We start from the raw sequence: 72,089 nt of genomic DNA, 5'->3' as shown, positions 1-72,089 counted from the left end.
AACAAGTATTGACAAAAGGAGCCTACAAGCTGGTTGATTATGATGGGATTCCACTATCGCAACCCCGAAACGGGTTGTGTCTTAAACATTACTATGCTTGATTAAGTGTAGTACGATCTTTGTATATATGCTTTTGTTACATTTTTGTTTTCTTTTAGAGTTGTCATTTTGGTCAGGTAATCCACTTTGCATTTGTTGCAGATGTCAGAATTTTTGGAATCATTTGTTGGGTACACCGACGGAGCTAGTCGTAGTACGCAGAACCTATCTTCTACAACCTGGGCCATTTTTTATCCAAGCGGCGAGTTAGTGAGTTTCAGGGGGATATGTATTGGTCGATCAACGAACAACATCACTGAGTATAGTGTGTTGATTGAGCTTCTTTCTGATGCCATTTTGCATGGCATATGCCGACTTGTTGTTAGGCTAGATTCGCAACTCGTCATTCTACAACTTACTGGCGTTTATTCTGTTCGGAACCCAGCTATTTATCGCATGTTCCTAAGAGTCAAGATTTTGGAAAGACAGTTTGATTCCATTCAATATCAACATATTTCCAGAAACTTAAACACATTAACTGATTCATTAACAAACTATGTGTTAGATAGACATTTGCAGCATTTGTAAAGAAAGAATTTCACATTAACATTTGCATCAGGATTGCATAACTTAACCAAAATAAAACTCCGAAAATCAAAAATATATAACGGTTTATGGTTTTTACAAAATGTTTTGTGCCCAAGACAAAATCGGTCACATGACCCAGAAACTCAAAATGAATGCAGAAAAGCGTCCTAGGCTAATGATGTTGGTGATAACATGTCACCGCCTGTGCAATCATCCGCAAGAGCCAGGTCCATTGGCTCGGCACACCAGTAGTGTGGCGCTTAACCTCAAGGGTAACTCATCAGTCCTAACATCCTGAATAATGAGACTGAAGCCCTCGATCTGATCCTGCAGCACTGCCAAGGTCTTCGATATGTCTAGATCTCGAAGGACGGCCCTCCCTACAGCCTCTCCTACTGGAGTGTCAGATGTCGCCTGTGGGCATGCCGCTGGTCGCACTGGCCCAATATCTACACACACATACGAGTTCGATTAGTCTTGATAACATTTAAAAACACAAAAACATTATAAAACTAATAAACAAAGATGTGGTCGAATCATTTTACCTATAGCACTCCACTGTTTGCCAGCTGGTAACGCCAAATCCGAGTCGCCTCGGAAATCCATCCCGACGTATGGATACTCCGCAAAGACCATCTCCTAACGGTCGAACCACTCAAAGAAGGCATCAAAGAAGGAAATTTGTGACTGACCAACATGTATGGCCATAATATCAACCCATCTCTGCATCCGTGGTTCCCTCGGTGCTGGCAATCCTAGTGAAATGTACTGAGGCTGCATCAGTGGAATCCTCTCCAAGGCAAAAGCAGTCAATATGGAACCGTAACCAAAATTCTTGGATCTTCCATTCTTTACTTTGGAAAGCTGTTCTTTTATGACAGGAAGTACCGCCTCACACCAGTTGAACACCTTTGGTTCCAGGCATACCAAGGTATACTGCATGTAAGATCTGTTTGCCAAATGAAGAGCTGCGCTGCCAGCCAATCTAGAAAAGGTAAATAAAATGGTCCTCAAGGGCCGATCAGTGACATCCCGGATATTGATCTTGCCATCTCTGCAGAACTGATGAATATAATCTCTCACAGATTCACCCCCACGGGCGGATCCTGATAGAGAAAGAGGGGAACCACGCCTCGATAACCCCGTCAGAAAGTAAATATCCTCAACTGTCAATGGAATAGATTTTCCTCTGATCTGGAATACCTGGTTGATCGGATCCCAAGCATCAAGAAAATACTACAACAAACTGATTTGTTGCCTCATGCTAGATATGCGAAAGAATTTGAGCTAGCCACAATTTCGTAATGTAGTAACTGTACCCTGGTCGTGTAAGGCAATCATGTCCTCTTCTTCATGTTCACGTTCACGCCATGTGACAACCATCTTGATCCAACAAATATCTGAAACATAGACAAAAGATAAGTTAGGATCCAAATTTGAGCAAAAACAGGCAAAAATTTCATGAAAAATCACTGTGTAAAGTTTCCCTTCTGCGCCCATCGCACCCTGCCTTTGAGCAAGGTGAGATGCATACTGACTAGCTAGTGTACAGCTCAGTATGAATCACACCTTTCGATATAGGCTAGGTGCGATGGTAGGAGAACGAGTTCTTCAAACCCCAGGGGCCCAAAAAAATGGAAAAACTTGCTCAGAATCTAGAAAGGATGGAATGAAAATGAAGAGCTCAGGGTTAGCTCCTACCTGGTCCTGACGGCGCAGAGAATAGTCCACCGGATCTCCTGAAATCAACTGATGAAATTTGAGGGGGGAAACCACTTCAGAGCTCCAAAATCCCAAATTTGAAAATGAAATGATGAAAATGAAAGGTAAAACTACTTTTTATGTTACTATTCACGTACTTCAAGTAAAATGCTAGTTTTAATTCATTTTTCGTGCATATGTATGTATTTCTAATCAATTTGATGGAGTGATTGAGCAGGTTGGATGATCGATGAAAGAATCTAATGTGCTAAATGGTGAATTGAACATTTTGACCACGGTGAATTGAACATTTTGACCACTATAATGAGCAATGTTTCCGCAAGGTTCAAGCTCGTTAAAAAATAAACCCGCCACTGAGCATATGTTCCCCCAGAGTTCAAGCTCGTTAAAAAATGAACCCACCTTCGGTAAATAACCTTTGTGATTGCCATAACATCAGCCTTTTGAACTTTGGTTGTGTTCTTGCCATCACCTCCATTTTGGCCGATCATACGCTTCCACTTGATTGTTTACCCTTTTGAGGAGCAGCTGCGATGAGTGGTCCTGTTAGCCACCCTCTTCACATCACCATGTTTTGAGAAGTTCCAAGCTTACCTGGAACCAGTTGCTACCCTAAATGCCACTCGTTCCTAAAAAACGAGTCTCCTTTAAAATCTTTTCAGACTCATTAAATATGAAAAGATTGTCGAGCTATTGGCCTTTCCAGCTCGTTAAAGTGATTGGAAGTGCCATCCCTCCTGTATATTTTAATCTTTTTCATACCTGAGGGATTATCTCATGAAAAAGTTCGAGCGCTTGTCTTTTCGGCTCACTAAAGTGATCGAAAAATCATCCCTTTTGTATTATTTTATCCTTTTTTGGACTTAAGGGATTATGCTACGAAAAAGAACTGCTAGAGTTTCCTTTTCGTCCCTTTTCAAACTCTCTAAACATGAAAAGGACCGAGTTATCTTTGTAATTAAACTCGTTAAAGCAATAGCGAGAAACTTGTCCACCCAGACAAGAACGAGTTTCACTGTCGCTAGGCTCGCTAAAACATAGTGACAAGTTTTCCCGAAGTGAAAATTATAGATCAAGCATATGTTATCCTCCTCAAGCTTGACAAAAATAAAGAGGTACTGGTCAGCAATGACTAGGGAAAAAGGGAAGAAAACTTGAAGAATTTTATTGGTAGTAGGTCGCTCTTGAACATGACACTTTCACTCCATCACCATGATTGAGTCAGGTTGGGTTATTCCGTTCACCAGTCATATCACCATTGGTCCTCCATACCATCCACCTTTTGGGGTTAACGCTACCAATCCATCTTAGTGTCGTTGATATGTTCAAGAGAAGTCATTTAGAGAATTCACCATCCAGTTAATGCCTCATCCACTGCAATACCCTCACCCCCAATTTTGCATGACCACCATTCCTGAACCTTGTGTCGTCAGATTGTTTTCACCTCCAGAAAATCATTTGTTTCGTTTCATGTCATAGATGTGGGATACATTAAGGCCCTCCTACGATGAGTCACTTCTTGTCGATATCAGCTCATTATCCAAGAAGTTGACTTAGAAACAACCCTTTCAGTACTTTGAAGCTTGCATGCCTCAATGGCAAGTTTCTCACTTTCGGCGACAAGTTGACATCAATGGCCTTCGACCAAAAGATTTTACATGGTGTTTGACATCGGATCATATATTCACACCACGTGAATTGTACTATAGTACCTTGAGGGTCATTATCATTATCGGTGATTCCTCTCGCGTCTGTTAACAACTTACATTATTGGCTGGTAATCAGGCGATGTCTTTCCATGTTCGACTTCAGGACATCTTTTCACATGGATCAACTTGTACATCAGGTGAAGATTGAACGAGTTTGAAAACCCCAAATCTAGTTTCATCCATTCGGGCTGCGATATATTCAGGAATATAAAGACATCAAATGTACACAGAAGCTACACAGATGATCATCCAAACTAGGGATGATGACTCTACATATAAAGAATCACTAGTCTGCAACCGCAGATGATTATTTGTTCTATGTACATGAAAATGAATTTATAAAGCTGAGCATGGGAATGCCCGCCTCAGCTAGATCATGAAAATAATATGATGATGATGTATTGTATTGTATCTTATACAGGTCACCTTCCAGTTCGAATACCTCGGATCCTCATGATAAAACATTTCACCTGACATCAAAAGATTTACGACTTCATGCTTTAGGGGGCAACTGTTATAGACATATTTTGGCACTGGAACCCCAATCTTATATGTTGATAAAACAAGGGCTCTTTAACCCCTAAAAGTGTTGTTTCATACCCTAAAGGATCATGGTCAACTGATTACATCATTCCCCAGAAGTTCCACCTGAAAAACCACTCAGAACTGGCCAAAACTGGACCATACTGACTGCTCCACTGTCAGGGTGCAATGCATACTGACTTCTACACTAGCCAAGTGCGATGCATACTGAAGAGGCCTTCTGTGGGCTGCGATGTGTAGAAATTTTGAATAATATGACACTTATTCACAGAGATTATCTTGATTATACACTATTGCGGAATGCATGCATAATACATAACCTTCTCTACGTTGATCATCAATTTTGTGGAATTAAAAACAATGAAACATCAATTGCATGTGCACATTAACACAGTGTGTAACCAGGGAAAGCATACAGCTGAAAACCCCCAACTATCTGTATATTATATTGATTGAGAACATGTAACAATACATAGTACAATACTCCTTGCAAGTACTCAGTACTATCTCCACCTGTTACACACAAACTAGCTCAGATATGAATCAATCACAGGTTCAAATCTCCTCCGCTGCTTGCTTGCCTCCACTGCACAATCCTGCATGAGAATAGATGAGAATGGCTGATCCAAACTTGTATTTCCCTTGCCTGAACCACGCAATCCTCATTGGCAATACTCAATCTATTGATTGTGCAAATCTCATGCACAACTATAGTCACAACTGACCGCTGTCTTGCCCTTTCACTCACCTCTAACACCTGTCTCCACTGAACTGTCCATGCACTGAGTTAACTGATGTATTCTTTAGTTGATTTATGAGTTAATAATTAGTGAATTAATTAATAATTAATTCACATCACTCATCACTAGTGTATTCTACAGTTAGACTAAATACAACTAGTTCAACCAAGTCAAACTGAACACAACTCCATCAACTCCTCAATCAACTCCACCAAACTCAACCACTTGAGTTCTAACTGAAGTCCATCATGCAATAGCTCAACTGACCCATAAGAAAAGTGTATTTCCTTCTGGCAGCTGCATGTTCCACATCTGTAGCTCGAACTGAAGTGCTCCAAGAGGATAAGATAATGTTTATAGTCCAAATATTATTAAGAGCTAATAATATTCGACTTTTCTATTTTTAGACTGGCAATCTAAAAATAGACTCCGTCCATATGTCTAAAAATAGAAGTCCATCTATTTTTACCAACATGACCAATCATCCACAAATAGCATCCTGCAACTCATAGACCATGATCCATATGTCTAAAAATAGACTTTGCGCCAAACATAGCCTGCGGGACCACTTAGTGAAGGCGACTCCTTTCCACTAAGCTCCATCCTCTTGTTGCATTTTCAACACTCCCTCTCAACAAGATATGGATTATCTGCAACCCCTATCCTGCCTCGGTGGTATTCGAATTTGCTCCTGGTGAGCGCCTTCGTCAAGATATCAGCATCCTGATCCTCCGTTGGAATGTATGAAAGTAACATGATTCTCCGCTGCACACAATCTCTGATATGATGTTACCTGATGTCAATGTGCTTAGATCAATGATGAAATATTGGATTAGGCAAGAGTTTAATGCAACTCTGGTTATCACAATAAATCACAGTAGGCTCCAAGTGTGACCCGAACAACCCGACCAGGATCTTCCTCATCCATATAGCCTCGCATGCAGCCAAACTTGCTGCCATATACTCAGCCTCTGTTGAACTGAGTGCCACGGATCTCTGCTTCCTTCTGTACCAAGAAGCTGCTATCGACCCGATACTGAATATCCCTCCAGATGTGCTCTTTCTTTCTGTTGGGCTCCCTGCCCAATTTGCATCCGTGAAGCCACATAGCTTCACCTCATCCTCCTGTCTGTACCACAATCCATATCCCGATGTGCCTCTGAGATAATGCAATACATGCTTTCCTGCCTTCCAGAAGAGCTTGGTTGGCTTAACCATAGCTTGTGAAAGCTGGTTAACAACATAGCATATATCGGGTCGTGTATTGACCAGATACATAAGCAACCCCACCAACTATCAATAAACAGTGGCATCCACTACCTCCGCTGAAGTAGCATCCTCCTTCCTCCAACCTCCAGGAAGAGGAGTATCAACAGGCTTGCAACCATGCATGTTGAACTTCTCCAGTATCTCCCGGGCATACTTACCCTGAGAAACAAATAGTCCATCACTGCGCTGCCAAATTTCCAATCCCAGGAAATAATGAAGGAGGCCCAAGTCCTTCATCTCAAACTCTCTAGCAAGATCATCCTTGCATGAAAGTATCAACAGCTCATCTCCCGTCAAAATCAAATCATCTACATAAAGTACAATGATAAGCAACTTACCCTCGACCACAATCTGGTATAAGTTAGGATCTGCCTCACTCTTGGAGAATCCAAGTCCGGTGAAATAACTGTCTATCCATGTGTACCAAGCACGAGGTGCTTGTTTCAACCCATACAACGCTCTCTTGAGCCTACACACATGCGACTCGTTGCTGAAGATCTCGAAACCTTCGGGCTGCTCTATGTACACCTCCTCCTCAATGACTCCATTGAGGAACACAATCTTCACATCCATCTGATGAATGTGCGACCCCATTTGCGCTGAGAGAGCAAGAATCTTCCGTATGGAAGAATACCTTGCGACAGGTGCAAAGGTCTCCTCATAATAGATCCCCTCTATCTGTGAAAAGCCTCGGGCAACAAATCTTGCCTTGTACTTCTCCACACTCCCGTCAGCTGCCTGCTTCACTTTGTAGATCCATCTTGAACCCACCACTGATTTCCCCTCCGATCTTGGGACAATCTCCCATGCACTATTTTTGACAATTGAATCATACTCTTCCACCATGGCATCTACCCATGCGGGATCCTCCACAGCTTCCTCGAAAGAGGATGGCTCAGTCACGACACTTTTGCTCACAAGAGCCATGTATCCAGTGTACCGATCAAGTGACTGTCTCTGTCTGCGTTGTGTTGTAGGTGGTCCTACAACCTTCTCTGCATCTTGATCTAGTCGCTCAGCTTCTGTAGTGCACTTTCACCCTCTGATGGTTGGCACTGCATGAGTGGTCTCTTCCACTCCATGAACTTCGTCCTGTGGCTGATCCACGTCCTGAAGCTCATTCTTAGGAACTAATAGCTCCTCATCTGCATGCAAGTGTGGCTCCCTCTCAAGCGAACACTTCATGGCTTTCTCCTCCTGAAATTTGATATCCCATCGCACAATATTCTTGCGACTATCTGGAAAATACACACGATAGTTGTGGGGCATATCAGTGTACCCCACAAATATCCCAACCTCTGCGGTTGGTTCTAGCTTCTTCCTGGCATCCTTCGTCACATGCATGTAAACGTTAGAACCAAAAATCCTCAAATGATAAATATCAGGCCTCTTACCAGAATAAGCCTCCTCAGGTGTACCCATGCCAAGTATCCTGTGAGGACAACGGTTCTGCACATATACTGCAGTATTGCATGCTTCTGCCCACAAGTGAAGGGGTAGGCCCTGATCATGCAACATCGCCCATGCAGCACCCACGATCATTCTGTTCTTCCACTCAGCAACCCCATTCTGCTGTGGGTTATGGGGAGCTATGAGCTCTCTTCGAATCCCTTCTGCGCTACAGAAGTCCTTGAACTCACCAGAGATGAATTCACCACCATTGTCGCTCCTAAGAGCCTTCACCTTCTTCCCTGATTCCTTCTCGACCAGTGCTTTGAACTCACAGAACTTTGAGTATGTCTCGCTCTTCTTCTGCATGAAGAAGATCCAACACTTTCGAGAGAAATCATCAACAAAGATCACATAGTACCTGTGCTTTGTTATCGAAGCTACTGAGAAAGGTCCACACACGTCTGTGTGAATTCTCTCAAGGATCGTCGTGGTGCGACTATCCTTCTCGTGAAAGGTGGCTTTCACAAATTTTCCCAAAGTACACCCCTTGCACTGATCTGACTGCGTAAGAGTGCCTTTAGGAAGCCCAGTAGTAATCTGCTACAGTATCTTCAAGGCTCCATGGTGAAGGTGGCCCAATCTCCTATGCCACAGCTCGTCGTCATCCCGGCTCACCAATCCTTCTGCCTTGCATGCCATTGTTGCGCAGTCATCTACATGCAACTGATAAAGGTTCCTGACTCGAACCCCTATCTTCCAGGTTTCTCCAGTTGTCTTACTACGCAGGAAAGCCTTTCCCTCGCTGAAAACAACATCATATCCCTTGTCTTCTAACATCGCCACAGAGATAAGATTCTTCTTCAATCCTGGAACATGCATCACTTCCTTCAATACGAAGGGTTTACCAGACTCCCTCTCAAAGGAAATGGTACCGATACCGGTCGCATTGTATCTACCATCATCGCCCATCTCGATGTGCACTCCAAGATCTTTCTCCTCCAGATCAGAAAAAAAATCTCGATCTCCTGTCATGTGAAAAGATGCACCACTGTCCAAGAACCATACCGATCCCATCACACTTGATACCAAGCATGCGATGAACGAAAAATCCATCTCAAACTGCGAGGCTAAGGCCCCTCCCACTACAGATCCAGCAGCTTGCTTATTTTTCTTCTTATGCGGACAATTTGTGGCATAATGTCTGTGCTGGTGACAGTGAAAGCACTTCACCTTGGACATGTCTTGCTTCTTGCCTTTCGCACCAGAATGAGAAGCTTTCTTGTTCTTCCCCTTCTTTGCTTTGGCAGCCAAAGCACAATTTTCTTCATCAGTTGCCTTTGATGAAGATCCGTCCCTGGTATTCCGCCTGATCTCCTCCTGCACAAGATCTGACCAAAGTCTCTCCCATCCTGGCAATTTCTCCCAACCACTGACAGAGTCCTGATAGGAATGCCAACTCTTCGAAAGACCAAGGAGAGCCAAGCTCACCAAGTCCTCATCATCGACAGTCACCCCCACACTTCCCAGCTCATCCCAGCATTGAGTGAACTTCGTGAGATACTTGGGCATACTGTCTCCCTTCTCACACTTAATGTTTCTGAGTTTATCCTTGAGCGCCAAATTCCTCTGGCCGCTCTTGCTTTGGAATAGATCTGTCAATGCTTTCCACATCAAGTATGGAGAAGCCTTTCCATGCAGGCTGGACACAATGTGATCCTTCACGCCCTCCAATAAAATCCTTCGACACTTTTCTGTCTTAGAGTTCAGGCTTCTGTGATCCATATCAATTTACAGAGAATTCTTCAGCGAAAATCACAAGGAATATCATTTGTCGACGCGTTTCGAACCAACCAGTGTGGTTCATCGTCAGGACAAGTTGAAGAACAGATCCAGCTTAGCATGTTTAAATAGCTAGAGCAGAGACACCAACGGTTACCTGGGCAAGAGGTTGACTCAAGGAGCAAGGTCAAATTTAGTTAAATTAGGTAAAAATAAATAAATAAATAACTAAATATATAAATGATAAATTATAATAATGAAAATATATAAAATATAAATTTAGTTACATTAGGTGTAAGAAAAATAATAATAAATTATTTATTTAATATATAAATGAGGAATAATAATAAACTACTTATTTATTAATTAAATTAATAAATAAAATAAAAATATATAGAATTTTTATATAAAAATATAAAATATAGTTATATTAGGTGTAAGAAAAATAATTTATTTATTTAATATATAAATGAGGAATAACAATAAACAACCTATTTACTAATTAAATAAATGAAAAAACATATAAATTAAAAAATATAATAATAAAAGTAAATAAAAATATATAAAATTCATATAAAAATATAAATTAAGTTATATTAGGTGTAAGAAAAATAATAATAAATTATTTATTAATATATAAATGAAGAATAATAATAAACTACTTTTTTATTAAATAAATAAATAAATGAAAAATATATAAAAAATTAATAAATATAATAGCAAAAAATAAATTAATTATTTAACTTATAGAAATGAAAGGTATCATTAGTAAGGTAAAAACATTCATATTTAGTTATACTAGGTATAAGACAAATAACCAATTGAAGAATAATAAAATAAATTATTAAATTTATTAAATAAATAAAAATATAAACGAAGAATAATAATAATAGTTATACTTTTTTGTCTTCTTTTACCAAGCCTCAATGTGAGCAGCATCAGTAGGCTTTGGGACCTCAGCCTCTATGAACTCCTTCAACCCATTGTCATCTAACACCGCTTCCATCCTGTCTTTCCATGCAATATAATTCGAGCTACCTTCAAGGGCATACTCTAATCGCAATCCGTTGAAAGACATTTCAACTTTGACACCAAGAAAACACTGCTGCAAATTCGAATTCCACCAGCTCAAAACTCAACCGCTTCTGATCTAAAATTCGTGAGAACAAAGTATTTCTCATACAGAGATTGAATGTATGGGCATTCACCGGATATCTCACCTTCCAAAAGAAGGATGAATCCAGAGGCTACCTGGCTCGATTACAGACTCTGCCTAAAGAAATAAAATGTAAACACTTTCTGAATAATAGATCTGATGATCATCTCTGCTTTGATACCATGTAGAAATTTTGAATAATATGACACTTATTCATAGAGATTATCCTGATTATACACTATTGCGGAATGCATGCATAATACATAACCTCCTCTACGTTGATCATCAATTTTGCGGAATTAAAAACAATGAAACATCAATCGCATGCACACATTAACACAGTATGTAACCGGGGAAAGCATACAGCTGAAAACCCCCAACTATCTATATATTATATTGATTGAGAACATGTAACAATACATAGTACAATACTCCTCGCAAGTAATCAGTACTATATCCACCTGTTACACACAAACTAGCTCAGATCTGAATCAATCACAGGTTCAAATCTCCTCCGCTGCTTGCCTGCCTCCACTGCACAATCCTGCATGAGAATAGATGAGAATGGCTGATCCAAACTCGTATTTCCCTTGGCTGAATCACGCAATCCTCATTGGCAATACTCAATCCATTGATTGTGCAAATCTCATGCACAACTATAGTCACAACTGACAACTGTCTTGCCCTTTCACTCACCTCTAACACCTGTCTCCATTGAACTGTCCATGCACTGAGTTAACTGGTGTATTCTTTAGTTGATTTATGAGTTAATAATTAGTGAATTAATTAATAATTAATTCACATCACTCATCACTAGTGTGTTCTACAGTTAGACTAAATACAACTAGTTCAACCAAGTCAAACTGAACACAACTCCATCAACTCCTCAATCAACTCCACCAAACTCAACCACTTGAGTTCTAACTGAAGTCCATCATGCAATAGCTCAACTGACCCATCAGAAAAGCATATTTCCTTCTGGTAGCTGCATGTGCCACATCCGTAGCTCGAACTGAAGTGCTCCAAGAGGATAAGATAATGTTTATAGTCCAAATATTATTAAGAGCTAATAATATTCAACTTTTCTATTTTTAGACTGGCAGTCTAAAAATAGACTCCGCCCATATGTCTAAAAATAGAAGTCCATCTATTTTTACCAACATGACCAATCATCCACAAATAGCATCCTGCAACTCATAGACCATGATCCATATGTCTAAAAATAGACTTTGCGCCAAAAATAGCCTGCGGGACCACTTAGTGAAGGCAACTCCTTTCCACTAAGCTCCATCATCTTGTTGCATTTTCAACACGATGAGCAAGAATGGACAAATGTCTGAGACAGTTTGCTAAGTGGATGCTCATGGAATCTTCTAGAAACTTCTCCTGTGACACTTGCCTCTCTGAATTCGCCCAGGGATGAGTAAGAGATCCAAGAAATCTCCAAGTGGAACCATAATAACAAGTGGAATGACACTAATAAAAAACCCAGAGATGACTCACACCCTTGTAGACATCTATAAATGGATCCCTCATCTAAGAGATCTGGAGGCTGGAATTTTATAATTTGTAAGGAAGTGCTGATAGTTTGTCTTTGAGAAGAAGCATTGTATTGTTGGGTGATCTTGATTTTCATGAGGTGAAGAGGGCTTTGATGCTGGGAGGATGATGCTGGATTAGACAACTAGGTTGTAATTCTCCCTTCTACTTTAATAAAGTTCTTTGAGTTTTCCTCCATACAATCGTGTATTTGTGAATCTTGTTATTTGTGAATGCAATTGTATGTTCAATGTATTTCTGATTCTGCATTGTTTATGATATAATAGATCAAGATGCTTTGATAGTTCTTTGTTAATGTGTTTCTACAGGTACTCTCCAAGTGGGATAAGTACGAGGAGGAGTTGCAAGCTCTGTCAAGGGGGAGAGAGATCAAGCAAGGAGTTAAGCGGAAGACCCACATTGGTTCCTTTGCCTCTCTCTTATCTATCATACATAGAGGAAATTGCAAATTGCTTTGATTGTTTGTTTCTAGGATAGTTGCCAATCCTAGAGGGCTAGCAGATTGAAAAGACACTAGTTTTCCCGGAAAAAACCCAGACTCAAGATGAGTAGCTTAGACACATACTTCATCCAAATTAGTGGGATTAAATAAGAGAATAATATGGTGATTGTAACTATGCAATACACCGATATATTTTAAAAGAGTTTCTAGATTATATAATGAAATATTTAAATCCAATGCCTTCTTCCTAAATTATTTAGTAAAGCTTTGCATGCTTTGTCCTTTTCCTTGTCTCAATTTTTTCCATTCCATGATTTCTTTATAGGTGTATGCTAAAGGATAAACTATTTCTTTAATGCATTAGTGAATTTTGACCATGAAGAAAGGATCTTAAAAACATTTTCACTACCTTCTTCAAGTTTACTCTCCAAACAAACCAATTTTTTACCTTCAAGTTGTAAATAGGCCAACTGATCTTTACCTCTTCTTCAACAATCTCCTAAACATGACAATAAACTTCTATTTGTCAAATCCAATTATCTAATATTTATGCATTAAGATTTCCATTATACATTGACAAGTCAAAGCTGACATCCAATTTCATCAATGGCTTCACGGGTTCAAATCCCAACTATGTTATTTTAAAATCGTTGTAGGTTGTAATAACTTCAAATAGAATTTTACACTTATACATAGTAAGAATCCATGGTTGGTGCAGCAGTGACTCTTTGAGTTGTTGCTGACAAGGTCGTGAGTTCACACTATTTTCCTGACTCTTCTAGAGAGGTAAAGAGAGTTTTGTTCCAACACAGGTTACCACATTACTCCACTTTATTGGTCCATATGTCACACAATCAACACCCAAGACTTAGTTAGTTGCACAACCACCTACGAAGTCAACTGCCACATAGATGTCCCATCATTGCCTCTACCATTTGTCCTCGGTTCATGTTGCCATGTCACCATGTCACGTCAACCTCCTATGACGTGTCTTCTTTTGATCCTCCCATGTGTCCTTCTTACAACCTACTACATGTCACCCTTTGGGACTACCACATGTCACCTCTATCCTTCCTTTTTTGCATGTTTTTGCAAAACTTCAGAACATGATAACTTTCTCATATGAAGTTTGTTTGAGCTCATTCAAGTTGTGTTGGAAATATATCATCGAGCTCCTTGTCATGGAAACCTTTTCATCTCAATTTCAGACTATTTATTTTGAGACATCTTGAATCCTCGCAAATCACTTCACCGCTTCCTATGGTTTCCTTGAAAATCCTTTCTCTTTCAAGTGCTTCACATGAACAAACACAACCAAATCGTAGAGTTCTTCTTGGTCTACCCGACTCGAATGAAAGGCTCTCTCTCTGGTTTCCTCAACTAACACACTTCAAGCCTGAAATTTTTAGTCCAACTTCCAATCATAGGTTTACAAGTTTGCAAGATTATTGTTCTTAGATTATCACGTTCACAAGGATTATAGGTTCACAAAAATAGTTCAAGTCTTGTTTTCTATCTTTGTCTCTAATTGTTATCGTCTTCGAAACTCTACTCAAAACAACTAACTAAAAAATCAACATGTTTTCAACCCACAAGTGTTCCTTCACACAGGAAAGTTCCAAGTTCCCCTTCTTGGGATGTGAAGTCAACCAAGACTCTACTGTGAGGTACGTAGCCCATGCTCGGGTGGCTCCAACACATTCTCCCCCATCCTCTCATAGCTACTTAGGTAGTTGGTAGTTCAACAAGAACATTAGGGGTCATAACGTTAAATTTAGAGAAGATGGGAAACTTCCCAATCTCAGTTACAGACATCCTAAGGAGCCTATCCTTCCATACATCAAGATTCATATAGGATTCTCCTTATTCTTCAAATTTAATAGTTTATAATTTAATCAAAATATGTACAACAAACAATCTTGGCAATATATCCATGCTGGCTCTCCAAAATTATCATCCTTTAATTACATTGCAAAACTTAGGGATTAGAAAAAGGAATGTTACATTAGAATCATAGTGGAGAAGATACTTTTCATTGGTGGAAAATCCAAGAGTTTGTGACTTGAAGGAAATATTTTAGAAAGTAGTATTTAAAATGATGGATGGTTAAAGTCGGAACTACTATGGTCCATATACTAGGCTCATATATTTCATATAAATATAGTTTCCTTCAAGCAACTACTACATTTTTGATCTCATAAATAATGAAAGTTATTAGTATCTTTGATCTCATAGAAGAGGAAAACTACACAAGAAATGAACTAGGCAACCCATCATAATCACCACTTTTAATGAAGACATATAATAATGAGAAAGCATAGTGACTAACATAAATAGTGTGTGAATATATCTAATTCAAAGGTCATGAAAATGAAGTTTGGAAGGCTAGGTTTAGGGTGAAAAAACAAATCAATCCCAAATTTTAGCTTGCAAAGCTTAGTCAAATGATAACCAAAAGTTTACAAATAAATTCCCTAGTAGAGGGAGACAACATTATCAATGCTCCTAATAGATTCCAAAGACAACAAACCTTAACCTTCCTCTACCTTTCCTCGCAACCTTGACCCCATTGCATATCCCCATTTCAAATGTTGTTTGAACACCCATTTCTTTATATTTAATTCCTTGGTCACAATCAATATAAATTTATTAATTAAAAGTGCTAACATAGCTATTTGCAAACTTTATTAGTTGAAAAAATAATACAAATGTGTACTTAGAACAAGAGCTTCTAAATATTGGTAATTGAAGGTCTCATATTTTGGAAGTGCTAGAAGATTGGATATAAATATACCATGAATTTCTCAATTCTGGAACCACAAAAATGTTGTGAGGTGTTGTATCATAAGGGAATTTGACTAAGATTTGGGCATAGCAAGAATTATAGTTGAAGAGTTTAAAACATAACTTATTGCCATTTTATCTATACAACTCTGGTAGCTTATTGATTGAAGTATATTTGAAAGATTTGATGGTGTTTATGTTTAGTTGATTTTCAAAGGAAGATCCATGTGCTTAAACAACAAGCATAAGTGATCATAAAGAAATATGAATCTAAAAAATGAGTAGAGGCATGTGGGATGATTAACTTGAATACTGTGGATGAACCCTCTTTTACATTTCATTGCTAAGATTATTAATCTCATGATAGTGAATATAATGGAAAACATGAAGATTCTAATCATACCCAATAATAATCTCAATTATCATTTCAAAAAATGAAAGCATTTAAGTTTGAAATAAATGATTATCACCTCTCCTCTAAGATGACTTTAAAGGTTGGCCCATATTCCCATTTTATTGTGCTTCCAAACATGAATTTCAATTATTTCATTTTTCCTTCCAAGGAAATCCTACATTATGGCCACTACAACCTTTTGTGGTACATGGTTGCAACTTGTAACTATCTTCTTCAACATCAACTATCTTCTTTCGTTACACATTTTGAGACTATTCTTACTCCTAAAACCAATGTTATGTTGCACCAACAACATCTGTCAATTTAAACTCACCTTGCCTATTACACTAATTCAAGGTTTAAAGATATGCTAAGAAATTATGAATCATTTTTAATAGAAAATAGAGATGCATAGTAAAGATATAGATATGTATGATGAGATATGTCTAGGCTTAAAATTTCCATGAGTAATAAAACTTTTTTTTGTTATGACACATGATTTGAAATTCATATATAAATTACAACTTACACATAAACAAAATTTAATAAAAAAAAATAATTATTATTAAAATATATATTTAAAATAAAATTTAACGAATTAAGTCATTGAAACCGTCAATCATCTTGTTAAATTAAAAATATTAGTTCAAATATCTTTTTAATAAATTAAAATATTAGTTCAAATATCTTTTTAAATTAAAATATTAGTTCAAATATCTTTGTAAGTTAAAAATATGAGTTAAATTTTTTTAAATACATTTCTAAATTATAACTCTATAACCCAAGCTAGGAAAGGTTCAACTTTGACATGAAGGGACTCCCCTTTTCCCAGCGTCATTTCATGTCCACAAACTTAGCATAATTATAGGCAATATATTGGCGCTCAAATTCTTTTAGATAAAGAAAATGAGACCGCAAACTTTATAAAGACACGACCAATTTGATGCTTCCTTCCATCTTCTACGTCATTCATACCAAAATTTTGACTGCAGCGTTGATTTTGAAAGATGTGAACATAAGATAGTCCCTACCACTATAAATATTTCCTGTGTCTTCCACCGAATCTCATGTTAGTGGGCCATACTGTACAACTGTTCGCTGTCATACTTTACCTAATTTTCGATGCCCATTGAAATTATCATCTACATCTGGGACGAACGGACAGGAAACGACACACTAAATTTAGAAGATTGCCAATTGCGTGAATGTGGGGTCCTACAGTGTTGTTGATAATGTGGGGTCCTACAGAGTATTCCACCATAAGTCAGTCCGTGGCGACCGCGGAGGGCCCGCAAAGGAGAAAGGTGCACCGCTACTAAGACGGCCGTATTAGTGGCCGTCAATGCTCATTTGCCGTCTTTGTCACGTTTTCTTTGTTATAGCATATTTAAAAATTCGGAAAACGATGGTTTGAAATTCAATCCGTTTGTCCCCTCTTTAGTCTACACGAATTCAAAATGGACCACCCCAAATGAGAAAGCATTGGCTTCACTCGAAAACGACTGACTACGTATGTTCACACCCAGAATAACTCAGAAGCAACCACCGCGTGGAATTTACGCAGATGGTCAACAATGAACCCCACACGGTGTGGTCCATTGCTCGAAACGCGCTTCATTACAGACCAGCCCCGTGCTTTCGATTTTGTACGAACTATTAGATATTGTGTCGAGATTTTACCCATATGATCCATTGGTGGAGTCACTGTATTTGATTGGTAGTTGTCAAATTATTACCAGATTAGATTTATTTAATACTGGATCTGTATGTGCTGAGAAGATCAAATTACTGGATCTGTATGTGGAGTTACTGTATTTGATTGCTAGCTGTCAAATTATCAACATATTAGATATATTTAATACTGGATCTGTGTGCTGAGAAGATCAAATTTTTTTATATGCAAAGTTTGTTTTTTTAGGAATTTGATCTTTTTGCATATCACAGATTACTTCAGAGCTATAATGCTAAATTTTTAGATTATCATTATTATTATGTATATATTTAAGATAAATTTCAAAATCTACATTAAGTTTTTTTTGTTTGGCATGATTATATAATTTTTTCATTTTTTTTTAATTTAGGAATATTATTTGATCTTAATAATTATTATTAAAATATTATTTTTCATAAACTAGTTGTTATTAAAAAAAATTACTCTCTTTTTTGATTGCTTTGTTTTAGTTTTAATCTTTTTTAATTATCAATCTAGTATGGGGGTAGATCTCACATAAAAACATAAATGTAAACCTAAACGTAACTGTAAATGTAAACAACCTAGTATGGGGAGTAGATCTCACATAAAAACGTAAATGTAAACGTAAACTTAAATGTAAATGTAAACAACCCAGTGTGGGGTAGATCTCACATCAAAACGTAAACATGTAAATGTAAAATTAAACATAATGTTTAACATTTAACATCTATTAGTATGTATAAACACACTATAAATTTAAAATTTCAAGAGGTTTACGAACACTCAAAAAAGATGTATGGTAAATAAATAAAAATATAAATAAACTAGAGGTATGGTAAATAAATAAAAATATAAATAAACTAGAGGTATAGTAAATAAATAAAATCTCTTATATTTATTCCATAAACCTCTTTATATTTAGGAAAACTCAAAAAATATGTTTTATATAGGTGAAGCCTATTAATACCATGGGCCAAATACCATATTTATAAAAGAGGTATGGTAAATAAATAAATATAAAAGAGGTATGATAAATAAATAAAAATATATCAAATAGGATTAGAAATCAACATCTAATTATATACCAAGCCTATAGGCCAAATACCATGGTAAATAAAAGAGATATGATAAATAAATAAAAATATAAATAAACGAGAGATATAGTAAATAAATAAAACATATTTTTATATTTACTCCATAAACCTCTTTATACTTACTGACACTCAAAAAATAGGTTTATTTTAGGTGAATCCTATGGGCCAAAAACCATGGGTCAAATTATTATTAATACCATACAAAAAAAACATTTTTTTTTTTTGTAAGCTAGGATGGTACTCATTCTATTACTCGATCAACAGAACATTACCTCATTTCAAAAATGTTGCAGCCCGCCCACATGGGGAAACCGGGTCAGAAATCCACCTATAGTTTTTAATTGCAGCCCAAAAATAGAAGGTCCGCAGTCTGGTAGTCTTAGCTAAATAAATGAGGCAGTTCTGAGACTTACTAATACTACTAATCTGCACTACTTGCTTTTCTCTATCTATTACATGTAAAAAGCCATAACCAAAAAAACTATTACAGTTTCTAAACATATCTTATTTCAAGCATTATCCATATCTGGTTGCTGGTTGTCTCCTCTCGCTGGTTCAGGATGGTCCCGCTTCAGCATTTGATGGATTGCATCCAGCTTCTCCTCCTGCCTCGCCATTACTATGCGAATGAAGCTCAATTCCTTGCGTATGTCAGGATTCCCTTGGACCAGCTCTACCATTTCCTTTGCCACTTGCTCAAGCGCCTTTGCCATTAGCCCTTTCATCACCCAATAGATATGCAAAGACTGTTTGAACAATGACATTCGCCCTCTAGTGTGGCCAGGGTCATGGAGCAGAAACTCCCACTCTTCCATCTCCTCTGCAGATTGGTCCTGTAACGATTCCTCTTCTAGGTACTGCATGATTCTTCACACAACTGGATTGGAATTGCGTTGATAAGCCTGTTCTGCCCTTCAAATCCGGTGATTCACAGTCCTCTTATGTTTTTTATTCTTATTCTGGTCCTACCTGGAGTTCTCACCCTCCTCCTGTGTTTTCTTACTCTGCCCTCGGCCTCTTTTCCGCTCTGAGTCCCCACCTCTACTGGGGTCCTGCCTCGTTTCCTCAAACCATATCGTCGGCCCTTCAAACCCGACGGCACTGGATGGTCCTCACCCATCTGCGGATGTTCATCGTCTGCAGAGCTCTCTTGAGGATAAGTGTGCTCATTCCCTTTGCCCTGAGCCAAATCCTCTTCCGAGTCATCCTCAATGTCCCAGACCTTGAACGGTTGCTCGACCTTCAGAATGCCTTTACCCTTCTGGCTCCTGTTCTCCCCATCTGCATTATGCTGCTCCTCTGCTCCTCTAAATTTTTGCCTAGTTTCCATGTTACCTGTTGCTTTGTCGCACAAAGATCCCTGGTTTCCAAGGGCCTTAGCTTTTCGTTGCTGGCTCTCAACTGCAATCTCCGAACCTCCCCAAATTAGGAAATCACATAATAATTTTGTTTTCATCCCGCTTTGGTTATATAAGATTTTTCTGTCCTCGGTGTACCTCCTTGGTTCAACTTCCGATTGCCGCCGGTAGGTTTCCGATATGTCGCTGCCTTCAACCATCCTACCTCCATCAATTTCCTCTGTCGTGGAGTCTGACAAACCGTTTCCATCTCCTCTAATGTCCCGAGCATTTATTGCCTCACCTTGGGTGTACTCCTTACCACGCGCCCCTCCCGCCGTCGCTGTACTACCTCGTAACTTCTGATTATATACCCTGTAATCTGCTATGATATCTTTATCCGGACCCGATTGAACCATATTCATAAATCGGGATCTCCACTTCCTTTTATTGATCCAGCTCACTGATCCGTGTATTTCCATCGGTGGCTTGATCATGATCAGCCTTTATGATGTCCGCCAACTCCTTCCACTCCCTGTTCCCATCCACGGCTCTCCACTGACTATCAATCGTGCTGCCACGTCCCCTGCAGCCCCAATTGGCCAGCCAATCCGCTGCTTGTTTCCTTTCCTTCGAACATGGTTTATTATTCTGTATTCAATTCGTTTTAAAAGATCTGCAATTTCCTGAACAATGCCCGCAGTCCGCCAGCTATTAGTGACTTTCTCCCACCCTCGCCCATTGCTGAGCCTCTTCAGCATGTCCACTGCAACCTGCGAGTCACCCGTGATTTCCAGATTGGTGTAACCATTCCTTACAGCAATCCTTAATCCATGATGAAGAGCCCAGAATTCGGCCTCGTTATTAGTCATCTCTCCTCCCCAATCTGCGAATATCCACCTTACTTGGTTGTTGCTATCTCTGAAGATGCCACCGAATCCAGCTTCGCCCGGGTTTCCCTTCGAGGCCCCGTCGAAGTTAAGCTTAACGAAGTGATCTCTAGGATACCTGAATTTATCAGGGCTTTGAATCCTCATACCGTGACTAGTCGTATGCTTATATTGGACCATCTCAAATTTTAAATTTAATTTGCTCAGGATTCCTTGTTCCACCTGGTTCGCCTTCCAGTCCTCTCCATCCCACTTTTCAACCAAGATTGTTTCTCGCATTGTCTCGACCACCCTTTCCCAAATTACCTCTGGTTCCTTAGCGGAATTCTGAAATATCCTACGATTTCTCTCCTTCCAGACCATCCAGAGTATAAATCCAGAGATAAGATTCCATGCCCTCTGGACTACTCTACATTGAAAGGCTTCCTTACTCCATTGAAAAACCAGTTCATTAAATTCCCTGATAGTTATTCCAGATTTATTAAAGGTTCGTTTGGTGTTCGTCCACAGTTTCTTTGCAAACGGACAGTGGATCAGAAGATGATCTCTAGTCTCTCCATCATTTTTGCACAGGCAACATCTCGAAGGGCCATTGAATCCCTTTTTCTGAATACGATCCCAGGTTAGGATTTTATTCTTAGAGGCCAGCCAAGCGAAGATGGACACTTTCGGCCACCAGTTATTCTCCCATATTATTTTCCAATCCAAATTCCTTTCACCTCCGTTTTGAGTATCCATTAGATAATAAGCCTCCTTGGTTGAGAACAAACCTTTCATGGAATTCCCCCACCTGAGGATATCCTTTCCATTACGAGCTCTGATTTTCCTAGATTCAATTTCTTTCCTGTAAGCTTCTTGGAGGTCTGGACTGAGCTCGCGGTCCCACTCTATTGGGTCTACCCAAACTCTCCATCCCTCTTCCATATCATTTGCTTTCCAGTAATCTCTTACACAGGTTCTGTCTCCTTCTATTCTGCCCCGGATCTGGTGAAGGTTCTGAATTCTGCTCAATCTTTCTCTTTGTTGCCACCTGTCTTCCCAGAAATTGGCCTCTTCTCCACCCCGGATTTCCCAGAAAGTATGTTTTTCAACCAGATCCCTGTTCTGACAGGCTAATTCCCAAATTGTGGAGCCTTTGGGAGTTTCCTTCTGTCTTAGGATCTCTACCGGAGAGTCAGGCATTCTGTATTTTGTCTTCCAAATAGTTTTCCAGAGGTCATTTCCCCCTCTGAGCCATCGCCACCATAGTTTGGCTCCCAAGACTCTGTTGAGAACTTCAGGATCCCTCAGCCCCAATCCACCTTTCTCCTTTCTTTCCGTTAGCTGACTCCAAGCAACTAGGGCCCATTTTTTCTTTTGATCAGACCCTCTCCATATGAAGTTCCTTATGATTTCCCTAATCTTTGCACATACCCCAACAGGGGCAGCCATAATCGATAAAGGGTAGATGGGGATGGCCTGGAGGACCGATTTAGCCAAAACAACTCTGCCTGCAATGTTTAGAACCCTGAAGGCCCAGCTTGCAACCTTGTTGCTCAGTTTATCTAGGACACCTTGCCAATTTTTCATTCTTTTAGAGGTAAAGTCCAAAACGTTACCCAAATATTTCGTGGGTAATTCACCTCTCTTAAAGCCCAGTAATCTAATGAGGTGGGTTTTCACCTGATCCACTGTGTTGAAAATGAAGATACAAGATTTATCTTTATTGATTTCCAACCCCGAAGCCTCCGCGAACAGATCCAGGATTCTCCTGAGATGCTTTACTTCTTTGACCGTTGGTTCTCCAAACAGCATAATATCATCAACAAATTGTTGATGAGTTAGAGGAAGGTTGTTTCCCCAAATTTTAATTAACCCTAATATTAATATTATTAAATTTAAAAACTTTTGATTAATAGAATATTAAGTTTGTTATAACATAATATATATTAATATATCATGATATATATTAACTCTGGATATATATGGGAGGGAAGAACAAATACATAGAGTGGTAGAGGTGGAGAAATAGGGGGAGTGACAAGGGAGAGATGGAGATAAACTTAAGGATAGGGGAGAGGAGGAATGAAGAAAGAGAGAGGGAGATGAGTGAGAGATGTAGAGAAGGGTAAGAGAGGGACAGGGAGACACAAAGATGGAGGGGGAGAGAGAAGGAGAGAGGGAGGGAGATAGTGAGAGGATTGGAGAGCGGAGAGAGAGAGAGAGAGAGAGAGAGAGAGAGAGAGAGATGGGGGAAGAGAGAGGAAGGTAGGAGAGAAAGGGAGAGAGAGGAAGGATTTCTAGAGAGGAGGAGAGAGGGAGGGAAGAAGAAATACATAGAGAGTGAGAAGTGGAGAGAGAGGGAGTGACAAGGGAGAGATGGAGAGAGAGAGAGAGAGAGTATGTTTAGGGGTGAGATAAAGAGACAAATAAAGAGAGATAGAGAGAAGGGGGGGAGAAGGAGAGGGGGATGGATATAGTAACATAGTTGGAGAGAGAGAGGGGGGGGGAGGAGGAGAGTGATGGGGGAAGAGAGAGCATTGGAGGGAAAAGAGAGAGAGAGAGAGTGATGGGGGAAGAGAGAGGCAGGTAGGAGAGAAAGGGAGAGAGAGGGAGAAGTGGAGAGAGAGAAGGAGTGATAAGGGAGATATGGAGAGAGAGAGTGTATGTTTGGGGGTGAGATAAAGAGACAAAGAAGGAGAGATGGAGATAATGGGGGAGAGAAGGAGAGAGGAGAGAGGGAAGGATATAGTAACAAAGTTGGAGAGAGAGAGAGAGAGAGAGAGAGAGTTGGAGTTGGAGGGGGGAGAGGGAGGGAGGTAATAATAAAGAAATAGAGAGAGAAAGGTGGAGAGAGAGAGAGGGAAGAGAGATAGAAGCGGGGAAGAGAGAGAGAGGGGGAGAGGAGGAGGGAGCGATAGATAGATAGAGTGGAGAAAGAGAGTGTATGTTTTGGGGGTGATATAGAGAGACAAAGGGAGATAGAGATATAGATGGAAAGTGAAGAGAGGGAAGAAGAGATAGATGGAGAGAGAGAAGGAGGGACAAAGAGATGGATAGATATGGAGTGAGAGAGCATGTATGTTTAAGGGGTTGAGATAGAGAGACAAATATGAAGATATGAAGGGAGATATATATATATATATATATGTGTGTGTGTGTGTGTGTGTGTGTGTGGAGGGGGGAGAGGGGAGAATATTTATTGCACTAGATGCATTGATTTCAATGTAGATGTTGGTTTATAAACCTATTTTCTTACTTTCACTAGATCCATTTATTTGAGTGTAAATGTTGATTTTGAATTGTATTTGATTGTTTGCATTAGATGCATTGATTTCAGTGTAAATGTTGTTTTCTAATCTTATTTGGTTTCTTGCATTAGATACATTGATTTCAGTGTAGAAGTTGATTTTTGATTGGATGTATGATGGTACATTAATTTAAAGTGATTGTATCAATATTGTGCATTGATTTCACTGTAAGTATAAAAAATTATTGACAATGTACATTGATTTTTGTTTTATAGGAATTCAACCTATTAATATTGGAGAGAAAGAGAGACAAGGTATGATGTTTACTACAATATATTGAGCTAAAGATTTAAATGGTTTACGATTTAACGTGTCCTTTTCATATAATTGATATGAAAAGATGACAAAAGTAACGAGGGTGACAATAAGAATAGTAGAAGAAAATAATTTGAGATTAATCACAATGAAATACTATTTGTAATTTACTATATTCTTATTATTCACATTTTCTATCATTCAACACTATTACATTGTCACTTTACATTCAATTTTTTTTCATCATTAAAGTTCTTCACAATATTTGTCATCTCAACAAACCGAGCTAACTAAGAAAATTTAAAATTAAAATGATCAGATTAATCTGGGACATATTTAGCATATTTAAAATGATTATATTTAATATTAGATGATTTTACATATTATTGATAAAATCAATCATCTGTTAGTTAGATTTTCTTTGGCTGCACACGACTGAAACTAGCCTAGATCCATCTTAACTCTGGATCTATCAAGCGCCGAGAGGGATCAAATCTCTCGAGGTGAAAACCTTTCCTCAAGTTTTACACTCAAAAAAGAGGTTTGCATCTCAAGAGATTTGATCCCTCTCGACGCTTGATAGATCTGGAGTTAAGATGGATCTAGGCTAGTTATTTTTGTTATAGGATCTTGACTCATTAATCTTTATATAGGAGTTGTCTTTAATGCGACTTTTTGGACTTTCCAGTGCTGGAATCTGTTGGAAAAATTTGAGGTGAAATCTTTATTTGTGTTATTTAAACTGGTTTTTTTATTGTATATATGGCTTCAACACCCTCAAAAATCCCTAGGGCACTATTATTTTTAAAAAATATTGAAAATTTACTTTGAAATAAATATATAAAAAAGAAGAGTGGTGATGCAAAATCAACACTTTTCATTTTCGGGCTATTTTTTTCATGTTTTTTTGGGGTCTTTTGGATAGAGTTCTCGTGTTCTGGTAATAGTTCTCGTTTGATCAATAACTTTGTTAAACATCATTCATCAAATGCATAAAAGTTGTTGGGGCATTGTAAAGCCCAAAAGGAATCACTAACCATTCAAACAAACACTTCTTCGTTTTGAAAGTGGTTTTCCAAACATCACCTTCTGCAATCTAAATCTGATGATAACCACTTCACAATCTGACTTAGTAAGATAATTTGCATCTTTTAAATAACCTAACAAATCATTGATACAAGGAATAGGGTATCGATTCTTTACCAAGATTTTTTTTACTGCACAAAAGTCAACACACATTCTCCATGTACCATCCTTCTTTGGTTTTGAATTTTATAACTGTGGTTGGTCTTCATAATTATTGTTTTTGGTCCATGATGTATTTGTAAAGAAAAATTTTGTAAAGCGTGTTCCTCATGCTCTTTTCAAAAGAAGAAAATTTGAACTTTTAAAAATATAATTTTTGTCTCCAAAAGAAACCATGGCAGTCTCCTCCTAGTCACGTTGGCCCCTTCAAGTGTTCAAGTCAGCTTTGTTAAGAAAGGAACCCATTCGGCCTAATGGATCTATATATAGGAGATATTCGACCTCTTCTCAAGCACCAATTCAGATTTCATCATAAAAGACATAATATCTTATGTTAAGCCATGTGAAGGAGAGAAGAAAGAAGGATGAAGATGAAGGATGAATTTATCCCTTTGTTGTACAAGACCGAATCTTTGTGGTAGCCCTTTGTGCATGACATAAATACGATGTACGTGACCGAATATTTGTGGTAGCCCTTTGTGCTAGATGAATCTTTGTTGTACAAGACTGAATCTTTATGGTAGCCCTCTATGTTAGACAAATCTTTGTACTGGACCAAATTTCTAAGGAAGGATTGGATTTTGAGGAAGGAAGAAGGCCTAATTCTAAGCAGACATAATCATACCAAATTTTTTGGGAATATGGCTTGACTAGGATGGAGTTGGATTATGTTCAACCAAGTTTATTTGATGGTCAATTTGACCTTGTAAATGAATAGGATGTTTAGATGTATCTCTTTTTGAAAACAAGAATTTCTCTAAGGAAAAGGTTGTTTGGCTTTTCCCCCATGTGGGTTTTCCTAGGGTAAATGCTTGTGTTCATGTGTAATTGTCTCTTTATTATACTTTTGGCATATTTTTTTATTATTGAGCTCCTCTGTGTAATTGCTTTATGATGATAAATGAATACAAAAAAATATTAACCTAACTAAAATCATCAGAAGTAATTATCAGTTTAGAGGATACCCTAAAAATCAACATTTGGTACTATCACATTAGGAGATCCACATGGAGAGGAACTAGGAATGATTCGCAATTATGGACATCTTGTACATACCAACATTAGGAAGAAGGGAACTTTCTTGCAATTGAATCTCATGTTGAATCTCCCCCTTGGGAGGCAATCCTTCAGGTTCCTGGAATATTTCATCATAGTTAGAAATGAGATTAACTAATTCATCCTTATGAGAAGGATAACAACCCTTAAAATCACTACATTGTTCAACATCTTTTGCTTTCAGAACTATAAGTACAAATTTCTTTCTAGCATTTATGAGCCTCTTCATTTTCCTTGCACTAACAAGTGATAATTTAGTATTCATGCTATGTTCCCTTACAATATACTCAACCCCGTCTTTAGTGAGGTGATATTTGTTCTCCTCCCTGAAGAATAAGCTTTGCATCATCACATACATAGTAGAGAGGATAAGGTTTATTTTGAGGTGTTGTTTCTAATTCCAGTTTCTTGAAAATTGCATCAGATATTACATTTACTTGGGAACCAATATAAAAAAATATTATCAACTTTCATATGCTTAATTATCACCCTTATGTGAAAAAACTCACTTCTTCTACTTTTAGGACTAGGAGATGGATTAGAAGAACTAGAACTGTCATGAGAAGATATTTTACCTTGCACTCCTACAGTTGTGATCTAAGCTTCATCTCTTGAATCAGATCCCAAATTTTGTTGCATTGTGGCAATAGTATTTTTCTCTCCTTTGCCTCTAAACCTTTTAGGCCTTAGTTTAGGATGTATCTTCCAAAAATGAGCATCATTGTACCCTTCCTTTCTACAATGAGAGCATGTAGGCTTTGTAAACTCCAAAAGCGATAGAAAAAACGACAAAAGATGACAAAAGAAAAACTCACCCAGAAAAGCGTTGTAAACTCCACTAAAGGATCCTTGATCTCCTTGGGAAGGCTAGAGATCCAATATAGAAGGTGAAAATGAGCTCTAGGGGCATCTATTATATAGATTGAGGTTGGTTAGGGTTTATGATGTGCGTGCCTAAAATCAAGGGAAAAGAAACACTTGGCAAAAAGTCCAAAAATATAAATTGTGCCACTCTTCGGGAAACTAATGATGACTCCCTATTTTCTAGGGATTGATTTTTTATTTTTTGGGAAACTATCCATTCACACTTCCAATAAGTATTGCGCAATTCCCAACCACAAGGGACTGGACAACTTCTTGACTCAGTGCATTGCACAGTTTCTAAGAGCAAGGGAGGCTTTGCGCAATTTTTGAGCTCAAGGCCAAGCTATCTCCCAAAATTGCGCAGTTTCTGAGCTCAAGGCTGGCCTGCCTATTTGGATTATGCAATTCAGATCATCAGGGTTGGCCTGCCTTCCAAGCTTGCATATTTTTTGGAGGGAAGCCCAGCAAAGCTGCAAAGTCAAGGCAAAGACTTGCTTGTGATTGAAAAAGTTCAGATTGGGATCAAAACAAGGAATCACAAGTACAACCATGAAAACATAAGTATTGAACATGGCATGAATACTTGATGACAGTAAATGATAAGCTCCTATGGGCGGAAGGGAAGCTCCAAAATCAAAGCATGGGAAAAAATTTGGAGGGTGGTTGTAGCAGCTACAATAGGTTAATACTTTTATTTTCCATCGGAGGTCATGGGTTCAAAGCCCGCTGAAACTATTTTAAAATCATTGCAGGTTACAATAATTTCAAATAGAAGTTTCCACTTATACATAGTAAGAATCAATGGTTGGTGCAATGATGAGTTGTTAGGTTGTTACCAAAGAGGTCGCAAGTTAAAACCACTCACTTGACTCTTCCGCAGATGGTAGGAGCATTTTTTTCTAACTTGGGTTGCCATGTGGCATGAGTTGATTGTTCCAGATGTCACATAATTAAATTCCAAGTCTTAGTTAGCTGCACAGTCACCTGCTAAGTTAGTTTCCACATAGATGCCACGTCATTGCCTCTGCCACATGTCCTCTCCCACTATTTCCATGCCACCATGCCATGTTAGCCTCTTGTTATGTGTCTTCTTCTAAGTCTCCCAACTGTCCTCCATACAACCTGCCACATGTCACCCTCTAGGACTTCCACGTGTCACCTTTTTCCTTCCTTTTGACCATTTTTGCAAAACTTCAGAATGTGATCAATTTCTCATACAAAGTTCATTTGATATTGTTCAAGTTGCATTAGGAAGATCTCGTCGAGATCTCATCATGGTGACCTTTTCATATTTATTTGGGACTATTGAATTTCAAGTCCTCTTAGATCCTCCCAGATCAATTCTCCCCATTAGGAAGCTTTTGGACCACCAAAAGTTGAATTACTCAACAAATAGGTGAGGGTATTGATCCCTCACTTTCACTATCTCAATCCATTGTTCTTTGCTTGGATGCATTCCATTAAGGCCCACTCAAAGATACTCCATATTTCCTCATCATGAAGTCCTCATTTTCATGTCTAGAATGGCATCTTCTTACAACTGGTTCAGATACTCAAGATAAAAATCATTGATGGAGGGAACTTGAATACGCACATCTTGATATTTAGTCATTGGAGGCTCATATAGTTTCAATTTCTCCACATTTACAATTAAATACATCTACATGTAAGGTGGTATATCTAAGCAGAAATCATTAGCCTTAATCATATCTAAAATAGTAAATGGGCCATATCAAATTGGTTTGATCTTTTTACCTTCCCCTTTTAACTTGTGTTTGCTAATATGCAACCAAACTAGATCACCAAATTAGAAGTGATGTTCCATCTTATGTTTATTATGCCTAGCCTTGTGTTGGGCTTGTCTCTTCTCCAACTATTCTTGTACTCTCTTATGCATCTTGTATTGGGCTTGTCTCTTCTCCAACTATTCTTGTACTCTCTGATGCACCATTTTGGTTTTGTCTTCGTCTCTATGCTCATCATAACCAATATCTTTCCCAAAAATCAAATTCAATGGAAACTGTGGAAGGTACCCAAAACAAGTTTCAAATGGTTCTGTGTAGAAGAATGAAAGGTTCAGTTGTAGGCATGTTGCACATAGTGTGGTTTTTCATCCCAAATCTTAGGATGTTTACTACAATATCCTTGGAGAAAATTTCCAATGGTCCTCTTGAATACCTTTGTTTGTATTTCAATCTGTGGATGAAAAACAATACTTCTCTTCAACTTGGTGTCCATCAATCTCCACAAACTCGACCAAAATTCTCCCAAAATGTGGGAATCTTGATCTAAAATAATGGAAGTGGGCAATCCAAAGTGAACCCAAACATGTTGAAAGAATAAGTGTGTGGTCTATTTAGTTGTCACTTGCTTCTTACAAGGCATAAAAGTACACATTTTTCTAAACATATCCACAATTACATACAAGTAATCATGACCTCTTTTAGCCATAGGAAAACCCCTTACAAAATCCATAGAGATGTTGTCCCATGGATGAGAAGGAGTTATAAGAGTTGTATACATACCCGATTTTCTATTAGTGAGTTTACTAGTGACACAAAATACACACCCTTTTACATATTTGAATACAATTTCCCCCATTGAAGACCAATAAAAAAATATTTGTAAATGAGCTACATTTTTTCCTACCCCAAAATGCGTTGAAATAAGAGAAGTATGAGATTCTTTGATTACATGAATTCTTTCATCTTCTGGAACACATAGTTTGTTAACATGATAGAGTAACTTGCCTTGAAAATGATAATTCTCCACTTGTGAACCATGAGTTAACCTCTCATATACATCTTTGAATTCAACATCCCTACCATACTGCTCAACATAACTATCAAGTGTTAATGAATTAGTGTATAAGACGATAGATGCATTGATAGGAGGTCTAGATAACATGTCAACCATTTTGTTATTTACACCCTTCTTATATTTCATGACCAAATGAAATTGTTGTAGAAAACCTATCGACCTAAAATGTATTTATTGTTGTAGCTTTGTTAGTGGTTGCAAGTATTGTAATGGTTGATGATCCTTGTGTATTATTGTTTTTTTTTCCCATTAAGTAATGCTTCCACTTTTTAACACTTTGTACCAATGCATACAACTCTTTATCATATGTAAGATAATTAAAAACAACTTTAAAAAAGGTCTCGGAGTGATAACAAATTTACTTACGCTGATGCATCAAAACTACTCCCATGGAATATCCACTTGCATCGATCTCTATCTCAAATGGTTGTTGGAAGTCTGGAAATGCTAACACTAGTGTTGTGCTAATATTTTCTTTCAGTGTATCAAAGGTCTTTTGTTGCTTGTCTCCCAATTGAAAGAGTTATTTCACGCTAGTCAAAGCATGTAAAGGAGATGCAATAAATGAGAAGTTAGAAATAAATTTTCTCCAATACTAGATTACTCTTAAGAAGCTCCTAACTTCTATTGATGATGTAGGATTGGGCCAGTTTACAATCACTTCAACTTTAGAGGGAGCTATTTTCACTTCACCACCACCTACTATGTAACCCAAGTACACTAATGATGTTTTGCAAAATTCCCACTTTCACATTTTCACATACAACTTGTCCTTTAAAGTATCTAATACTTGTCTAACATGCTTGACATGTTTATCCCAAGTTCTGCTAAATACAAGAATATCATCTAAGTAGATAATTACAAAGTCATCAATGAATGGTCGAAAAACATCATTCATCACATGCATAAAAGTTGTTGTGGCATTATAAAGCCCAAAAGGAATCACTAACCATTCAAACAGACCCTTATTTGTTTTGAAAGTGGTTTTCCAAACATCACCTTCTGCAATCTAAATCTAATGATAACCACTTCACAATCTAACTTAGTAAAATAATTTCCATATTTTAACTAACCTAACAAATCATTGATACAAGGAATATGGTATCGATTCTTTAATGATAATTTTTTTACTGCACGAAAGTCAATACACATTCTCCATGTACCATCCTTCTTTGGTTTTGAATTTTTTAACTATGGTCGGTCTTTATAATTATTGTTTTTGGTCCATGATGTATTTGTAACAAAAAAAACTGTAAAGCATGTTCTTCATGCTCTTTTCAAAAGAAGAAAATTGAATTTTTAAAAATATAATTTTTGGCTCCTAAAGAAGCCATGTCGACCTCCTCCTAGTCAAGTTGGCCCCTTAAAGTGTTCAAGTCATCTTTATCAAGAAAGGAACCCGTTCAGCCTATTGGATCTCTATATATAAGATATATTCAACCTCTTCTCAAGCACCGATTCGGATTTGATCATAAAATACATAATATATTCTCTTGAACCATGTAAATGAGACAAGAAAGAAGGATGAATTTCTCTTTTTGTTGTATAGGACTGAATATTTGTGGTAGCCCTCTATGCTAGATGAATCTCTATTGTATGAGACCGAATCTCTATGGTAGCCCTATGTGCTAGACGAATATATGTACTAGACCAAATTTCTAAGGAAGGATTGGATTCTGAGGAAGGCGGAAGGCATAATTCTAAGCAAACATAATCATACCAAATTTTGTGGAAAAATGAATTGACTAGGATGGAGTTGGACTATGTTTGACCAAGTTTATTTGATGATCAGTTTGACCTTGTAAATGAATAGGATGTCTAGATGTATCTCTTGTTATAAACAAGAATTTCTCTAAGGAAAAGGTTGTTGGGTTTTTCCCCCATTTGGGTTTTCTCAGGATAAATGTTTGTGTTCGTGTGTAGTTGTCTCTTTATGATCCTTCTGGCATATTATTTTAATGTTTAGCTCCTATGTGTAATTTCTTTATGATGGTAAGTGAATACAAGAAAAGATTAACCTAACTAAAATCATAAGTAATTTTTAGTTTAGAGGATACCCTAAAAATCAACATTTGGTACTATCACAATAGGATATCCACATGAAGAGGAACTAGTCATGATGACTCCCTTTTCAAGAAATTATTGAACTTACTTTTTATCTCTACATTCTCAATTATGTAAATCATGTACTTACCAACATTAGGAAGAGGGGCACTTTCTTGTAGCTGAATCTCATGCCGAATCTCCCTCTTGGGAGGAGATCCTTCAGGTTCCTGTAACATTTCATCATAGTTAGAAATTAGATTTATTAATTCATCCTTATGAGAAAGATCACAACCCTTAAAAGCATCAAATTGCTCAACATCTTTTTCTTTCACAACTATAAGTACAAATTTATTTCTAGCATTTATGAGCCTCTTCATTTTCCTTGCACTAACAAGTTATAATGTAGTCTTAATCCTATGTGCTCTTACAATAAACTCAACCCCATCTTTGGTGAGGTGATATTTGTTCTCCTCCCTGAAGAATATGGATTTCCTTTCATACAAGTAATGGCTTCCCAATACAATTCCACAAATATCAAGAGGAACCACATCTCATTGAAACCCATCAACAAATTTTGAAGTGATAGAAAATTTAAGTTTACATTGTTTGGTTACTTGTAGCTTTGCATCATCACATACCCAACCGAGAGGTTAAGGTTTCTTGTGAGCTAATGTTTCTAATACCAGTTTCTTGAAAATTGCATCAAATATTACATTTACTTGGGAACCAATATAAAAAATATTATCAACTTTCATATGCTTAATTATCACCCTTATGTGAAAAATCTCACTTCTTCTACTTTCAGGACTAGGAGATGGAATAGAACTACTAGAACTAGCATGCGAAGATGTTTTTACCTTACACTCCTACTATTGTGATCTAAGCTTCATCCCTTGAATCGGATCCCAAATTTTATTGCATTATGGCAAGAGTATTTTTCTCTCCTTTTCCTCCAAACCTTTTAGGCCTTAGTTTAGGATGTAGCTTCCAACAGTGAGCATCATCATGCCCTCCCTTTTTATAATGAGAGCATGTAGGATTTTCCTCTTCTTTCTTCATTGTAGCAAGCTTCTTGCCTTTCCCTCTTCCTTTGAATTTTCCTTCTTAAAACTTGAATGTTTGCTTCTTTTTTAAATCACTTTGCACATTCTTTCCCCTAGACTCAAGATGAGTAGCTTGGACACATACTTCATCCAAATTAGTTGGATTAAATAAGAGAATAATATGGTGAATGTAATTGTGCAATGCATCGATATATTTTAAAAGAGTTTCTAGATTATATAATGGAATATTTAAAGCCAATGCCTTCTTCCTAAATTATTTAGTAAATTTTTGCATGCTTTGTTTTTTTCCTTGTCTCAAAATTTTCCATTCCATGATTGTTTTATGGGTGTATGCTAAAGGACAAAGCTATTTATTTAATGCATTAGTGAATTTTGACCATGAATAAAGGATCTTAACATTTTGTTTTCTACCTTCTTCAAGTTTACTCTCCCACCAAACCAACGTTATACCTTCAATTCATAGATAGGCCAGCTAAATCTTTTCCTCTTCTCCAACAATCTTCTAAACATAACAATAAAATTCTATTTGTCAAATCCAATTATCTAATCTCTTTGCATTAAGCTTGCCATTATACATTAACAAGTCAAAGTTGACATCAAACTTCAACAATGGCTTCACGGGTTCAAAGCCCATCTATGCTATTTTAAAATCTTTGTAGGTTGTAATAAATTCAAATAGAAGTTTCCACTTATACATAGTAAGAATCAGTGGTTGGTGCAACAATGACTCTTTGGGTTGTTGCTGACGAGGTCGCGAGTTCAAACCATTTTCCCGACTCTTCTGGAAAGGTCAAGAGGGTTTTGTTCCAACTTAGGTTACCACATTAAACCACTTGATTGGTCCACATGTCACACAATCAATGCCTAAGACTTAGTCAACTGCACAACCGCCTACAAAGTCAATTGCCACATAGATGCCACATCATCGCCTCTGCCATGTGTCCTATGTCGGTGCTACCACGCCACCATGTCACGTTAGCCTCCTATCACATGTCTTATTTTGATCCTCCCATGTGTCCTTCATACAACCTTCCACGTGTCACCCTTTGGGACTACCACATGTCACATATATCCTTCCCTTTTGCATGTTTTTGCAAAACTTCAGAATGTGATAACTTTCTCATACGAAGTTTGTTTGAGCTCATTTAAGTTGCATTGGAAATATATCATCGAGCTCTTCATCATGGGAACCCTTTCATCTCGATTTTGGACTATTTAATTTTGAGACATCTTGGATCCTCCTGGATCACTTTAAAACTTCTTATGGTTTCCTTGACAATCCTCCCTATTTCAAGTGCTTCACATGAACAAACACAACCAAATAATAGATTTAATCTTGGTCTACCTGACTCCAGTGAAGGGATCTTTCTCTGATTTCCTCAACTAGCACACTTCAAGCCTGGAATCTATAGTCCAAATTCTAATCATAGGTTTACAAGTTCACAGGGTTGTGGTTCTTAGGTTCACAAGTTCACAAGGATTATAGGTTCATAGACATAGTTCAAGTATTTTTTCTATCTTTGTCTCTAATTGTTACCATCCTCCAAACTCTACTCAAAATAACTAACTCAAAATTGACATGTTTTCTACCCACAAGTGTTGCTTCACACAGGAAAGATACAAGTTCCCCTTTTTGGGATGTGAAGTCAACTAAGACTTTACTGTGAGGTACATAGCCCATGCTTGGGTGGCTCCAACACCTTCTCCCCCATCCTCTCATAACTACTTGGGTAGTTGGTAGTTCAACAAGAACATTAGGGTCATAACATTAAATTTAGGGAAGATGGGAAACTTCCCAATTTCCCTTACAAACTTCCTAATTAGTCAATCCTTCCATACATTAGGATTCATATAAGATTCTCCTTCTTCTTCAACTTTAGTAGTTTATAATTAAATCAAAATATTTACAATAGACAATCTTGGAAATATATCCATGTTGGCTCTCCAACATTATCATCCTTTAATTACATTGAAAAACTTGGGGATTAGAAAAAGGAATGTTACATTAGAATCATAGTGGAGAAGATCCTTTTCATTTATGGCAAATCCTAGAGTTTGTGACTTGAAGGGAATATTTTGGAAAGTAGTATTTAAAATGATGGATGGTTGAAGTCAAAACTACTATGGTCCATATAGTAGCCTCATATATTTCATATAAATGAGTAGAGGCATGTGGGATGATTAACTTGAATATTGTGGATGAACCCTCCTTTACATTTCATTGCTAAGATTTTTAATCTCATGATAGTGAATATAATGGAAAACATGAAGATTCTAATCATACTGAATAATAATCTCAAATATCATTTCAAAAAATGAAAGGCTGTAAGTTTGAAATGAATGATTATCACCTCTCCTCTAAGATGACTTTAAAGGTTGGCCCATATTCCCATTTTATTGTGCTTCCAAACATGAATTTCAAATATTTCATTTTTCCTTTCAAGGAAATCCTACATTATGGCCACTACAACCTTTTGTGGTACATGGTTGCAACTTGTAACTATGTTCTTCAACATCAACTATCTTCTTTCGTTTCACATTTTGAGACTATTCTTACTCCTAAAACCAATGTTAGGTTGCACCAACAACATCTATCAATTTAAACTCACCTTGAATATTACACTAATTTAAGGTTTAAAGATATGCTAAGAAATTATGAATCATTTTTAATAAAGATGAGTAGTAAAGATATAGATATGTATCATGAGATATGTCTAAGCTTAAAATTTCCACAAGTAATAAAGCTTCTTGTTATGACACACGATTTGAAATTCATATATAAATTACAACTTACACATAAACAAAATTTAATTAAATAAATTTATTATTATATATATATATATATATATATATAGATATATATATATATATATAAAATAAAATTTAACTAATTAAATCATTGAAACATTGAATCATCTTTTTATAAATTAAAATATTAGTTCAAATATCTTTTTAAATTAAAAATATGAGTTCAAAATTTTTAAAATACATTTATAATTTTAACTCTATAACCCAAGCTAGGAAAGGTTCAACTTTGACATGAAGGAACTCCCCTTTTCTCACAATCATTTCATGTTTGTCAATATCATCCACAAACTTAACATAATTATAGGCAAATATACAATATAAAGAAAATGAGACCGCAAACTTTATAAAGACACAACCAATTTGATGCTTCCTTCCATCTTCCACATCATTCATGCCAAAATTTTGACTGCAGTGGTGATTTTGGAAGGTGTCAACATAAGGTGGTCCCTACCACTATAAATATTTAATCAAAAAAATATTGTCAATCTTCCACCGAATCTCATGTTAGTGGGCCATACTATACAACTGTTAGGTGTCATACTTTACCTAAGTTTCCATGCCAATTGAAATTATCATCTACACCTGGGACGAAAGGACAGGAAACGACCCACTAAATTTAGAAGATTGCCAATTGCGTGAATGTGGGGTCCTACAATGTTGTTGATAATGTGGGGTCCTACAGAGTATTCCACCACAAGTCAGTCCATGGCGACCGCGTAGGGCCCGCAAAGGAGTAGGGTGCACCGCCACTAATACGGCCATATTAGTGGCCATCAATGCTCATTTTCCATCTTTTTTGCGTTTCTTTGTTATTGCATATTTAAAAATTCGGAAAACGATGGTTTGAAATTCAATCCGTTTGTCCCCTCTTTAGACTACACAAATTCGAAATGGACCATCCCAAATGAGAAAGCATTGGGTTCACTAGAAAATGACTACCTATGTTCACACCCAAAATAACTCATTATTGTGATTCACTTCAAAAAAATATCCATCCTCTACTTTAGGGAAAGCATCCTCCGCGTGGCATCGGTGAAGCTAGTAAACAATGAACCTCACACGAGGCATCCACCGTATGGAATTTACGCAGATGGTCAACAATGAACTCCACACGGTTTATGGCCACAAGGTGTGGTCCATTGCTCGAAACACGCTTCATTACAAGTCAGCCCCGCGATTTCGATTTTGTATGAACTATTAGATATTGTGTCGATATTTTACCCATATGATATTGACATGGCATGAAATGCCAGTGGTGGAGTTAGTATATTTGATTGGTAGTTGTCAAATTATTACCAGATTAGATTTATTTAATACTGGATCTGTATGTGCTGAGAAGATCAAATCTTTTATACGCAAAGTTGGCTCTATGAGAGATTTGATCTCAGATTCGTTTTCTCATCTTCAAATTTTTTTTTACCTTTGACTGTTGGTTTTATCTTCAAATTTTTTACCTTTGATGGTTGGTTTTATCTTCAATTTTTTTTTTTACCTTTGATGGTTGGTTTTAATTTTTGTTTTTTTTTTTTAATTATTACTTTTGTTATAAAGTCTTGACTAATTAATATATAGAACTTTATTTCTTGTTTTTGGTTAATTTAGATGGTTTGTTTCTTATTAATGTTTACTATTAATTTTTTGTAATAATTATTATACACTATAATATTATTATTTTTAAACTAGTTGTTATAGGAATATTATTTGATCTTAATAATCATTATTAAAATATTATTTTTCATAAATTAGTTGTTATTAAAAAAAAATTAATTGTTTTACAGGGTTCATGTTGATCCTCGACTAGCAACCCAACATCATTATGTGTCAATTTGATTGTTGATTTTAAAGTTTTCGTTATAATGGATCAAGTGTGTCAATTTGATGGTTGATTTTTAAGATTTCATTGCAATAGGTTGAGATCGCCTACACTACATGTCAATTTGATGGTTGATTTTTAAATTTTTGTTGCAATGTGTCAAGTTGCCTTATGCTAAGATTTTGGAATAGCTATACTTTTAGCATTTAAAAAGAATTTTACTCTTGGTATAATGACTCTTTCATTCAGGTGTTCATTTTTAAATATTTTTTAGTCATATAATTTTTCCATAATGCCATGGTTGAAATGTATTGAAAACTTAAGGTTTTTTGTAGTTGTGATATTTTGTTTTAATTCCATGGTTGAAGAATTGTCAAAATTTTAAGGTTTTTCTAAGTCACGATATTTTATCTTTAATGTTATGGTTGAAAACAATTATAAGTATTTTATCTTTAATGTCATGGCTTGAAAATTGTTGGAATTTTAAGTCTTTTTTAGAGACATGATATTTTATCTTTATGTCACGCTTGAAAATTGTTGGAATTTTAAGGTTTTTCGGAGTTATGATATTTTATCTTTAATGTCATTGCTAAAAAAGGTTGAAAATTTACCTTGAAAAAAAAAATTTGATTTCAAAGTGTTTTTGCACAAAAAAATGGCTTTTATTGTTTTTTATTGTTATTTTTAAAAAATATTGAAAATTTACTCTGAAATAAATATATAAAAAAAGTGGTGATGCAGAATCAACAATTTTCTTTTTCGAGTTGTTTTTTTCATGTTTTTTTGGGGTCTTTTGGATAGAGTTCTCGTTTTCAAGTAATAGTTCTCGTTTGATCGATAACTTTGTTAAACAACATTCATCAAATGCATAAAAGTTGTTGGGGCATTGTAAAGCCCAAAAGGAATCACTAACCATTCAAACAAACCCTTCTTTGTTTTGAAAGTGGTTTTCCAAACACCACCTTCTACAATTTGAATATGATGATAACCACTTCACAATCTAACTTAGTAAAATAATCTGCATCTTTTAACTAACCTAACAAAGCATTGATACAAGGAATAAGGTATCGATTCTTTACCGAGATACTTTTTATTGCACAAAAGTTAACACACATTCTCCATGTACCATCCTTCTTTGGTTTTGAATTTTGTAACTGTGGTTGGTCTTCATAATTATTATTTTTGGTCCATGATGTATTTGTAAAGAAAAATTTTCTAAAGCATGTTCCTCATGCTCTTTTCAAAAGAAGAAAATTTGAACCTTTAAAAATATAATTTTTGTCTCCAAAAGAAACCATGTCAGCCTCCTCCTAGTCAAGTTGGCCCCTTCAAGTGTTCAAGTCAACTTTGTTAAGAAAGGAATCCATTTGGCCTAATGGATCTATATATATAGGAGATATTTGATATCTTCTCAAGCAACAATTCGGATTTGATCATAAAATACATAATATCTTTTGTTAAGCCATGTAAAGGAGAGAAGAAAGAAGGATGAATTTCTCCCTTTGTTGTACAAGATCGAATCTTTGTAGTAACCCTTTGTACATGACAAATATACGATGTACATTACCGAATATTTGTGGTACCCCTTTGTGCTAGATGAATCTCTGTTGTATGAGACTGAATCTTTGTGGTAGCCCTCTATGTTAGACAAATCTTTGTACTGGACCAAATTTCTAAGGAAGGATTGGATTTTGAGGAAGGAAGAAGGCCTAATTCTAAGCAGACCTAATCATACCAATTTTTTTGGGAATATGGCTTGACTAGGATGAAGTTTGATTATGTTTAACCAAGTTTATTTGATGGTCAATTTGACCTTGTAAATGAATAGGATGTCTAGATGTATCTCTTGTTGAAAACAAGAATTTCTCTAAGGAAAAGGTGGTTGGGTTTTTTTATTGTTGAGCTCCTTTGTGTAATTTATTTATGATGACAAATGAATACAAAAAAAGATTAACCTAACTGAAATCATCAGAAGTAATTATCAGTTTAGAGGATACCCTAAAAATCAACATTTGGTACTATCACAGTAGGAGATCCACATGGAGAGGAACTAGGCATGATGACTCCCTTTTCAAGAAATTCTTGAACTTAACTTTTATCTCTACATTCTCAATTATGGACATCTTGTACATACCAACATTAGGAAGAAGGGAACTTTCTTGCGATTGAATCTCATGTTGGATCTCCCTCTTGGGAGGCAATCCTTCAAGTTCCTAGAATATTTCATCATAGTTAGAAATGAGATTAACTAATTCATCCTTATGAGAAGGATCACAACCCTTAAAATCAGTACATTGTTCAACATATTTTTCTTTCACAACTATAAGTACAAATTTCTTTCTAGCATTTATGAGCCTCTTCATTTTCCTTGCACTAACAAGTGATAATTTAGTCTTCATGCTATGTGCCCTTACAATATACTCAACCTTGTCTTTCCTTTCATACAAGTAATGGCTTCCCAATATAATTCCACAAATATCAAGAGGAACCACATCTAATTGAACCTCATCAACAAATTTTGAAGTGATAGCAAATTTAATTTTACATTGTTTGGTTACTTGTAGCTTTGCATCATCACATACACAACATAGAGGATAACGTTTCTTGTGAGGTGTTGTTTCTAATTCCAGTTTCTTGAAAATTGCATCAGATATTACATTTACTTGGGAACCAATATAAAAAATCTTATCAATTTTCATATGCTTAATTATCACCCTTATGTGAAAAAACTCACTTCTTCTACTTTTAGGACTAGGAGATGGAATAGAAGAACTAGAACTATCATGAGAAGATGTTTTACCTTGCACTCCTATAGTTGTGATCTAAGCTTCATCCCTTGAATAAGATCCAAAATTTTGTTGCACTATGGCAATAGTATTTTTCTCTCCTTTGCCTCTAAACCTTTTAGGCCTTAGTTTAGGATGTATCTTCCAAAAATGAGCATCACCGTACCCTTTCTTTCTACAATGAGAGCATGTAGACTTTGCCTCTTCTTATTCATTGTAGCAACCTTCTTGCCTTTCCCTTTTCCTTTGAATTTGACTTACAAAAACTTAGATGTTTACTTTTGTTTGAAATCACTTTGCACATTATTTCCCATGGACTCAAGATGAGTAGCTTGGACACATACTTCATCCAAATTAGTGGGATTAAATAAGAAAATAATATGGTGAATGTAACTATGAAATGTACCAATACATTTTAAAAGAGTTTCTAGATTATATAATGGAATATTTAAATGTAATGCCTTCTTCCTAAATTATTTATTAAAGCTTTGTATGCTTTGTCCTTTTCCTTGTCTCAATTTTTTCCATTCCATGATTGTTTTATAGGTGTATGCTAAAGGATAAAACTTTTTCTTTAATGCATTAGTGAATTTTGACCATGAAGAAAGGATCTTAAAAATCATTTTTCTACCTTCTTCAAGTTTACTCTCCCAACAAACCAACGTTGTACCTTCAAGTCGTAAATAGGCCGACTGAATCTTTACGGCTTCTTCAACAAATTGCTAAACATGACAATAAACTTCTATTTGTTAAATCCAATTATCTAATCTTTATGAATTAAGCTTGCCATTATACATTGAAAAGTCAAAGTTGACTTCCAATTTCAACAATGGCTTCACGGGTTCAAAGCCCACCTATGTTATTTTAAAATCATTGCAGGTTGTAATAACTTCAAATAGAAGTTTCCACTTATACATAGTAAGAATCAATGGTTGGTGCAACAATGACTCTTTGGGTTGTTGCTGACAAGGTCGTGAGTTCAAACCATTTGCCCAACTCTTCTAGAGAGGTCAAGAGAGTTTTGTTCCAACCTAAGTTACCACATTACTCCACTTGATTGGTCCACATGTCACACAATCAATGCCCAAGACTTAGTCAATTGCACAACCACCTACGAAGTCAACTGCCACATAGATGCCACATAATTGTCTCTGCCATTTGTCCTCGGTTGATGCTACCATGTCACCATGTCACGCCAGCCTCATATCACGTTTATTCTTTTGATCCTCCCTTGTGTCCTTCATACAACCTACCATGTGTCACCCTTTGGGACTAACACATGTCACCTCTATCCTTCCTTTTTGCATTTTTTTCAAAACTTCAAAACGTGATAACTTTCTCATATGAAGTTTGTTTGAGCTCATTCAAGTTGTGTTGGAAAGATATCACCGAGCTCCTCATCATGGCAACCTTTTCATCTCAATTTCGGACTATTTAATTTTGAGGCATCTTGGATCCTCCCAAATCACTTCTCCACTTCCTATGGTTTCCTTAAAAATCCTTTCTCCTTCAAGTGATTCACATGAAAAAACACAACCAAATAGTAGAGTTCTTCTTGGTCTACCTGACTTGAGTGAAGGGATTTCTCTTTGGTTTCCTCATCTAACACACTTCAAACCTATAATTTGTTGTCCAACTTCCAATCATAGGTTTACAAGTTTGCAATGTTGTCGTTCTTAGATTTGTACGTTCATAAGGATTATAGGTTCACTCAAATAGTTCAAGTCTTTTTTTATATATTTTTCTCTAAGTGTTACCATCTTCCAAACTCTACTCAAAATAGCTAACTCAAAAAATTGACATGTTTTCTACCCACGAGTGTTGCTTCACACAGGAAAGGTCCAAGTTCCTCTTCTTGGGATGTGAAGTCAACTAGGACTCTACTGTGAGGTACATAGCCCATGATCGGGTGGCTCCAACACCTTCTCCCCCATCCTCTCATAGCTACTTAGGTAGTTGGTAGTTCAACAAGAACATTAGGGGTCATAACATTAAATTTAGGGAAGATGGGAAACTTCCCAATCTCCCTTACAGACTTCCTAAGTAACCTATCCTTCCATACATCAGGATTCATATAGGATTCTCATTCTTCTTCAAATTTAATACTTTATAATTTAATCAAAATATTTACAACAAACAATATTGGCAATATATCCATGTTGGCTCTCCAAAATTATCATCCTTTAATTACATTGCAAAACTTGGGGATTAGAAAAAGGAATGTTACATTAGATTCATAATGGAGAAGATCCTTTTCATTGGTGGAAAATCCTAGAGTTTGTGACTTGAAGGAAATATTTTAGAAAGTAGTATTTAAAATGATGGATGGTTGAAGTCAAAACTACTATGGTCCATATAGTAGCCTCATATATTTCATATAAATAGAGTTTCCTTCAAGCAACTACTAATATATTTAATCTCACAAATAATGAAAGTTATTAGTATCTTTGATCTCATAGAAGAGGAAAACTACAAAAGAAATGAACTACGCAACCTGTTGTCGCTTTAAATGGCACCCGTAGCACAAGTGCTTCGGGAGACATAGAAATCTTCCTAGAGACAGCCTTTGGGTTGATTGTAGACTAGTGCCTAGGACATCTTAGATAGAGGAGTGCATGGAAGATTTTCAAGAGGGGCTTTCGGTTGCACTCCAATTGTCACGTAATTGAAAAAGAGGATAAAGGGGGCTTGGTCTAATAATCCTTTAAGAAGGTAAACTCAACCAATACATGGATCCAAGTGCTCAAGGGGTAAATCGGGCTGACCTCAAAGAGAAATGTCTGGTTCTGGTGGCCGACACACAACAATAGGCAGCTTAATATTTATGTTTCAGTAAAGTGAAGAGGAGGAAAGAGAGGAGGGAAATCGGTGTGTAGGGATGATTGCAATGCAAAATCCTAAGCCACAATGTTCCAGTAGAAATATGGAAGAGGGAGGAGATGAAAGAGTGACAGGAGTGGAGCGCTAGTTAGGGTTTCAGGCCATATACTCATGGGCACATTTGTATCCAAAATCTTAAGAAAATATGTGCATATTACAGGTACTTAAGTAAATCTGTAGCTAACACAGGTACTGTTGCTACTTGGTAACAAATATACAATCATGAACAAGGGAGAAACCGACAATTTCATCACACTATTTTAGAGAAAGAAAAACATATATGGAATGAGATTGCAGAGGGGAAAACATATTGTGCATTGATCTGCTTGGAATCACCAGAATAGTTTCATTAATACTTGGAGGGTCCAAATAACTAGTCCATAACATTCAGTAGTGTATCGCTCTAGTCCCTCATGAACAGGAAATTAGAACCAAAGTGGAATCACAGAATTTGGACCACTGTGGGTGGAGAATTATGGAACCTGTATTAAGTGTTTCTCCCCTTCATTTATACAGAGAAGGGGGGCTTTGAAACCACATTTACAAAATATCTCAGTCAAGGGCCAGCTGTCTGATTGACTAGCTGCCTCAGTCTGTGATAGCTTTGCTGCCCAAAATGATTTCTAAGGATTTGATTCCTTTCTTGAAAACAAACAGAAATTATAGAATAACGAAAAGAAAAGGAAAACAAAAAGATGATGGAAGAAGTATCCCTCTGTTGTTCCTGTGAAGGCCCCTTGATAAGGCCACGTCTTTGCCACAATGTGTCCCTCCTGCTACTTCACCAGTTTCTGTCACTTTCGCCTTAACTGACCGACTTCTCCACTCTCTGTAGTTGGTAGCGATCGACTGTTTTTGCTTGTCACAGAGCAACAACAGAGTTTGTCCAAGAATTCCTTTGCATTTATGACCGAGTGGAGCTCCACGCTAAGGCATTAAGTCTTCCTGAGTCACATACCTCCATTTACTCTTTGAAGATGTGTAGCAAAGCAATCGAATTCATTTATGAGGCAATCATTGTCCCGGGTTTCTTGTTGCAGAGGCTTCCACAGGATTAGCCCATATCGCTCTCCAACTACTCCATACCTCTATTCAAAGTCTCAGCTACCAACCCATCCAAATTTAAAACAATGTACCACGCTATCGGGGCATCACAGTATCGGGATTTTCATTCTAGAGGATGTTACAAACAGCGAGTCTCGGTGCTCCTTAGACCCCTTTGGTTTATCCCCTTTCAGTATTTCTTCATCATAGGACCGGAGGCTATGTCGAGGCTCAACCTTTTCTATCGGAGGTTTCTTATCGGCAACTTGCAATCGGGGACTTAACTTTGAGTGATGCGATATCAGGTTTTGCCGATTTTTCGATCGTCGATCACCCTCTGTGCTTAGCCCTTGGTTTCTTTGACTCTTTACGTGACTTCGGGCCAGCCCCTTATCGGAGCTCCTTTCTTGGCGGATCGCAATCGGGTTTTTCAGTCAGGACCTTTACATTGGAGCGGCAACATGTTTGCAACCTCCGATTGCGATAGCCCTTTAGCGCTTGACCATTGGTTTTTCGCTGAATTTATTTGTTAAATGCTTTTTGGCCTTCCCCGGTGATTTACACTATCCTATTGCAACTCACAATATCAAAATATTTTAGTTTTTTCACCCCACTGGCGTGCCGATAAGCCATGATGTTCTGAGCGTGATCGTCGATCATCGATTTCCATGGACCCTTGACTGCCGATAGGCCGATATGCGCTTAGTGCCATTGACGAGAAATCACCGATCCGCCGATTTGCGATATCGACCATCGTTGATCGCTAATTTCACCCCACATCTCCAATTGCCTCATTTCTACCTGATCCGCCAATAAGCGATTTGTGATATGCTCTCTGACCTCTGATCTGCGATTCTTTCCTCCTTTCAACGGTGACAAAACCCTCAACTTTAACAGGTCATATCTTCTGATTCTGGGGTCCATTTGAGGAGTTTCATATATCGTTGGAAATCTTATTCCGAGCACTATCCAATGGATGGGGTCTGATTTAGCTTTGAGAGCTTTTGTGGCTTGGGAGATGGCTGCAACTTTTCTACTCTTTTGCGCCCTTTTGACAGCGGAAAACAAATTTTGCAGTGAGTGAAAACACAACCCATCATAATCATCACTTTTAATGAAGAAATATAATAATGAGAAAGCATAGTGAATAACATAAATAGTGTGTGATTATAGCTAATTCAAAGGTAATGAAAATGATGTTTGGAGGGCTAGGTTTAGGGTGAAAAAACAAATCAATCCCAAATTTTAGCTTGTAAAGCTTAGTCTCATGATAACCAAAAGTTTACAAACAAATTCCCTAGTAGAGGGAGACAACATTATCAATGTTCCTAATAGATTCCAAAGACAATAAACCTTAAACTTCCTCTACCTTTCTTTGCAACCTCGATCCCACTGCATATCCCCATTTCAAATGTTGTTTGAAGACCCAAATTTTATCAAAACCCTTAAATCATGGTTATAGAGCTTTATATATAATTCCTTGGTCATAATCAATATAAATTTATTAATTAAAAGTTCTAACATAGTCATTTACAAACTTTATTAGTTGAAAAAATAATACAAATGTGTACTTAGAACAAGGGCTTCTAAATATTGGTAATTGAAGGCCTCGTACTTGGGAAATGCTAGAAGATTGGATATAAATATACCATGAATTGCTCAATTCTAGAATCACATAAATGTTGTGAGGTGTTATAGGATGAGGGAATTTCACTAACATTTGGGCATAGCAAGAAGTCATAGTTGAAGAGTTTAAAACATAACTTATTGCCATTTTATCTATACAACTCTGGTAGCTTATTGATTGAAGTAGATTTGAAAGATTTGATGGTGTTTATGTTTAGTTGATTTTGAAAGGAAGATCCATGTGCTTAAACAACAAGCATAAGTGATAATGAAGAAATATGAATCTAAAAAATGAGTAGAGATATATGGGATGATTAACTTGAATATTGTGGATGAACCCTCTTTGACATTTCATTGCTAAGATTATTAATCTCATGACAGTGAATATAATGGGAAACATGAAGATTCTAATCATAACCAATAATAATCTCAATTATCATTTCAAAAAATGAAAGCATGTAAGTTTGACATGAATGATTATCACCTCTCCTCTAAGATGACTTTAAAGGTTGGCCCATATTCCCATTTTATTGTGCTTCCAAATAGGACTTTCAATTCTTTCGTTTTTCCTTCCAAAGAAATCCTACATTATGGCCACTACAACCTTTTGTGGTACATGATTGCAACTTGTAACTATCTTCTTCAACATCAACTATCTTCTTTCTTTTTGCAGTTTGAGACTATTCATACTCCTAAAACCAATGTTATGTTACACCAACAACATCCGTCAATTTAAACTCACCTTGCCTATTAAACTAATTCAAGGTTTAAGGATATGCTAAGAAATTATGAATCATTTTTAATAGAGATGCGTAGTAAAGATATAGATATGTATAATAAGATACGTCTAGACTTAAAATTTCCACAAATGATAAGTCTTCTTGTTATGACACATGAATTTTATATTACAACTTGCAAATGAACAAAATGTGATAAGAATAAATTAATTATTATTAAAATATATATAAAATAGAATTTAACTAATTAAGTCATTGAAACAGTATCATCTTTTTAAATTAAAAATATTAGTTCAAAATTTTTAAAAGAAATTTATAAATTATAACTCTATAACCCAAGCTAGGAAAGGTTCAACTTTGACATGAAGGGGCTCCCCTTTTCCCACGGTCATTTCATGTTTGTCAATATCGTCCAATTTGATGCTTCCTTCCATCTTCCACGTCATTCATGCCAAAATTTATTTTGGAAAGTGTCAACATAAGGTGGTCCCTACCACTATAAATATTTCCTCTAAAAAATATTGTCAATCTTCCACCGAATCTCATGTTAGTGGGCCATACTGTACAACTGTTAGGTATCATAATTCACCTAATTTTCCATGCCAATTGAAATTATGTGCCATACTTGTTTTAAGTCTTGATTCCTAGATAAATTAGGATGTAAATAGTGTGAAATAGGGTCATACTTCTTGTCATACTGTGTAACACGTGGGTCACCGTTTAGGAAATTCCATGGCGAAGGCCCACCCGGGACTATGGTGCACATCCCCTAATGTCATGGGCGGCCAATATTCCGTTGGAAATATCAATCGATGACAACTATACCGAGGTGGTGAATATGATGTTAGTGGGGTGACTACACTGTGGGCCGTCGTACTTGACATGCTTTTTTCCATCGCAGTGAAATTGTGATATCCCACTTCATGTGCGAAGATTTTCCATGGGAACAATGGATGAAGAGAATTCCATGAAAAGTCTTGCGTGGTGAACGGTGCACTGCTCTCAACGTCATTATTCTGTCGACACGACCATTCAGTGACAACGACAGCATATAACTCGCAGTTAAAGACTGCAATAAAAAGGCTGGCAACCTCTCTCGCAATCATAACCTATAAATTTCTCCCATGGTAATTTCTCCCCCTTCATAAGAAATTTCATCATTAAGGCTAAAGGTGTGGAACTTGTTGTAAAATCATTGTTTATTCCAAGGTGGCATATTTTGGTTACATATATTTTTATTGGATTAATAATTCTTAGACTATTCACTAGTATAGTCCATACTCTTTGGTGGCTAATACTAGTCCTAGTAATGGTTAAATGGATCTTTCTTCGTCAAGTTATTAGAAACTAGTTTATACCCTGCGATTCAATCAAACTATCTTCTTCAAACAAGACATGTGAAAGATTGGATTTATCTTTGTGTCACGGGATGGAACAACTAATTTGTAGTCAACTTGTCTGATGCACTAGAGGATCTAATAGGGGTCATAGAACTCCAATGCAAGCTTCTAGTGGCGTTCTTGTTTAGATATGTATATTGAAAGGGTTGAATGCAAAGAAACACCTAATTCCTTTTTTCAAAACAATGTTTGCACAACGTTGGTTCACTTATCGCTTCATTTTATTTTGACCTAGAACCAATTGTTCCTCAAGTGCACGTAGAATGATTCTTTGGTGTGAAGGGTGTTATATGCTTCATAAATCTTATATGTGCTAAGTAAATATGAAGCCACTAACTAGAATTTTTGGCCATAGAAAACTTTGTATGAGGTTCTTAGCCATAAACAAATTTATGTGGTGTCATTATGGTAGTTTCATGATAAGTGGTATTATACCACAACTCTATAAGAGTATCCATTATGTCCATTGGTGTTTCCTTTCTTAAGTAAACCATCTCAAATAGGTTTCCAAGCACTTGTTAACCACCTTTTTTACCATCAGTTTGAGGATAGAAAATGGTAATCATTTCAATTTTGAACCTTGAATTTTAAATAGCTCTTGCTAGAATTTGTTAGTGAATGTGGGACCTTGATTTGACACAACAGAAGTGAAAATTACATGTAACTTAAATATTTGATCCATTAAAACTTGGGTAACTGTAGAGGGTGTAAATGAGTGAGAGGGCACAAAAGTGAGCTACCATATAGGAAAAGGTGGATGACCACCACCATGATGATCGATTTTTTGCATGCTTTTGAGAAGCCTATAATAAAATCCATAGAAATGTTAGACCAAATATTGATTGGTATCAATAGTGGTAGCATGGCCCCTTGAGTCACCGCCATCTTATCCTTATTCTCTAATAAGCATCACATGAATAAATAAAAAAAACTTAGATGTTTGTTTTCATGCCTTCCTAAAAGAAGGAGCACTTAACTCATTCATAAGTTTTTTGAAAGCTAGAGTGACCTGCAATAGGAGATGAATGCAACTCTTTTAAGACCCATTATTTTAAAGCAAAAATGTGCACTACAAAAATATGATCATCATACTTTAAGGTATCTTTCCATCATGTATAGCCCCTAGGGAGATTGGGATCCTCATAAATCCTTTGAATGAGTTGAACCATATTATCATTTCCCATTCATTCTTGATGGACCTCAGTGAACCAATTAGGTGTGGTAAGTATAATGAAAAGAGAGATCCTCCCTCCTCATTTTTGTGATAAATAATAAACCACATCATTTTGTTTGTATTTCACATATATGTTATTACAATCATGCCTAAGAATCTTAGTAACCTAGTTGTGCTTCTTCATAGATGATAACCTATGTCCAAGAATATTTTAAATTATGATAATTGGTCTTGATTTTAGAAGAAACTCCTAATGAGATATGTGCACCAAGTAATAATTGCATGAATGATGGTCATCATCTCTTTGTCATAGGTGGATTTGACTGTAACCACCCCTCCCACATTTACCCACTTTCACTGGCCTGTCAGGTTAAACATGAGTTGAGGGCTACTATGACATGAATCAACCTCCTAAGTACAGTTAAGGAAGTGGAATTGAAAAACTGAGACTTTACTGACCATCCACCACATCCTACAGATGCTACAGGACCCAAAGAGGTCGAGAAACCATCCCAGGAGGCCAAACCCTAAGCTTGACCCCTCCTTCTCTATACTAGGCCCTCAACCACACCCACAACAAGCCCTCCATGTGTTTGGGAGCTTCCAATAGTATGCACAAGATTGCATCCATGGTGTTGCAACCCAAACTTTCTAGTTAGGAGCCAACGACCCGAGATTCTGAGCCTAAATTCTAGGTCAGCCTCCAAACCATTACCCAAAACTTCATGTAAGTTCTCAGATGCATACATGAAATAACAACAAAGCTAAACATTCAAACCTAACTCAGAGACTTGACCTAACCTAGCCTAACCATGACAGTCATTTCGTCAAATACATCAAGAACATGTAATCTACTGGTCATGAATGCATATATGAACATAGGGGTCTTGTACTTATCTGAGAATCATCAAGAAGGTATAATTCCCTCTCATAGTAGCTACAATAACATTTGTTAGGTCATGCATTCATTAACCATTCATAACCAAATCAAATACATCAAGACTTATAGCTAGAACTTGTTATGGAACAATGCTTATAACTAGCATATAACCAGAATAATAACCATAATAGAACAACCATCAAAGCCACATAATAACAAGTAAAAATACTCATGAAATACAAGAGGAAAATAACTCTTATTAACATATGCAAAAGCCAACCAAGTCAGGGACTTCCATGTACCACCTAACCATAGATTGGGTTGAACTAAATCTTTATTTCAACCAATCAACCCCATGCCATATTCCAAGCATGAATGTGGGACTCAAAAAAAAAACAACCAAGGATTCTCGGAGATTACACCATCTTCGCCCTCAGGCTTTACCGCAATCCCGCCAAAACTGATCAAGGGATCATTAGGCCCAAAACAACAACATAAACCACTAGGCTTTACCACAATCCTAACAAAATCTATTAAGGGATTCCTAGGCCTAAAACAAGATTGGATGCCTCATAATTTCTTCACCAATACCTTGAGGAATTTTCATGTCTCCACCCTTAGGCTTTACTTCAATCCCGCCAAAACTGATCAAGGGATCCCTATGCCCTCAGGAATTTTCCTAAGACCACCTCACCTGGTTCCAAAACCATTTGGAAATCCAAATCTCAACCGAATGAAAGAACCCCATCACACCATAGTTATCCAGAAATGGAAAGGCAGGGCTAAAACCACTATCACACCTGGGAAAACCCATTCCCATGACAACAAAAGAAGCAAATTCATACATGCATGTACCATGCATTCACCAACCAACTAGGAAATCACACATGCAACATGTTACTTGTAAGTATTCATGCTGAAGCCACTTGATCCAACTTTTCCTTGCTTATTCCTTTGATTTCTTTGTCCTTCCTTCCCCCAATGCTAGAGTGCTCCAAGAATTCTGCTAAAGCCACTTGATCCAACTTTTCCTTGCTTATTCCTTTGATTTCTTTGTCCTTCCTTCCCCCAATGCTAGAGTGCTCCAAGAATTCTCTAAGTGTGAAAGAGTATGAGATAATAGAGAGAATAGAGGGAAAGCTCCAAAACTAAACTAAAAAAAGGTTAAACTGACAAAAGTTGTGAACTGATCCTCAGAAGCCTTTTTATCATTGAGGCCTATATTTTCTTTAATTTCCTCTATTTTTCCTTCAATTTTTCTCTCATCCAATTATGTGACCTTTCACCTCCCTTTTCTCCCAATTTCCTTTATTTTCATAAATAAAATACCAATAAATGCATCTTTGCCTTGCCAATGCCTTTTCCAGTTTCCTTAGCCATAATAGACCAATTGAACACCCATTAGGATGTTTTTCCCAACATTCAACTTGGAATGCATGTCCCATGACCTTGGTCTTATTTTTTCCTTTATTAACTTTATTACATGAAATTTTAACCCGAGGCTATTACATACCCCTCCCCCTTAGGGGAACACCATCCTCAATGTTCTATGACACCTATGACTAGCAAGACTGCTGAAAACAAAAACATACTGCCCATGGAAATTTATAACTTAGCTCGATGTAGTATTTACAATGAACAACCTCTTGAAAAGAAAACCCAACATGAAAAACATGACAACATAACAACCATACCGCTTATTAGAGCTTTATAATACAACTCATTGTCATATTTACAACAACAACCATACATAAATATGTACATATTACAAAACTCCTTTGCCTCAACCAGTAAACAATGAAGGATACATAGCTCGTATCTGATCAACCATCTGCCATGTAGCTTCTTTGGGCCCAAAGTGCTTCCACTGCACTTTAACTTTCTCGATTTCTCAATTTCGAGGCATGAGTTGTTTCCACTGCAATATGCATTAAGTTTCCAACTGGAATTCTCCTTCTGGATCCATCTGTAATACAAACTAGTCAATCACATGATCAACATCATTTACATATATTTTAAGCAATAAAACATGGAAAACATCATGGAATTTCACAATCGGTGACAATGCAAGTCTTTAGGCCACTGGTCCAATCCTCTCAAGAATCTCGAAAGGCTTGCAATACCGAGGTTCCAACTTAGCACATGACCCAATCTGCAAGGAGCTCCTCTTGCGCTTGATGCGCAAGTACACATGCTCCCCAACCTGAAACTCCTTAAATTCCCTATGATGATATGCATAACTATTTTGTCTATCCTGTGTTGCCTTTAGATTCTTATTGATAACCTGCATTTCATGTTCCATCTCTGTCAATATGTATGGTCCTATTATAACGATATTCACTGGATCACTCCAACTGATGGGAGAATCACAACTCTACCCATAAAGTGCCTCAAACAGACTCATCCTCAATGACTCCTGATACCCATTATTGTAAGAAAACAAAGCCAATGGAAGATACTCCTCCCACCTCCTCTGTTAGTGCATAACACACGTCCTCAACATGTCCTCCATAATCCTATTTACCCTCTCTGTCTGTCCATCTGTATGTAGATGATAACTTGTACTGAAGGCCAACTTTGTACCCAAACCTGCAAATAACTCCTTCCAAAACCTAGAAGTGAACTTTGTTGGAACCAGGATCACTACTGAGAGGGGGGGGGGGTGAATCAGTAGTGATAACAATCACATGATTTTACCATTCTTTCTTCAATATATTAATCCATTCATTTCTTAACAAGTATGCATTATATCTTAAACATGAAACTTCAACTAGATCAGCACATGAGAGCCATAATCATAAGAAATAAACATGCACAATGAGACACAAACATAACATCACATAAGGACACAAGATCTTTGGTGGAAAACCCCTCGTTGGGGCAAAAAACACACTTTTTGTTGTTGCGCTGCTCAATATATATTATTATTTGTCAATCAAATCATTACATAGAGAGTACAATATGGAAAACATATGAAACGAACTATTATCTCCATCTCACGACTCTACAGACTCCTATCTGATCAACAAGCGTTGCTAAACCACCATTGGACTCATGACTCTACAAACACCATCTGATTTACAAGCCTTGCCCAACCCCCATTAGACTCATGACTCTACAGACACCTATTTGATTTACAAGCCTTTCCCAACATCCATTGGACTTATGAATAATTTCATTCTCAATCCTTGTATTATCAGAGCTCCAACCCCAATTCTCTATGTGGTTCACCTTTCTTACATTTTCAAACTGGAACACTAGAGTTGCTCAACATGAACATCACAATAGAAATATCATCAAAGCACAAAGCTGAAATTATCAACACAAGACATCAATGATTGATACAACTCAAATCACAACTCTCTCTCTCTCATCCTCAACTCACATGGCCTCAATACATTTTCTGTAAACAAAATAGTTGCATCAACTCAACAATGCAATACTTAATAGCCATATGAACTCAATCAATAATTTTTCTCATGCAATCACAAATTCATGAGCAAAACCATTGTATCTGTTAGCGCTTGAATTTGGCCTCAGGCTGAGAAAGACAAAATCCAAGGCAACATCAAACCACTTAGCCTCGTAGCTAGCCCTACGGGGCAGGAGAGGGCTCTCTCCGGGTCTATCTCGGCAAAAGGTCTTCAAAGGGCGGAGATGACCAATAAAGAACACTGCTTTTAGGCTAGTAAACTAATTGAGAAGGTTTGATTTTAGATTTTTAGGGTTTCGGTGGAAAACAGAGGGAGAGCAATTTCGGGTGCAGGGATGGGACACAGCTTTTGCAGAGGTCTATTTGGGGCAAGGTAGGAGATTGTCTTGATGCCTTTGATTTAAGTGAATGGATAGGAATGACCAGTGAGGAGCTAAAGAGAGCAAGAAACCATCGAGAGTTCTCTTTAGACAGAGGAAAACATAGATATTAAGCAAACTTAAAGGCAGAGCATATAAATTATGAATTCTACCTTAACACTTCATTTACTTAATATGCAGAAAAGAGAAATAGGAAATTTATACACATAAAAAATCTTACAAGTACATGGGAGAAGCACACCATCAACACAAATAACCACAGGAATCCCAAATAGCGCTGCAAAACCCTGGTCTTTCCTTTGCCAAAATTGCAGAGATACAAAGTGTAATACAATAGAAGCTTATCCCTCAAGAGTCCAACCATGAAAATGACTAAGAAAGTACATAATATAGGCAAGCTAACACACTTCCTTGCCTCTAGGGGTCAAGCTCATCATTCTAGGAGCTGTTTCAACCAATTCTAAATAAAGCACTACAATCTAGGCAGTCAAAACAACTTGCCTCTATAAGCTAGGAAATCAATTCATTCATTAAATGTTTGCCATTTCATGAATGAATCTTCTAGAATAGGTAAATAAGTGTCATGTCAACATGAAAATATATTAATTACATCAAAGAGGGTGAAAAATACCATCACAAGTCAAAACTGGTCAAAGCTGGGCGAATTCTTGAGTTGTAGATGAAAAATTGAGAAAATGTGCTGATGCGTAGCGCCCCAATCCTGAACGCGTAGCGCGCCTTTGAGCCAACGTTTGGGGCACTTCCGGGAATCCAAATGAGGCAAAAGTAGGCTTGTTGGAAAGGTCCGGATGTCTACTTTCCAACCCAAGTGGAATTTCTCCATTTGGTGTCCATTTGCCCCTCCAAAATTGCAATCTCCCAAGACTGCTTCCTGTGTGTCCAAAAAGTGGCAGAAAGTCATTTTTTGCATGTTTTTTGACCTTCTGAGGGCTCAAAACCTGATGAAATGTCTTGGAAATTGCTGAGCAAGTGTAATTTGTCATGACAAATCCAAAAATGCTAAGTTTTTGAGGAATGAACTTGCCCATCTTCAGGGTAGCGCGCGGCGCGCTACGCGTTCAGAGCCAAAAACCTGTGTGTGGCACAAAAAAGTCAAAATTGACCAAAATTGCTCAAAATTTCCTGAAATTTGAGATGGAAGTGCATCATTGAGCACCATTCTCCTTCAAGGAGGCTTCAGCAAAAATATGAAGTGGATTGGGCCTTTTCCTCCGTTTTAGTGCCTTGGCCAACCGTCCTTTGAGTACCTTCATTCTTGCTTTACACACATGCATGCGAGCCTAATAATGATGTTTCAAGTGATTGGCCTTCGCCAACAACTTCTCTAAATGGATGTTGACCCTCTCAATATTAGCTTCTCAATCCTTACTGACCTGTTGCTAATGAAACTGCTTCCGGTGTAAGAGTAACATTGACTCCAGCTAAGGTAACTTGGTCTCCATGTAAATGCAAGACAAAGAGACGAGCCAATTCATGATGAAACTGGACCTCTGTCACCTTTGTGATACCTCCTTGGCACACTTACCTCCGGTGTAGAATCACTGTCATCATTCTGAGAGTTTCTTAAATGGAAAGATGATTTGGTAGCTTGCTGGAGGTTTACTGGGCAAAATTCACAGTGCGTAGCGCGCCCTTGAACGCGTAGCGCACGTGCAAATTTGCACTGAGAAAAGTTGCATGATGCGTAGCACGCTCCTGAACGCGTAGCGCGACTTTCAGATGATTTTTAGAGGCCTTTCCTGTGTCCAAATTGGGCGCAGGATAGATCATTGGAAAGGTCTTTGGGTCTACTTTCTAACCCACCTAGAATTTTTCAATTTGGAGTTCAGTTTCCCTGTAAAAAATCAAATCTCCCAAAACTGGTCAAAATGTGCCAAATGAGGCTGCCTCAAGGCCGAGTGCTGTTGCAGTCAACTTTTGAATGCCTTCCTCAACTCCAAATTGAGCTCATGATAGCTAATTGGAAATCTCTCTGTGTCTAGTTATCATTTGACTTATCAAGAAAATCATTTGGCCAACAAAGCTAGGAGAAAACGTGATTTTCCCAAGGTCACTTCAGAGGTGCATTTGATTCTCATGAGGCAACGATATTTTTGACATTTCTCTAAAACCATGACACCTGTGTAAAAAGTGAAAGAGGTTTTTCTTCCTTGGCATGTTCTGGACAAAAACCTCTCTCAGTTTTCCAAAATTCATCTTTGATTGCTATGAAACAGCTTTTGAGTGAAACTTGTCCCGTTGTGTGAAACAAGGAATTTTGTCGAAATGAAGCGAAATGAAGGGGATAAGGGGCATCTAAATTCTTGGGGAAATTTTTGGAAGTAGGGAGGGATGTTAGGAAGTAGGGGAAAGTGGAATCTCAGAGATCGAGTGAGGGGAAGGGGTCCAAAAGGACAAAGCACAGGCCCAACCTAGAAAATTGCCAAGTTGTAGCAAGAAACTAATGTTTGTGCAAAAATGAGGAATTTGGGGAATCTCAATGATGGGAAGCATTTGATAAGGTACATTAAGGATATGGGAAGGTGTACAAACATCAGGATACAAGTTTTTCTAATGATTTGACCATCCAAGAGAAATTGCCTTCAAAACCCTAGGAGAGGGAAATGAACCTTGCCAAGGCACAACTGAAGCATGAACAAGGTGTAACATGACCCAATGGAACCTAATATGATGATGACAACCCTCTGAATGATGATACACTCAGCTGAATGATGACATGGACTGACATTTGGGCAACTTTGAAAGGAGTGAAAACAAACCCTAGACCTAATGCCTAGTGGCCAAATTTTGCTTGAAAACTCACTGAAATGAAAAAATTTGACCTTGACACTTCAAAATCACTTTGTAAGAGCACGTTTGATCACTGGAGGAAGGCTGGAAAGACTGACACTAACATTGGCTCCAATGGGGATGGTAGCTCCTTGGAGGTGCCAAGAACGGCAGAAATTGACCAAAATTGCTCAAAATTTCCTGAAATTTGAGCTGGAAGTGCATCATTGAGCACCATGCTCCTTCAAGGAGGCTTCAGCCAAAATATGAAGTGGATCGGGCCTTTTCCTCCATTTTAGTGCCTTGGCCAACCGTCCTTTGAGTACCTTCATTCTTGCTTTACACACATGCGTGCGAGCCTAATAATGATGTTTCAAGTGATTGGCCTTCGCCAACAACTTCTCTAAATGGATGTTGACCCTCTCAAGATTAGCTTCTCGATCCTTACTGACCTGTTGCTAATGAAACTGCTTCTGGTGTAAGAGTAACATTGACTCCAGCTAAGGTAACTTGGTCTCCATGTAAATGCAAGACAAAGAGACGAGCCAATTCATGATGAAACTGGACCTCTGTCACCTTTGTGATACCTCCTTGGCACACTTACCTCCGGTGTAGAATCACTGTCATCATTCTGAGAGTTTCTTGAATGGAAAGATGATTTGGTAGCTTTCTGGAGGTTTACTGGGCAAAATTCCCAGTGCGTAGCGCGCCCCTGAACGCGTAGCGCACATGCAAATTTGCACTGAGAAAAGTTGCCTAATGCGTAGCGCACTCCTGAACGCGTAGCGCGACTTTCAGATGCTTTTTGGAGGCCTTCCCGGTGTCCAAATTGGGTGCAGGATAGTTCGTTGGAAAGGTATTTGAGTCTGTTTTCCAACCCAACTGAAATTTTTCAATTTGGAGTTCATTTTCCCTATCAAAAATTAAATCTCCCAAAACTGGTCAAAATGTGCCAAATGAGGCTGCCTCAAGGCAGAGTGCTGTTGTAGTCAACTTTGGAATGCCTTCCTCAACTCCAAATTGAGCTCATGATATCTCATTGGAAATATCTTTGTGTCTAGTTATCATTTGACTTATCAAGAAAATCATTTGGCCAACCAAGCTAGGCGAAAACTTGATTTTCCCAAGGTCACTTCAGAGGTGCATTTGATTCTCCTGAGGCAACGATATTTTTGACATTTCTCTAAACCCATGACACCTGTGTAAAACGTGAAGGAGTTTTTTCTTCCTTGGCATGTTTTAGACAAAAACCTCTCTCCATTTTCCAAAATTCATCTTTGATTGCTCTGAAACAGCTTTTGAGTGAAACTTGTCCCACTGTGTGAAACAAGGAATTTTGTCGAAATGAAGCGAAATGAAGGGGATAAGTGGCTTCTAAATTCTTGGGGAAATTTTTGGAAGTAGGGAGGGATGTTAGAAAGTAGGGGAAAGTGGAATCTTAAAGATTGAGTGAGGGGAAGGGATCCAAAAGGGAAAAACACAGGCCCAACCTAGAAAATTGCCAAGTTGTAGCAAGAAACTAGGGTTTGTGCAAAAATGAGGAATTTGGGGGATCTCAATGATGGGAAGCATTTGATAAGGTACATTAAGGATAGGGGAAGGTGTATGAACATCAGGATACAAGTTTTTCTAATGATTTGACCATCCAAGAGAAATTTCCTTCAAAACCCTAGGAGAGGGAAATGAACCTTGCCAAGGCACAACTGAAGCATGAACAAGGTGTAACATGACCCAATGGAACCTAATATGATGATGACAACCCTCTGAATGATGATACACTCAGCTGAATGATGACATGGACTGACATTTGGGCAACTTTGAAAGGAGTGAAAACAAACCCTAGACCTAATGCCTAGTGGCCAAATTTTGCTTGAAAACTCACTGAAATGACAAAATTTGACCTTGACACTTCAAAATCACTTTGTAAGAGCATGTTTGATCACTGGAGGAAGGTTGGAAAGACTGAAACTAACATTGGCTCCAATTGGGATGGTAGCTCCTTGGAGGTGCCAAGAACGGCAGATCTTTGGGAGAGCAGACAGTGCCTTCGTCCATTGGGCAATGGAGTCAAAAACTCAAGCTGAAATGCATGACTGAAAACTGATGACTTGAAAACACAAATTGACTCTCACTCAACTAAAAACCGACTCAATACTTAAACACAACCGACAAACTTAAAATGATGCTCAAAGGGGAGCTTATTCATCACAACCTACCCTAACAGTTTCATTCATCACCGGATCAAGTGAAATGAAACAACCAGTGCAACCAAGTAAGTATTCCATCTGCTGTTCGAATTTTCCGCAAGTGCTCACTCATGAACAACAAGAGAGAACTACTGAAAGGCAACTCCCATGACAACTTGGAAACAGATCCGTTGAATGATATGAATTCTCTATCCGCCTCCAAAAACACTGCATAAGGATCTTGAAATTCAAGCACACTGGAGCTTAGCTCATCTAATGGATTACTTCTCGTTTCCTCATACCATGAATGCAAACTTTGATCTGAGCCTTGTGATGAGACCTCTGCTGAAAATGACAAAGAAACTGACTGCCGGATCAAGCTTGTATCAATACACGTTTCAAGCTCACATATAGACAATGGAGATAGATTTTGACTGCAAACCTCATCCAAAACATCAGCTATTGGATCATGAAAAACTTGAAAAGACTGCTGCAATCCCATTTCTATTGGTTCCATTGTGATTACATGATTGCCTACATGCTGCTCATTCTTCACTGAAGATGGACTATGCAAATTTCCCTTCAAAAACTGAAATGATTCGAAACAAAATGGTAGGGAATCATCTTGCATCATCTGAGCATATGTTCCAGCTTCCAAGTCTTTATTTGCAACTTGACAATCAAAGGCATTCGGGGGCTGCAAATCTGGATATGAAAAGTCTTGAACAAGGTTTTCATTGCCCTCAAGATGGTCTAAATCAAGACTTGTTGACAGCTGATTTCTGATTGCATGGAAGTTGTCTCTGATGAACTGAAATGAATCAAAACAAAAAGGCAAAGATCCTTCACTTACTTCAAAATTTGCTGCACTTTCCTCGTCACTGTCATAGCTGATATGTGATGGCTGAACATTGTATTCGAGCTGCTGAAAATGAACTTCCTCTGCCCACAAACGAGCTGCTTGGTTGATTGCAAGATTAGTTTCTGTTTGGATAACATAATCATCATCATACTGATCAAATTGAGGCAAATCATCGGTATAAAACATATCATCAAGCATGCAGGTCATATCAACAGATCTCTCTTCTCCAAGATGATTAATAAGACAATCATCATCAGATCTATAACAATTGGCATCAGAAAGAAAATGTTTTGGAGCAGCAACTTGTTCTTCTTCAATCAGCGAGCCATGGGCTTGAACATCATAATCATTCCTTGCGGTGATCCTTTGCATCATCTCTTCCACTGCACTTACCAAAACGTCAAGCTTTACCTCTAGAGATGTTGATTTTTCCGGATCTATGTTTTTCATCTCTTCTTCTTTCAACCTTGCCCGTCGGATCAGCAGATGCGCCTCTACATTTACTGCACTGTTTTGCATCTCGTGAAGTGTTGCAATATCCCTTTCTCTCAGCTGAAACTCCATCTCCGGATCAAAGGCACCCGGGTAGTGCAAGAGAGCAGATCTAGGAGTAGGCCTTATATCAACTGGCATTGAATAATAAACTTGGTTAAATCTGGCTGAAAACTGTTGTACTGTCTCCCCTGGAAATCTTTTCAACTGGTTATACTCTTCTACAATCAAGAAAAGGTTCTGCCCAATCATCCACCTGTCGAGAAAAACTTTGACGAACTGCTGGAAATCTAAGATGCTCGTATCAGGCAGGGCTTTGAACCAACTCTTCACTTTAGCTTGCAAAGAAAGAGCAAAAAGCCTAATACTGACATCTTCTTCATCAACTTCAAAAAGGTCAAGAAAAGACTCAAAATTCTGCACATGTTGCTCAACGTTGACATTCTTACATTCACCGTCAAACCTCGGCAAGTATAGATCATAGTTTTTGGGGAAAGCATGGAGAACAGAAGGTAAAACAAGAGGTTTATACCGATCTGGAATTTTACAAGGTGTAGGGGTATGTACAGCAGGTATAGAATCAGTCTTGGTCTTTTGAGGCTCATCAATCTGAAGATGGTCATCACAAAATTTAGAAGAAAGGTCTTGATCAAGCTCAAAGGTATGCAAATCTTTGGTATTCACAATCTTCAAAGGGAAAGAATCAACTGTAGGCATGGGATCTTTTCTCAAGCATAGTATACTTTACAAAGAAGTTTTGACATTCTCGAGAAAAGAGAAGAAATAATTTATGACAAAGAACAAAATGTCTTAGATGAAATTCCAACTTGAGTACCTGATCTTGCCATATTCTCCTTTCATGTTTCTGCTGGTCGGGATCATCCTCCGTGGAGTCTTTAGATCTGATCTCGAAAATGATTTAGAGTCGCCAAGTGAATGATTTTAGCCTTGCCAGTGTCTGATCGTTGTCCACCATCAACAATCAGATCTGAACTTGATACATGTGTTGGGGTGTTAGATGTCACGTTTACAAGCTAGACCGGAGATTTACTGAAGCAACGTTTATCTACTTCAGCTAATGCAAAGCAAAAGCGTTTCGAAGGCTACCTGGCATAACTTCAGGCTCCGTCTGTAGCTTATAAAACAAATGACATCAACTAGCCAACCATTTGTTCTTCCCCAGTATGGTTTCCAATATGTTAGCGCTTGAATTTGGCCTCAGGCTGAGAAAGACAAAATCCAAGGCAACATCAAACCACTTAGCCTCGTAGCTAGCCCTACAGGGCAGGAGAGGGCTCTCTTCGGGTCTACCTCGGCAAAAGGTCTTCAAAGGGCGGAGATGACCAATAAAGAACACTGCTTTTAGGCTAGTAAACTGATTGAGAAGGTTTGATTTCAGATTTTTAGGGTTTCGGTGGAAAACAGAGGGAGAGCAATTTCGAGTGCGGGGATGGGACACAACTTTTGTAGAGGTCTATTTGGGGCAAGGTAGGAGATTGTCTTGATGCCTTTGATTTAATTGAATGGATAGGAATGACCGGTGAGGAGCTAAAGAGAGCAAGAAACCATCGAGAGTTCTCTTTAGACAGAGGAAAACATAGATATTAAGCAAACTTAAAGGCAGAGCATATAAATTATGAATTCTACCTTAACACTTCATTTACTTAATATGCAGAAAAGAGAAATAGGAAATTGATACACATAAAAAATCTTAAAAGTACATGAGAGAAGCACACCATCAACACAAATAACCACAGAATCCCAAATAGTGCTGCAAAACCCTGGTCTTTCCTTTGCCAAAATTGCAGAGATACAAAGTGTAATACAATAGAAGCTTATCCCTCAAGAGTCCAACCATGAAAATGACTAGAAAGTACATAATATAGGCAAGCTAACACACTTCCTTGCCTCTAGGGGTCGAGCTCATCCTTCTAGGAGCTGTTTCAACCAATTCTAAACAAAGCACTACAATCTAGGCAGTCAAAACAGCTTGCCTCTATAAGCTAGGAAATCAATTCATTCATTAAATGTTTGCCATTTCATGAATGAATCTTCTAGAATAGGTAAATAAGTGTCATGTCAACATGAAAATATATTAATTACATCAAAGAGGGTGAAAAATCCCATCACAAGTCAAAACTGGTCAAAGCTGGGCGAATTCCTGACCTGTAGATGAAAAATTGAGAAAATGTGCTGATGCGTAGCGCCCCAATCCTGAACACGTAGCGCGCCTTTGAGCCAACTTTTGAGGCACTTCCCGGCATCCAAATGAGGCAAACGTAGGCTTGTTGGAAAGGTTTGGATGTCTACTTTCCAACCCAAGTGGAATATCTCAATTTGGTGTCCATTTGCCCCTCCAAAATGGCAATATCCCAAGACTGCTTCCTGTGTGTCCAAAAAGTGGCAGAAAGTCATTTTTTGCATGTTTTTTGACCTTCTGAGGGCTCAAAACCTGATGAAATGTCTTGGAAATTGCTGAGCAAGTGTAATTTGTCATGAAAAATCCAAAAATTCTGAGTTTTTGAGGAATGGACTTGCCCATCTTCAGGGTAGCGCACGGCGCGCTACGCGTTCAGAGCCAAAAACCTGTGTGTGGCACAAAAAAGTCAAAATTGACCAAAATTGCTCAAAATTTCCTAAAATTTGAGCTGGAAGTGCATCATTGAGCACCATGCTCCTTCAAGGAGGCTTCAGCCAAAATATGAAGTGGATCGGGCCTTTTCCTCCATTTTAGTGCCTTGGCCAGCCGTCCTTTGAGTACCTTCATTCTTGCTTTACACACATGCATGCGAGCCTAATAATGATGTTTCAAGTGATTGGCCTTCGCCAACAACTTCTCTAAATGGATGTTGACCCTCTCAAGATTAGCTTCTCGATCCTTACTAACCTGTTGCTAATGAAACTGCTTCCGGTGTAAGAGTAACATTGACTCCAGCTAAGGTAACTTGGTCTCCATGTAAATGCAAGACAAAGAGACGAGCCAATTCATGATGAAACTGGACCTCTGTCACCTTTGTGATACCTCCTTGGCACACTTACCTCCGGTGTAGAATCACTGTCATCATTCTGATAGTTTCTTGAATGGAAAGATGATTTGGTAGCTTGCTGGAGGTTTACTGGGCAAAATTCCCAGTGCGTAGCGTGCCCCTGAACGCGTAGCGCACGTGCAAATTTGCACTGAGAAAAGTTGTCTGATTCGTAGCGCGCTCCTGAACGCGTAGCGCAACTTTCAGATGCTTTTTGGAGGCCTTCCCAGTGTCCAAATTGGGCACAAGATAGCTCTTTGGAAAGGTATTTGAGTCTACTTTCCAACCCAACTAGAATTTTTTACTTTTGAGTTCATTTTTCCTGTCAAAAATCAAATCTCCCAAAACTGGTCAAAATGTGCCAAATGAGGCTGCCTCAAGGCAGAGTGCTGTTGCAGTCAACTTTTGAATGCCTTCCTAAACTCCAAATTGAGCTCATGATAGCTCATTGGAAATATATTTGTGTCTAGTTATCATTTGACTTATCAAAAAAATCATTTGGCCAACCAAACTAGGAGAAAACTTGATTTTACCAAGGTCACTTCAGAGGTGCATTTGATTCTCCTGAGGCAACGATATTTTTGACATTTCTCTAAATCCATGACACCTGTGTAAAAAGTGAAGGATGTTTTTCTTCCTTGGCATGTTTTGGACAAAATATCTCTCAGTTTTCCAAAATTCATCTTTTATTTCTCTGAAACAGCTTTTGAGTGAAACTTGTCCCGCTGTGTGAAACAAGGAATTTTGTCGAAATGAAGCGAAATGAAGGGGATAAGGGGCTTCTAAATTCTTGGGGAAATTTTTGGAAGTAGGGAGGGATGTTAGGAGGCAGGGGAAAGTGGAATCTCAGAGATCGAGTGAGGGGAAGGGGTCCAAAAGGGCAAAACACAGGCCCAACCTAGAAAATTGCCAAGTTGTAGCAAGAAACTAGGGTTTGTGCAAAAATGAGGAATTTGGGGGATCTCAATGATGGGAAGCATTTGATAAGGTACATTAAGGATAGAGGAAGGTGTACGAACATCAGGATACAAGTTTTTCTAATGATTTGACCATCCAAGAGAAATTGCCTTCAAAACCCTAGGAGAGGGAAATGAACCTTGCCAAGGCACAACTGAAGCATGAACAAGGTGTAACATGACCCAATGGAACCTAATATGATGATGAAAACCCTCTGAATGATGATACACTCAGCTGAATGATGACATGGACTGACATTTGGGCAACTTTGAAAGGAGTGAAAACAAACCCTAGACCTAATGCCTAGTGGCCAAATTTTGCTTGAAAACTCACTGAAATGACAAAATTTGACCTTGACACTTCAAAATCACTTTGTAAGAGCACGTTTGATCACTGGAGGAAGGCTAGAAAGACTGACACTAACAGTATCATTGAAACATAAACATACTCTTCAACCCCGCATACTTCTATCTATGCTACAACTATACCTCCATGCACATTTTGCTTCAAACATAAAACACTCCTCACCAGTGGCTCTCCAAAACTCTATGACACATTTCTCACTCAAGAGAACGAACCAAATGAGCAACCTTTCTCCACATATTTGTAGTTTCTAAAGATGATTAAATCAATTAGTTTCACTCATGTAGTGGAGATTTGTTCATATACTGAAAGCTCTTTGATTCAAAGCCTCTTGACTCAATCAAGCCACTAACTTCATTTACTAATGAATATTCTCTTTTAACCATCATCTAGAAGCATAATTACCTTTTTCCGACATTTACATGAAGAGTCTCAAACAAGACATGTCGGAAAAACAATTAAACACCTAATGAGCACGAGAAATGCAGAGAAAAACTCGAGAAAATTCCATAGTCACTCCCACAACACATCATACATGTGAATTTATCCTCCTTGAGCTATAGTCTCTCCCATAAGTATGTCTCCATGTGACTATAGACCTAAAACCGATCCCATGACTTAGCAAGCATGTGACTGGGGCAGAGGACACTAAAAAACATGCTTCCTCAACACAGAACTTGACCAAACTTCTTCCAGAGCTTGATCAACATTAGATAGACCTCAAGAAGCCATGGTATCCTCTGCAACACTCCATTGATCCACTATAGAAACTCCATCATCATCACAAGTCACACTAGGTTGACTTGGATGCAATCAATCAACTGCACTAACTCTCAAGCCATCAAACTTCACCATAAATACTCCAACATCTGCAACCATCAATGATAGATCTTGCAATTGATCACACAAGTTGAAAACCATCCATAGACACACCAACTACCATAAACATTCTTGACATTCTCCAATACTTTCAACTAGGTGTAGCAGATCCACATCTTGCCAAGGCAATTACACATAAGCCAACAACATGCACTAACAAATACAACCATCAAGCTAAGTTCTGCAACTAATGCACAATCCAAGCTCTATCTCACTAGCATGTGCATAATCACAGGCAACCAGGTTGACATCAATGTCAACCAACATCAATGCCAACCAAACAACTCATCGCAACACCAATGCCAACAATCTCCCCCTTTGGCATTGATGTCAACCCCAACTAGGTCAACTAAATCCAATGCATCCTACAACACCATGCTACTAGGTTGACATCAATGCCAACCAAACAACTCATCATAATGTCAATGCCAATAATATCCCCCTTTGGCATTGATGTCAACCCCAACTAGGTCAACCAAAGCCACCTCATTCACTCCCCCTTTGACATTAATGGCAAAGGGTTGAGCTCATCCAAGAAAGCATAACTGAATAAGTACTACTCCCCCTTGTACACTAGTTGTGTCTCAACAAGCAACAACAACCATAATAATCCACATAGTGTGGGTAGCAGGAGACCATCATATACATCAACAAGATTATATTTGAATGCACCAATAGACAACACTCCTCATGACATCATGACACCAAACAACAACAATAGTCTCTCTCTCTCTCCCCCCCCTAAAGTAGCAGCATCAATATCAAGGCCCAAATAGCAACATTATATTGTGACTCTCAGCAGCAACAACATATCATAAGCAACAAAAAAATAATAATAAATAACTCCATGATCACTACTCTCAACCAGCAACAACAACATAGCATAACCATCAACAACATCAATCTAATATGAGCATGAACACATCATAAGCATCAATGGCAGCAACATCACTCAATTCAGCAACACCAACTACATCATTCTCACTCTCTACCAAGGAAATTACAACATGAGCATCATCTCTCCATCAACATCACCAGTAGCAACAAAAAAACCATTGAGCACCACCATATAGCAAGACTACACTACATCCATAACATATTGTAGATAATGGAAACAACATCCTCCCATGAAGCAACATATCATAATCAACAATAATAGCAGCAAAGCATATGATGACCATCATCAACAATACAATTTGAGAAGCAACACATAATGTCCTCCATTTGGCAAGTAGGAGACTACTCCAAAATAACCAAGGACTATGACTGATAAATATTGCAATGAAAGTACTTGGCTTCATAATCGTACTACATGGCTACAAAAATGAGAGACTGTGACAATGCTTCATCAAAACTGAAATATGACTCCTCAAATGTACATGAACATCACTCATATGACTCTACCAATGACCCAAGAGTGATACATGATGTTACATGGCTAAAAAATAATTATGAAATCCCACACATCACTGCAAAACATAACATATATCAGCTGATATAAGGATGAAATAAATCTCATGATTCTCTCTCTCAAGGCAATCTTGACTCATGACAATACATATGGTCCATTTCATGGATCACTCAATCAACACTATGAAGATAAGAAGTGACAATACAAGGTTTTGATCCATGATAAAAAATGAATAACTGCATGCCAAAAAGAATGTGCACAACTCTCTCCTAATATTTTCCAGAACATGTCGTGAACTAGCAATCTACACCACCAAAAGTTAGCAGCCCCAACAACACAAGCCCTCATAAATGAACTATAGAAGCAATGATCCATCAATATGTAGAAATAAGTAGCAAAAGACTATTGGCCATCCATATGAATCAATCAACACTATAACCTCTAGTTGAATATCAAGCAGCAACATGCCTCTAATCATCAAGCAACTACCATATGACACAACATGTTATGCCATCAACAAAACTATACATATATATGCAATACAAACTTCATCCATGCTCTCTTGATTTCATATGTGCACAAACAAGCACAATTCTTGTCATCATCAGGAAACATATGTGATAGTCTGCAATGTGATATCCTCATGACAATATGGTATGAAAATAGGATGCATGGCCTGATGATAATGCAATGTAAGATATATGACTCATGTGAATACACGTGCAATGGAATCTCAACCGCTACAACTATACTGAATGATGTAACAACTTTCTTCAAATAGCTCACATAAATCGACCAGCAACTTCCTAGTACACATGCATGTATAAATGATTCTTCCTCATGTGAAAAATGACTCTCTAATGAAATACAAGAGTGAGGGTTTCAATGAGAGTAAGATCATTCTCACATACTATCACCAATTTTCCATAAAAGACATGGCATAAGTGTCATATATGCAAAACATAAAGCCATATCAAACTTCCCCTAGACATATGACATCTTTCCATCAACAACTATTGCTTGATGCATGTAATTATATTAGTGTGCATAATATGGAAACATTATCTTCTCACAACATGGCTGCAACTATCAACAATCATGAGACAAAAGGATAAAATGAAAAATAATGCATCAACCTTGTAGAACTCCCCATGAACTCATGTTCTCTCCTTCTATGCCTCGAACTGATCTTGTGGACATGAAATGAATAGATGCATGAGGCTGAAATTTCCTCCTTCTAATCACATGCACCTATCAAGTTTGGCTTCTATTGAAGCCATCTCCTATAGGGCACAAGATAAATATCTACTCCCCTTGAGCACAATATCCTTCTTCAAACCAAAACACTCTTCCTTGATGTCGTTTGAAGAGCTAATAATTTGTAGCTCAACTTTTCTCCTCCATACCTTCTTTGACTTGAATCTGTCATATCTACAAGATACAACTTTGTGGCCATATTTTCCACACTTGAAACAATGGTTATCCAAAAAAAAGTTGTTTTCTTGCAAAAAATATACAATCTCTAGCACGATGACCAAAATGATTGCAAGAAAACCAATACACATAAAATAAATTTGGATACCTTGTGTTTTTCTTAGTTGGACCATGAATGCTTGGATACTTTCTTACCTTCTTAAACTACGACATGTTGTGATAGTGATTTTCTTTTCTTTTCTTTTGTTGGAAATCTCTTTTCTTCTTTGGATTCTTTTTATGATGCTACTTCTTGACTTAATTTGTGATAGGCTTATGATTTTATGCTACATGGTTGTCCTTTGATTTCTCAGTTTATTTCACAAGGAATGATTCTTTTTCAAAGCCCAAACTAGTTTTAATAAGTGGATATCTTTGGCTGATGAGGATTTCATCCAAAATTTTGGTGCTTGTTGGGAACGGGTTCCGCTAAGAGACATTTTTGGGGCAGAAAGCCCAAATTTTGTATAAAGAATGTAAAGTCTCCGCATTTTGTGGTCGCGGAGCGCGAAGATGTAAAGAGTCACTAAGGGTTTTTCACCCTTCTTTTGTAAAAGTCATGTCGGCTGTAGAGATCTACCCATGGTCCACGAACCATGGGATTGTATAAAAAGAAGTGTTAGAAGAGTCTTTTAGTAGTGGAGAAGTTAAGTAAGTTTGAGTCATTGATGAGTCTATGAAGAGCTAAGAGCAAGAGTCTTAGCGTAGAAAGAGGCTCTGCAGTTGAGTGCACAGAGGTCTAGGGTAGAAGTTCACAGCTGAGTGCGCAGACCCCTGCAGCTGTGTGCATAGGGCAGTTAGAGTCTGTACTGGAAGTCTGAATCATCAATAAAGAGAAGTATTATGAAATTACTGTGTATTTTACTTCTGTTGATTGCATGCAATTATGTTATGTTAAGCTTTGGGTTTATGTTATAATGCTAATTTGATGCACGAATATATATGTTTCCATCTGTTACATGAATGCAAGTAAGGATATATGTTTATGTGAAGATAATCTTAATTGCATGGTAAAGTTGGAAAACACTTAAGATAATTTAGGAAATTATATAGTAACATAGTTACAGAAGCGTGTAAGTGCCTAAATCACTGTTTAGGGTTGCGTGAAGGACGATCGTATACCTTCGCAGAGGTTCTGAAAGATGAGTAAGAAAGTACATCGATAAGCCCTAAGGGATTATTGATCTGCGCGAAGGCAGGGTTTAAGGTATAAAATCGACATCACAACCATCTCAGGGTGCAAAAACTTGGTTCCTACATCTCCCCATACTACTTCAGGTGAGACTTTAGTTTGCGCTCCATGGACTGATGCCAAAAGGGCCAGTAGTGTAGGGATTTGCTTGGCTGACTAATGTTGAACCTGGGTCAGGGCTCATCAAGCCAACAAATGGTTCTGTTGTTGGGACCAGGATTTGCATGGGAGATGTGTGATGTCACATCACTGGAATCCAACTAAGAAATAAATTGAAGACTGGTTGGATAGAAAGATCCACGAATTCGCAGCGCAGGAAAACAGGAATCTGTGATTGATGAAAGAGCAGTGGTTGAACAAATATCTATATACAGAGATACACGAGATCTTCTTTTGTTCCTTCCCAGTTGAATTATACGAGTGGATCACGAAGTTAGCGAACAACCAAGGAAGGTGGAGGCTTGAAGGTCCAATTGTCTAGACCCCGAAGTTAGTGCGAAGATTGGAAGCCTCTGAAGATAAGATCGCACACGCTGTCGATCATTGGCTTGATCGTATCATAGGAGGGTTTGTAACTGAGTTCACGGTCGATACTTCAGTCAGTTACAACGAAGCAGAGCGACGCTTCTTCAAAGGACCACGAGGTAAGTATTTGAAGTCTTTAAATACCTGGATTAAGATGCTATTGTGCGAAAAGTGGGTTATGCAGTTACCTTGATGTTTGGTGCTACGTGAAGTGGAAGGACTTACAGGAATGAAGGGAGAAAGGGCCCTGAATATAGCCCACTGATTGAACCTCCTCTGAGTGACAACGAGGGATTAGCATGGGCTTCTCCACGGAGCGTTGTTTAGTTGATAAGACAAGGGTTCCCGCGAATACCACATCCACCCACACCACCTCCATCTTCACCTCCATCACTTGCGACCTCGCCCACACCACCGCCACCTCCACCGCAGTTCAGTATGGCGAATTTGGTAAAGCTGCCTCTGTTCAAAGGCTTGGGAAATGAGGATCCGGACCAATTTTGGTTCGTCACGAAGGCTGTATGGGAAGCTCAGGGTATCACAGATGATCGTATGAAGAAGGCAACATTGGTTAGTGCTTTACAGGAACGCGCGCTAACCTAGTACATTAAGTACTGTAATGATAAAGAATTCAGTAGACCTAAGTCTAAAGTGCAGTCAATAGTGGGGTTCAAAGAAATTACAATGAAACTAGGTGAGACACCCTAGGAATTGGATCAACAATTGAAGTGTAAGATTTTCGAAGCTAATATGAATTTGACAGATGGAAAACACCGCGAATGGTTCGTGGCTTCGCTCCTGCCTCACCTAAGGGTTGCACTATCACAACAAAAGATTGGAACCCAGGTAGAATCCTTGGAGATTGTGATGAGACTACATGAGACCCCGATGCAAGATTCGAATCTGGGGGTTCAGCAGATTCATGCGTAGTTGCAGAACCTTTGCTTAGAACTACAGAGTCTGAAGAATGATAAGAGTGTTCGGACAGAGGTGTGCAAAGAGGTTTGGTGCCTGAAATGCAAAGGTCGGGGGAATGATAAGGATCACTGCCCGGTCTTCGCGAATTATGTTGCAGCAGGAGGACCAATGCCCCTGAGGTCGGAAGCTCAAGCCAGGCCAAGCACGGGGCCTATGCTATGGTGTGCTATCTGTCAGGTAGCAGGGAAACATGTGACTGACAATTTCCACTTGTTGCAGAAGT

Source organism: Pinus tabuliformis, chromosome 1_1 (genome assembly GCF_031772625.1).
Source record: "Pinus tabuliformis cultivar Carrire ecotype Pingquan chromosome 1_1, CPIR1, whole genome shotgun sequence".
In the NCBI taxonomy this organism is placed as follows: Eukaryota; Viridiplantae; Streptophyta; class Pinopsida; order Pinales; family Pinaceae; genus Pinus; species Pinus tabuliformis.
The sequence above is the reverse complement of the archived record's forward strand: the minus strand, read 5'-3'. Positions refer to the sequence as shown.